Source organism: Nyctereutes procyonoides, unplaced genomic scaffold (genome assembly GCF_905146905.1).
Source record: "Nyctereutes procyonoides isolate TBG_1078 unplaced genomic scaffold, NYPRO_anot_genome, whole genome shotgun sequence".
Lineage (NCBI taxonomy): Eukaryota > Metazoa > Chordata > Mammalia > Carnivora > Canidae > Nyctereutes > Nyctereutes procyonoides.
The window spans coordinates 49,447,178-49,510,899 of NW_026575046.1; the positions used below are offsets into that span (position 1 = coordinate 49,447,178).

The 63,722-nt window shown below is 45.2% G+C and overlaps 1 long non-coding RNA gene and 1 other non-coding gene across 2 annotated transcripts; one reads left to right on the plus strand and one right to left on the minus strand.

Annotated features, from left to right (window-relative positions):
- Window positions 1-17,892: 17,892 nt before the first annotated feature.
- On the minus strand, window positions 17,893-43,982 carry LOC129509927 (uncharacterized). Its single transcript, XR_008664440.1, has 3 exons — window positions 43,789-43,982; window positions 40,417-40,524; window positions 17,893-18,593 (listed from the first exon to the last, which is right to left on the minus strand). It is a non-coding gene; the product is annotated as an uncharacterized LOC129509927 (long non-coding RNA).
- Window positions 43,983-56,487: 12,505 nt separating this feature from the next.
- Window positions 56,488-56,594, plus strand: LOC129510062 (U6 spliceosomal RNA). The gene has a single exon (XR_008664504.1). It is a non-coding gene; the product is annotated as a U6 spliceosomal RNA (small nuclear RNA).
- The last annotated feature ends 7,128 nt before the right edge of the window (window positions 56,595-63,722 follow it).

The following is a 63,722-nucleotide window of genomic DNA, read 5'->3' on the forward strand; positions in this document are numbered from 1 at the left end:
CAGCTCCCAATGTCACTTTCTCTAGGAAGCCTTCTCCCTGTCCCTGGACTAGGAAAGTTGCTCCTGGTGCTTCCACAGACTCTTGCTAGACAAATCAAGCCACAGAACTCAGCCCACTCAACTGTCTTAGCCATCTTCTTGTGAGCCTGCTTGTGAGCCTGTGAAGCCAGGACCCCTGCCTTATTGATCTCTGTATCCCCAGGGTCCATTCCAGGGCTCAGCATGCAAATTTTTATTGAGTTCAACAATTAACCTGTCCCTTCCTTGGCCTCCCTCCCTCCTTCTCCCCAGTCCTTTCTCTTGTGTTCAAGTCTCAGGTTGCCTTGGTCTCCCCATTCCATACTTAGCTCCCCAGGCCTATTGTCGTCTTGTTCTGATTTAACCCTTCCTCTCCCCAGGCAAGCTGCAGAGTGGGAAGGCACCAACTTCCTCTTGGGCTGTTTAGGCAAAGCTTAGATGAAAAGCCATTCAAATGCCAGGGATTAATTTTCTGCTTCTCTTCTCCTTTATTCCTCAGGCAAATCTCTTCTCTTCCTCCCCTTCCTTGTCTTGCGTTGTCACCAAGCTACACTCTCTTCCCAGAACAGGGCAGATTTCCCATGCCTCTGCACCTCTGCACTTGCTGTTCCGCGCACTGTTGCCCTACCATCCTTCCTGAAGAAAGCTTCCACACCCTTTGAAGCCCAGCTTGTGTTGTCTCTTCGACATGGCTTTTCCCATGCCCCCCTCCTCTATCCCCAAGCAAAGTGAACTGTTCTAATGGTCCTCCATACTTCCTTGGCTATGGCCTTATCACACAATGTTTTGTTAGTTTGTCCATGGTCCACCTGCTCTCAGACAGTGCGTTTTTCACCATCCAGATCAGTGACAAGTCTCTGCCTAATCTCTGTCCTTTCAGTGCTCAGCCTAGGGCTTGGCACACTGCAAAATCAAATAAGTAACTGTTGCTTTGGGTGGCTGAGGTCTTGGGCAGCAGGTGAGAGCAGGAGTCTACCCCTCCTTGATTTGTCTCTGGGGGATCATCTTACACATTTCTATCCATCTAGTTTGGGTGGAACTGACCAAGACCCAGACCCAAGCATAGGAAATGGTGACCCAATCAGATAACACATCTCTTGATCCCTCACTGTATAATGATGGGCATGTGAGCCACGCCCTGCCAGTGAGAGCATGGCAGCAAAATTAGACATGGGTAGGGAAGTTGAGGAAAAGGAAAATGAGTGCAGAAGAAAAATGATGGGCCAAATGTAGAGTTAGTGTCCCTAAAAAGGGTCTATGAAGTCCAAGATACTTGACAGACTCTGGCTATCCCCATGACTGTGCTTCCACACATAAAAATGTTCCCACCTAAATATCTGCTGCAGAGGAACAAGACACACCTAGAATTAAAGAAAGCAGGATGAAGCTGTGGTCAAAGAGTATGCACTTTGGAGTCAGATTCCCCTGAGTTTGAATCTTAGCTCTGCTGCCTACTAGCTCTGTACAAGTCCCTTACCTCTCTGATCCTCAGTCTCTATCAGTAAAATATGGATATGAATTTGTGGGGTCACTATAATAAATAGGAAGTGCCTGCAAATAGCAGCAGGTATCCAACTATCATTACTCTGTTGTCACCATTAGTTGATGGTCTGGTATACAACGATCCAGGGTAGGGATGTTAAGGCCAATGACAAGGCTTAGACGAGGGCATAAAGAGTGAGGACAGAGAGGAAGATAGATAGAATAAATATCATCCAGATGGCATTAGTCAGAAATCTTTTGTTTGCAAATGACAAAAACCCAACTTCAAGACATGCTTGAGCAGAGAGGAAAGTATTAGTCCATGTCGCTGGAAAATGAGAGGTACATATTGAGTTTCACAAATGGCTGGAAGGCTGGGTCCCCTCCTTGTATATTTTCTTGGCTCTGCTTTTCCCTGGGCTGACCTCACGTCTCAGACCACCACAATGCACATGGAAAGCCCTGTGTCCTCTAGGCTGAGATATTCACACAGCTGGTAATCCTATAGAAAAAGAGAGGGTCTTTTCTCCCTCAATTGTGATGAAAGTCTTGGAAGTGAGTCTCATTTGCTTTGCTTCCATCATGTTCCCATCCTGGAGCTAGTCACTGTGTGAAGGAGTGTTCTGCTTGGATGGGTAGGCTGGAGCCTTGTGACCATCCTTGGTGTTTGGAGAGGGGGAGAGTTCAACTTCACCTGGGCTGAGAGCGGGGAAGAGGATCTCTAGGGAAAGCTGGGGTGCTGTCACCAAACATAGGGAGGGAACGCTGGGGAAAGCACTAACAGCTGTGCCCTACAGAAGGGGATCAGTGGGACCCAAGGAAGGACTGGACGTGGAAAGCCAGGCAGTCAACAGGAGCAGCACTAACCAGGCAGTTTTGAGCTTGGGGCCTCTGACTTTGGTCCCCAGCAGGCCTCAGGAGCATGACTCAGCAGTGAAGCTGCCACACGCAGGGTTTTGCAACCGACCTTTCCCCTCCTCCCCAGCCCTGCGTTGGTGTGTCCCTGGGGTTGGGCCCAGCTCCTGCCTGGAAATGTCACTGCCTGGGCTCCCTCTGGTCCCTGGGAGAGGGAGGGTCTCTGGCCTCCTTGGTCCAGCTCTGCGGGGTTTGGGGTTTACTCTTGCTCCTCACCCTGGGGCAAAATCTGGAGATTGCTGAGAAAAAGGTCAAATGCCACCTTGCTCGAGGTCGGGCATCCAGCAGCCAGTGCTGCTGTGGCTGCCCTGACCCCAGCCAAGCAAGGGAAAGACCAGAACTGCTTGACACCAGCTCCAGCCCCCAGAGACAAGAATGGTCTGAGTGCTTCTCAACCACCAGGGTGATAAAATGAGGATAATAATAGCTGTCCCTGTCAGTCCTCCTCCTCGGGGAAAGGAAATGGCAAATAAGGTCGTGCTGAGGGCACACCCTTTGAGAGAGGGGGCTCCCACCCTCAGCTGACCTTTCCTGAGCACCTACTGCATTTCAGGTCCAAAGTGCGCACTGGAACAGAGAGCAGAGTACAATCCAGTCCCTAGCCCCCAGTTGCTCATGAGTTACAATGGGAACCAGACCAGTAGCAGTCAGCCCACAGGGTACAGAGTCCTTTTATGAAGGAAGCACGGGGCCTGGGGAGAACAGACGAGGCCCAGAGGATCCAGTGGAGGGGGTGGCAGCTGGGAGGGACTGGAGGACAGGGTTCTAGCTGGCTCCTAAAGAGCAAAGAGCTGGCTGGGTCAGGAAAGGAGGGAAAGGGCATCCCAGGGGAAGAAGCATGTGCAAAAGTGAAAGGTTGCCTCAGAAGCTGAAGGGGAGCTCAGGGCACATGGAGAAGTCATGGGAAGAGATGAGCCTGCAATGGCAGACAGGACCAATGTTTAGAAAGAAGTTCTTTTTTTTTTTTTTTAAAGATTTTATTTATTTATTCATGAGAGACACACAGAGAGAGGCAGAGACACAGGCAGAGGGAGAAGCAGGCTTCATGAAGGGAGCCCGATGCGGGACTCAATCCCAAGACTCCAGGATCACACCGTGAGCTGAAGGCAGACGTTCAACTACTGAGCCACCCAGGTGCCCCTACAAAGAAATCCTAATTGGAGGAGTGTCCAGGTCTGATAGAGATCTCTAGTTCAGATCATCTCATTAGAAATAATTAAACAGAAGCTTTGGCAGAGCGAAGGTCTCTCTTCATCAGGAAATCAACTTAGTGAAGATTTGGGATCCCTGGGAAAGATGCAGAGAAGCCCAACTTTCTGAGAAACCTCATCTTGGCCTCTTGTATCTGATGGTGCACCCGGATGCCATTTCCTATTTCCTGCATTGTCACCCCCACTGCCCCTGAAGCTCCTTTCTGAGAAGTCATGACACAGTAGATGTTTGGACTATAGCAGTAGCCAGGCGGAGATGAGCATGGCCCTTGCAAACCCAGCTGCCCTGGTAAATCCACCAGGCAGATGCCTAGCCAGGAACACCTGTAGGTGTGAAAGGGGGCTTCCAGGAGGGCCGGAAACTGTTCCTTTCTTTTGTCATTTTGAAGTGAACTTCCCATTCAGTCGGGAAAGGTGAGAGCCCTTTGGTCATCTCTTCCTGGCTGTGTGACCTTGGCCAAAACCTCATAAGCCTGAGTTTTCTCAGCTGAAACAATGATGTGAGAGTGGCCCTAGATCCAGGGCATGAAGCACCTGTGTGAGGAGGCGGATGCCCAGCTCATTTCCTTCTTCTAACTCCTTCTTTCTGGAAGCCTAGGCTCTTCTCACCCCCATAGTCCATGCTGGAGGCAGGACAGGGCAGCAAGGTCTGCTCTGGACAGTGGACTCACTCCAGATGGGGTGACAAACTGTAGTCTAAATATTGCAAAAGTCATAAATCAAGCTAACACACCATTAAATAAAAATGTGTTTTATTGACGGACAGAGCTTCCTAATGACCTGGAATTAGGCCCAACCTTGGAGTTTCACACCACACCTGCTAGCTGCTGCCCTCATTTTGTTTTCCTGCATTGTATGGAGCCTCTGGGCATAGAGCCCCCCACCCTCCCACCCCCACCCCCCCAAACAGCACCCACTGGCTGCATGGCCTACCCTAGCAAAAATAGGACTGGGGAGAGGCCTATAAAGGCCTGGGAAGTGGGCTCAAACAACTAACATGGAATCCCAGGATCTTGGAAACCTGGAAGCTGCATGGGCTCCAACTGGACACAGCCTTGTCCCCCGCAAATTCCTCACTTGGGCAGGGGAGAGAGCCAGAGTGGGTTCCTCTGAAGAGCAAGGCCTGGGGCTGGAGCCCCTCTTGCCCTGATCAGAGGATGCAGGACAGGGAGTCAGGAAACAAAATTAAGCTCTTGGTTCTGTTATTTTCAAATGAGATCTTAAGTCAGTCCTAAGTACCTCTCTGCACCTCAGTCTCCCTAGCTGCAAAATGACTGAGTCTATCTACTTAGTCTCTGTTTTTCCTTCTGGCTCTGACCCAGGATCTTGCAGCTGACCCTGCCCTCCCTCATGCATGGGTGCTGGTCGTCAGCTGCCCCAGGCCTTCCTGCCGGCGGGGCAGCTCCTCCTGCTCCACAGTTATCCTCGGAATTGATCTCTCAACTTCCCTAAACAGCCGGCCTGGAGCTAAGGAGCAAACCAACTAACAAAAACCTTTCATTGATTTCATATGTGACTTGGGATCATAAAAGTAATCAAATTTTGACCAGGCTTGCTAATATAGCCATCCAGGTCAACTAGGTGGGCAGGCCTTTCTTTATGCCTATTGACAGCCTGGTTGGTTCTCCCAGCCAGTCTGTAATCTGAATCTTTAAAGAAAATAAGTGAGGGATGCCTGGGTGGCTGAGTGGCTGAGCGGCTGCCCTTTGACTCAGGTCATGATCCCAGAGTCCCAGGATTGAGTCCCACCTCAGGGTCCCTGTGAGGAGCCTACTTCTCCCTCTGCCTGTGTTTCTGCCTCTCTCTGTGTATCTCATGAATAAATAAATAAAATAAATAAATAAAAATTAAGAAAATAAGTAGAATTGGGCAAATTGAGAGGACAGAAGGTTCCTTTGAGTTTCGGAGCTCTGGGGACAGCCCTGGTAAGAACAGATAAGGCCAGGGGAGGAGTGAGGGGAGGGGATGGGGGGAATGACGCAGGAGGAAGAGAGAAATCATTATTACCCTTAGTGAGTTTTACCACCAGTCTTGACCTGTGTCCAAACATTAACATACATTTTCTCAATGATTTAAGGATTTCATAGGCCAGTAAAATCCCCTCCTTTCCAATGCCCAATTTGGGGAGCTGAAAATGAGTGAGTTTCTGGCTTTTTTTTTTTTTTTTTTTTTTTACTGAGGAAAGACATTAAAAAACAAATATCCATTTAATTGTTTATTCATTTGACAAATATTTATTGAGAGCCTGCTATGTGCCAGGTATTATTTCAGGTCCTGGGATACAGCTGTGAACAAGATAGACAAAGATCCCTGCCATCTTAGGGAATGTCAGACAATGGACCAGAACAGGAAATAAATAATAGGTCTGCTGGTATAAGTGCTATGGAGGAGAAACAGGTCCAGGAAGGGCACCTCGAGTAGGATGGATTGTATTTTAAATAGGGTGCTCGGGGAAGGTGTCCTTGAGAAAGACACATCTGAATAAAGTTCTGAGACTGGTGAGGGGGTGAGTCTTAGGTAGGTAGGTGGGTTAAGGATTCTAGGCAAAGGGAACTATAAACACAAATGCCTGTCACCCTTCCACCTATAAAATGAAAATAGAGTGAGGATAAATTCTCAGAATGAAGGCCAGTCCTTCTTCAGGGAGGATAATGGGTCACCTATTATGGTGATATATATGCGTTGCACCCGCATCTACCTATCCATCTATCATTTATCTGTCGTGATAGAGGTAAAGATGCACATATACAGATATATGTGTTCTTTGTCGTTAATTTATTATGCCATAAAAGGGTAAGAACATGTCTCAAGTCAGTATCTGTCTATAGATTAAACCTGTGGCAACTGACTGTTCCTGCATTTTACGGGGGAGGAATCTGAAGCCCCAGAGAGGGAGCGGCCTTACTTAGGGTCACAACAGCTGGTACCCAGCAGGTGAGTATTTGAACCCAGATCCAGGTCCTGTGCTCTTAACCATAAACCGCCCTGGCCTGCTCTGCAGCCACGCCTCTGACCCCAGCCCCAGAGCTCTACAAAAGCTGAGTAAAAGACTAGCTTGGCCATCTGGTCAAACTTGATTTCCAGGCCCCCCTTCAATTTCTTCCCGGGAGGCCAGGGTGGTGTACAGCCCCTGAGCGGCAGAGGATGGGCGGGTGGGGCCACAGACTTTGCTCCTTTCTGGAGATCAGTGGGCAGCTCCCTGGCGCCAGGCCTGCTGGGGCCTTTGTGTTGGCATCTGCCCCATCAGGAAGCCTAGCTATGCTGGCTGGGTATGGCCTGGGAGACTGCATTGCTTCAAACAGTTCATGCCAGTGAGCACGTTCCAGGCACCTGCTCTGTGCTGGGAACTTTGTGGGTCATTATGCCGAGATGAACTCTGGCAGCAACCATGAAGGGCCGGCAAGAGGGCCACTCATTCGTTTGTTTAGTCGTTCCCACCTCCCTTCCACCAGAATCTGCTGAACACCGTATCTTTGTACCGTATCTTTGTCTCAGTCTCTCAGATGTGCCAGGCATGAGGCCAGGCTCTTGTGTTCTTATTTAAAGAGGGATTAAATTAGCATGTGATGTAGGGAGAGATTCTTTGGGGTAGACAGAGGGATTTATTTAGATTGGAAGAGAACTGGAGAAGTTTTGAAAGGAAGTGAGATCTGGGCTGGGCACTGCAAAACCAGGAGCCTTGGAAAATGTAGGGTGGGGACAGGGCATTCAGGCAGGGGGAGCGGCCTGCACAGAGGCTGGGCAGTCAGATAAAGAAGGGTGTGTTTGGGAACCCAGAGGTCTGGAACAGGGTTTCCCTGCAAGACAGTGGAAAGAGAGGTGGTTAGTCGGAGAGGAGGCCGAGAAAGAAGTTCTCCAACAGGTGTCTGAGCATCTTTGGGCCAGTCATCTACCTCTCTGACTCTCAGTTTGTCATCTATATCAGCTTTAAGGATCCTCATCCTACCTGTCTTATAGAGAAGTTTGAAGGTCAAAGGGACTAGAGATTTGGCTACGTAGAGAGGGTTCACTTGCTTCGTTATGTTTAGGGGCACTCCTTTATACTCCCATGGCCTCCTGTTAAGCCTCTGTCCTTGTGGGAGCATGAGATCCTGGGATTCACCTTTAGGACTCACCTCAGCCACAGCCCACCAAGCACCTGAGGTGCTCCTGGAAGTCAGAGGTATGATCTACTCATTTGCATCCCAGGGGCCCTGCTTGCACACAGCCTCTGCATGAGGTAGGTGGTCTGGGCACAAGCTGTGGGGTCAGCTTCATCCCAGTCTGACTCCCCAGTCAGGAAGAGATTGCCCATGTGACCTCCAGCAAATCATTTCTGTCTCAGAGCCTTAGTTTCCTTTTTGGTAAAATGGGAGTGATAATGGAGTCATTGTGAGACTTTAGAAGCACAGCGGTCAGTGGGTACCTTCCAATCTGACCTGCCCCCATGAGTCCTCCATGATAAGCTGCTGTCACTGGTGCCAAATGGAGCCCTTAGCACCTGTCCCAGGAATCTGGGGACCGGAGGCTGGTCCAACTCACACAGTCACACCCATCAGCCATTGTTTGTTCACTCACTCATGTCTTCAACAAGTGTTTACTGAGCACCATTGAAACACCCATTTGGGGGATCCCTGGGTGGCACAACGGTTTGGCGCCTGCCTTTGGCCCACGGTGCGATCCTGAAGACCCAGGATCGAATCCCACGTCGGGCTCCCGGTGCATTGAGCCTGCTTCTCCCTCTGCCTGTGTCTCTGCCTCTCTCTCTGTGTGACTATCATAAATAAATAAAAATTTATTTAAAAAAGAAAAAGAAACACCCATTTTGTTAATGCAAAATGTTTAAGACAAAGTTTCGAAATCTCAAGAGAGAATATATAAGAGAATTAGAATTAGTAGGTAGTGTGTAACTTCGTGCCCTGTGGCTGGGATAGGGGCAGTGGTCTATTGACTTCAGAAAGAGGAAGAGACACAGACATTGGGAGGTAGGGGTGTGTGATAGCAGTATGCATTAGGGAAAACTTCCCAGAGGCAGTGGCCTGCAGCAGGGTCTGTGGAATTCAGGTGGGCAGGGAGGAGGACATTCCAGACAAAGGGGGCTGCTCACTGAGCAAACGTACAGAGGAATACTTTTGGCAATCACACCTGCTTCGCTGGATGGAATGGGTGGAATCTGGTTGTATAGGTGGCTGGGCTTGGTTGGCTGAAGGCTAGGAAGCTAAGCACTTCCTGCAGCCTGGGATTCCAGGCTGTTGACAGGACAGAGCTGTGGCACCATTGAACTCACAAGTCTTTGAGGAAGAACCTGGCATGTGGTGTGGTGGGAGGGGTCAGTGATGGGCCATGCTGCCTGTCCCACTGGATAGACCCAGGGTGTGAAGAGAACTGTTTCCTGGAGTAGCCTCTGCCTCCAGTTCACTGTGTGACTTCAGGTGGGTCACTGTGTTTCTTAGAGCCTTGATTTCCAAACATGTAAAACTGGAGTGACTGGGCCACTCAATGGTCTTTTTAGCTCTGGACTCTAAATCCTCTCATTGTTGATTCCAAACACATGTGTCATTGCAAATCTACCCATCCAATCTCTTGGCAATCACCTTTCCCACCACCCAGCCACATGGTTAGCGGAGGGGGCTACATCTATTGTCATGTGACCCCTTCCCCTGGCTGAACTAATTGGACCAGATTCCAGATGATTCCTGGCCCAAAAGGGACAAACTCCATAGCAATAATCTATTAATCCTTCAGAGAATTTAGACCAAGATAGCCAGGCCTTGGATCAATTTGATAGTGTTAGCCCCTCGCTGCAGTGTTATAGGAAGAATAACTAATGTTTGTCCAATATTTATTCTCCTGTGCACTTTATTTCATTCTTACATCAACCCTACAGAGAAGACTCTATTAGTATCCTCATCTTACAGAGGGTGAAGCAGAGTTTCAGTGTCGTGCCATATTTGTCAGACTCTAGATTGCTGCTGATTGGGATACATCCCAATTTTCTAAGAAAAAAATGAGAATAAAATTTCCCATCATATGTATATTAAAAACAAGTGTAAGATATTTATAGAAGAAACCATATTATCTTGTTCATGAAAATACAATAGACTGTGTACTGGAATTCCAGTAGGAAATTCTAAATAAGTTCTACCAATTCTGAAACAGTATTTCTTAGAACTAGCACAAAAGATAAAGGATTTAAGAAAGGACTCGAAGATGAGTTCTGTATACTGGGAAGGCCCCTCCATTGAGATCATATGAGTGTACATCTGCCTCTAAGCCTATCCATTATTTTAAGTTTTCATTATGGCCTCTCATCCATGATACAGACACATTGGCTATATTTAGTGGATAGAGGGAGAAGGAGGGATGTGAATGGAGAATGTGTCTACAATGTTACTCCACTGGGAAATATAGTAACAAAGTTCCACAAATAGGATGTGACTTGGGCCTTTATCATTAATGCTCCTGCCTCCCCAGGGGATGTTTGGGGAGCTGGACTGGAGCTTGAAGTAGAAAGGAAAAACCTGCAGATGATGAGTCTGCAGAGAGAGAGCAGGGCATGGGATCAGAGAGAAGCAGGAGTCTGTAAGATGGCTCTGTATCTTGATGGCCAGTTCCTTCTTCTGTGAACTTTGCTGAGTAAAAGTCTGTTCCTAGCAACCACACAATTCCTGATGAAGACATCGGTCTTCCGATTAATAGGACCTCATGTCCTATGAGTAAATGTCACAGGGCATGAAGCCCACTCCATAAATGAGACTGTGCACTCAATAAATATTACGTTCTTTTGTTTCCTCCAATTGTAACTCATCTGACCCTCAATTCACATTTTATTCAATCTCAGGTGTTAGTGAGGTGAGAGGACCCCTCTTCTTTAGAGCAGCCCACAATCTGGGAGGTTCCCACTTGAAATGGGTCTTCAACTGAGCCTTCCAGCCATGGTTTCTGTTGTTGTCCTCCTCACCCCCCTGCTTGCTCCCCGGAAGGTAGGCATCACTGCCACTGTGATGCTGAGGTCCAGCGCCCCTAAGTTAAATGTACCACCGAGACACCTTTGCTGACACTGCCAGCCTCCTCCACCCCTGCCCCAGTGTTGAGGACTCCCCCATCTCACTGCACTCAGAGGGACCTGGCTCTTTCTTTCTTGCCTGCAGCAATAAAACCTCAAGTTCCAGCCTTGAACATAGGAAACCAGGGAGGCAGCCCATCAGCGAGTGTCATCTGTTAATAGCCAGGGCTACCCGTTTGCACTGGAGGAAGGCAGAGTGAGTCGAGGAGCACGGAACAGCAAGGGACACCCCAATCAGTAATCCTGACATTCTGCTAATGTGTATTCCTAGTGGCCATGGCACCCACTGCTTCTAGTGACCCCCCTGCTCCAGGAGGACCTGGTGGCCACCACGCTTAGACCATTGACATCTGTGTGGGTTCCTGGAATTCCTGCCGGCAGCACAAAATGCCCTGGCTGAGTGGTGAGAGATGGAGAAGCGGCCACTGGGTCCCAGCCCCCCTGCCCACATCCTAGGAGAGGAGGTGCTTTGGCAGTTGTGGTCTTCGGCGCGAGGACCCGGCCGGCTTCCTCAGACACATACTTCTCAGAGACACTTTGCCCAACCCAGGCCACTGCCATGTCTTCTGGATTCTTCCCTGGAGCAGCTCTGGGCTGATTTTTGTGGAATGTGCAAAAGCCACTCTGTTTAAGCACAGCGCTGGCCTTCTTGTTGCCTTGATTTGAAACCCCAGGCTTGAGAGAAATCCTGCCTCCTCAGTGTGGCTTTCGAGGCCTCGTGCCAGCTGGTCCAGTCTCAGCCTCGCCCTCTGCATCACATGCTCTGTGCCCCAGAACCACACACTACTTGCTCTGTCTTCCCGGACCTTTGGTGATACCGTGTCCTCTGCCTGTGACAGTGACCCCAGCAGCCTCAGGCACTGACTCTGGAGCTGCCCTTCAGTGTCAGGGAGGGCAGGGGACAATGGCCCCGAAGTGCTTAGGCCTGGGTCTGAATGCCAGCTCCTCTCCTGGTTGGAGGTATGACCTTTCATTCTCTGAGCCTCAAGTGTCTTGTCTGTAAACTGGGCATCATTAAACCAACTTCACAGGTGAAGTGATGATTCAGTGAGGACATGGAAATAAGGCACAGGAGCGCTAGGAAACGCGCTGCTCTGCTACGTGCTTGGGATGTAAGACTTTCTCTCATCCCTATGAATAATAGTCCCTCTTTGCACTCTACACCTTTCTGAATAAAAGCAGGTGTTGTTTATTGAGCTTAAGAGGTGGCTGACAATGAAATCTTGGTCAGGGAGCACCTGTGTGGCTCAAGTGGTTGAGCATCTGCCTTTGATTCAGGGTATGATCCTGGGGTCTCGGTATCGAGTCCCACATCAGGTTCCCTGCAGGGAGCCTGCTTCTCCCTCTGCCTGTGTCTCTGCCTCTCTCTGTGTGTCTCTCATGAATAAGCAAAATCTTAAAAAAACAAAATCTTGGTCAGAAGTTTGAGTAATAAAGCAAAAAGAATGAGAGCCACCATTTGTTAGTGCTTACCATGAGCTGGTACCATGTGGAGTGCTAGAAGACGTTAGGTCTTCTTATTCACAAGTCCCCCAGGAAGTGGGGGGTTCTATTTCGTTATCTGTTTTGACTGGCAACAAAATAGTGGCTCAGAGGGTTTATCCAATGATAAATGAGTTATCCCATGTCCTACAGCTTATATGTGGGACAGTCCAATTGGAATTGGATCCAGATCCGAGTGCCCATGTGTGCAGTTAAACACATGGGTACTGATGGGGTTCAGGACAGGCCTCCGCAAAATATGCTACTTTGGCATATTATTTTTACTTAAAGTTACTCAAGAAACAGCCTGTGCAAAAAGGACACAATGATTCTCCTTTGTCCCCTGGGAAGCAAGAAATAGATTTCCCATGTGAAGGGTACCCTCCCTGTGCCAGGAGAGAGGTCCTTATCACTAGAGATAGGGAATTGAGGGCAAGAAGGCTATATAAACAAACCTTGTTACTTCTTCACTCATTCACTATCCCAAACCCAAACTTACTTGTCTTGTCAGTTCTTCACAAATGTATTGTTTCTTTGTCTAAAAGCTGCCCGCTTTGGTCATGTCTTTGAGTCTCATATTTTTGTGAGCTCCTATATATATATTAAATTAAATTTGCTTTTCTCCTGTTAATTTTTCTTATGTCAATTTAATTGTTAATTATTTTACTAATTATTAGTTATTAGTTAGACCAGCCAAAGAGCCTACAAGGAAAGAAAGAAAAAACTTTCCTCCCCTGTAGTATATACATTCACACATATACACACTTCATACCCACAGTCTACGCATATGTGTATGCGTGCACACACATATTCTGTTGTGCCTTTCCTGATACCGGTAGGCAATTAACTCATGTCTCAGTGGACACTGGCTGGACATCTTACAATTTAACTCAGTTCTGGTGCTATCTACCTGGAGACGCACAGGTTCTGGCTTAGTCCCACAAGACTGTCCCCCACTTCGGAGTTCTCTGCAAGTCCAGGTTGCCACTTCGCTTCTGGTGGACAGGCTGGCATAGTATACTTGGAAATATGAACTATGGAGTTAGTCTAGGTTTTGAACTTTCTACCTAATCATTGTATGTTCTTGGGGAATTTTTAGAGACTGCTCTAGCATCAGATTATATATCAAAATGGTGATATAGTACTGATCCCCAAAAATCAGAGGTTCCCTCAACCCCCTCCTCAGGCTTAATTAATTTTCTTGAGTGGCTCACAGAACTCAGAAGAACTATTTACTTATTAGATGACTGGTTCATTATGAAAGGATATAACTCAGGAACAGCCAGCTGGAAGAGATGCCCAGGGCAAGGTACGGGGGAAGGGGTGAGCTTCCATGCTCTCTGGAGCACACCACTCTTCCCAGATCTCTGCGTGTTCACCAGCCTGGAAGCCCTCTGGTGCTCTGTCCTTTGCGGTTTTATGGAGGCTTCCTTACAGAGGCATGATTGATTCAATCATTGACCATTAATGATTGATTCAACCTCTCTCCAATCCTTCTCTCTTCCCAGGAGGTCAGAGGTTGGTACTGAAAGTTCCAACCATATAATCATGATTAGTTCCCAGGTCACCAGGCAGCCAGCTCCCATCCTTAGGAGCTTTCCAGAAGTTACCTCACTAAAAAATATAGGTGTAGTTGAAAGGGGCTTGTCATGAGTAACACAAACTTGTATCACTCCTTGCATTTAGGAAATTCCAAAAGTTTTAGGAGCTTCATAGGGATGAAGACGGGGATATATATTTGTTATTATAAATCACAATATCACGGACGTATATACTCATAAACACATATATACCCCCACGTATGTTCATGCATGCATACACATACATTCTCTCTCTCTCTCTCTCTCTCTCTCTCTCTCTCTCTCTCACACACACACACACACACACACACACACGCACACACATGGAGGGAGCCCAGGGACAGGATGTATAAGAGATTGGACCTATGGCTGTCTTGGAAAGTGGAAGAAGACATGAATAGCAAAGGGAACAGGTGACATAGTTTGACTCCCAAAAAGGGAGGGGAGCAGGGTGAATGCTGGCATCCTGACGCCTCCCCCAACCTTGCTATGCTCGTGCCGTCGTTGTTTTATTGGCACATAACGGGCTGCTCTCTCTCCTGAAATACTCCTCCTGCCCCTCACAATGGTGCCGGTGACAAGGCCTAAGAAGAGCACATACTCCAACCACAGTACTTAGGGCTCCCTGGAAGGATGGAGAGACTGGGTCCTTGTCCTGGGACACCCCAAACCTTCCCCTTATCAGACTTCGGGGGCACAGATACACTGTTAGATCAGTGGAGCACTTTCCTGATTTCTCTTTTTATTTAACCTCAGTCTCCTACTTCCTGATGCTTTGTTTATTGTGCAGATACTTTCATTTCTAAGGATGGTAGTGTATCTGTTACTCTTATAAATTTTATATTAAATTTTGATTTAAAAAAGCGAGAAATTCAAAAAAATAATGTCTGTGAATGCCTGTCAGCATTTTAGTGTTTCAAACATGTACTCATTTTAGAAGTGACTAATCTTGTGCCCAACAGGCTGGCCCATCTGCAGTGTTATTCATTCATTCATTCACTTAAAAATGCTGATGGGGCACCTGCCCTAAGCTGGACTGTTACGTCATTGTGCTAACAATCAGGACCCAACAGGCAAGATTCCTGTGTCCAAGGAGACTACTGGAGAAGGGTGGCCAACAAGTTAGCAAATAAAGGAATAAGCAACAATAAGGAATGTACTTAATGCCACTGAAGCATACACCTGCAATTTTTATGTTACCATTTTATGTTAAATTTTACCAAAGTAAAAAAATACTGATTTTTTTTTAAGGTTCTGTGGTAGGGAGTAACAGGGAAGAGATGGGCTAATTTTCCTGAGATGGTTGGGGAAGGCCTTTCTGGAGGAGGGACCTTTGAGCAAAGAGTGGACAGCAGATGAGACCCAGCTGGCTCGGCCACCCCTTGATGGCAATCTTGGGTGAGGTGGGAAAGGCAGCAGCACGTGGGACCTCAGAGGCTAAGGTAGGGAGGGCAGCTTTTATTCTGGAAGCAGAGTGAAGCTACAGGAAGATTGTAGCTGTGGGAGTGACCTAATCTGGCTTACATGTCTAGAAGATCATTCAGGCTGCCCTGTGGCACAGGGGATGTAGAGGCTGGGAGACATAGAGGCAGCAGTGTGAGGCAATGTGGCAGTTCAGGCAAGAGGTGAGGCCTCTCGGCTCCCTTACCCCCTTTCCCTGATTGTCCCCACATCACAGGGCCAGTGGGTCACACATTGGAAAGGAAAGATGAGGAAATCAGTGTTGAAATCCACTGGTGCCTGTGTCAGTGGCAAAGGCCTCACTTCTGGAAATGGGGTGTGGCCTGCACAGCCCGAAGCTTGGGAGCTTCACCTGCTCACCAGGGGAAGAGAGGGTCAGGGGCCAAGGGCAAGAAGGGAGTGGCTAACAAGAGCCTGCACCTGAGAGTTTGGCAAGTGAGCTCACCTCCCTGGGCCTGGGTTTCCTCATCTGTAAAAGCGGGATAATAACAGCACTCACAGTGCAAGCTTATTACAAAGGTTCAATAAGGTAACGTGTGTCAAGCTTGCAGCATAGTTTCTAGCACAGGGCAAGCACTCAGTAAAAGATAGCTGTCATCATCATCATTATTTTGCTTTGGAAATCTAAAATATTTATTCAGTTGACTCTGGGTACATTAAAACCATGAGACTTCACCATCTGAAGGTTATAGATTGAGTTTAAGTCCTTTTGATTAATAAAGTCAGCTACTTTTTTATACTCCATGAGGATCTCAGGGTCAGGGTCTGGAATTTCATCTTTTTTTTCCTCCAGTAGGCTCTCCCATCTATTTCTGTCCCTTAACGCCCTGGTCTTTACACACTCATAGCACCCAGAGTTAGGTGTTCAGTGTCTGTTTCCTGCTAGACATGCTCCATTAAGAAAGGACCAGCCTCTCCCAGGCATTGTGTTAATAGGGCATTGATTAATAATCTAGATTTCATGTATATATTCAAAATCATTGAAAGCAGGATCTTGAAGGGATATTTGCACATTCATCTTCATATCTACATTATTTGCAGTAGTCAAGAGGTGGAAGCGACCAAATGTCCATCAACAGATGAATGGATAAGCAAAATGTGGTGTATGCAAACAACGCAATATTATTCTGCCTAGAAGGGAAGGAAATCCTGACAGATTGCTATGACATGGATGAACCCTGAGTACATTATGCTAATAAACCAGTCACAGGACACATACTGTAGGATTCCATTTGGGATATATGAGGTATCAAAGTAGTCAAATTCACAGAAACAGAAAGTAGAATGATGGTTGCCACCAGCTTCAGGAAAAGGGGAAATGGGGAATTGTTTAATGGGTACAGAGTTTCAGTTTTGCAGTTCTGAGTATCTGTTGTACAGTGATGTGAATATACACTTAACACCACTGAACCACATACTTAAAAATGGTCACGATGGGGCAGCCAGGGTGGCTCAGTGGTTTAGCGCCTCCTTCAGCCCAGAGCGTGATCCCAGGGATCGAATCCTGCGTTTGGGCTCCCTGCACTGAGCCTGCTTCTCCCTCTCCCTCTGCCTGTGTATGTGTCTCTCATGAATAAATAAATAAAATCTGTAAAAAAATGGTCACAATGGCAAATTTTATGTTTGTGTTTTTTACCACAATTAAAAAAACTTCAGGCTTCTGAAAAGAGAGGCCTAAGTTACCACCTGGACTCCAACATAAACAGGAAAAATTGTACCAATCTCTTACTGTGGAAATGAGTATTGTATGAGATAGTCATGTAAAACTCGGTGTTTGGCACCTGGCAGGTACTTAATAAATGTTATCTTTGCTTTTATTATCATAAGTGCTTGATAAATATCTGCTGGAATGAATGAATGAAGCAAACATTTGAAGAGTAAGTAACTCTTACTCATCAAAGGGGACTTGTGTTTGGAGCTCTTGTTGGTCTTCCCCATTCCACTGAAGTCTCCTCCCTAATCCTGTAATGGCCTCCCCATTGCTAAAAAAAAAAAGGTCCTATTTTGACTATCAGTGGTGATTGTCACTGTTGTTCATTCTTTCCTTCCTGAAATTTTTTCTTTACCTGGCTTCAGGTACTTCATTTAATGTCTTAGTCTTTTCTGTTTTCCCCTCATCTCCCTGACCTCCCAGTGCTAACGTACCCAGGCCCAGTGGTGGCTTCTCTTTTCTCTTCTTTTCTCTTCTCCTCTCCTCTCCCATTCACTCCCTAAGAATGTCAGCCAAACTTGTGGCTTCATATACCATTAATACACTGATAACTCCCAAATTTATGTTTCCACCCTGGACCTCTCCTCTAAAATCAAGACTCATATATCCCCTCCCTCCTCGATGCCTCCACATAGATGTCTAACTCAGCATTTTGGTAAACAAGTAGGAGAGGTTCAATTTAATATATCTAAAATAGACTTCCCATCTTAGTAAATAGCAAGTCCACTTCCAATTCTTCAGACCTAAAACCTTGAAGTCATCCTTAACTTTTCTCTTTCTCTCATGTTCCACATCCAATCTGTCAATAAATCCCATATGTTCAGCCTTCAGAATATATCTAAAAAATTACCCACTTTCTCCCACTGCCACTATCTTGCTTCTAGCTTCAATATTCCTTGCATGGATTATTGTTATTGTCCATGAGTGGTCTCCCTGCTTCTATCTTGAGCCCCTCTCACTCAATAACTTAATTCCCCAAACAGCAACCAGAGTGATTTATTTTTATTTTATTTTATTTTATTTTGCAGATAAATATAGGTTTAATGATCCATTGTTCTTCACACAGATAACTACAGAGACTTTATAATCCCAGGATATATAACCTTGCAACACAAACCAATCAACCAATTCTAAAATAAACTTGGCTTCTTACAACTATCCTGTAAATACTGCAGCCCTTGTTCCATCCAAAATGAGCCTCTTCTCACATGAAAAGTTATCACAGAGGAATGAGAAACCTAGCTTTGTGGCAAAAAGGAAAAACCAAAGGAAAAACAGTAACTGGGTGGTGAACTGGCGAGAGCAGGATATGCAGTGCCCTTCGCTGTGCTGCTTTGCTCTTCTTACTCTTGCTCTTTTTGTCCCTCTTCTTCAGTCCATCCATGTTAGCTCTCAATAGGTTTGAGTAAGCCATCTGAAACTTGTTTACTTCTTTGGAGCTCACCACAGTGCTGATCTTTTTTCCATCAGTAGCTCTTAACAGACACTTGTTGTCTGAGGGCTCAAAGCCCTCTACAGAACCTTTCCTTGGAATGGGTTTAGTTCGACCATCATACTTCTTCAGGGTGATGAACACGCTGCCCGACAACTGGCACTTCTGGAAGAGTCTGGTCAGCTCCATCAAGAACTGCTCCCTCTCCAGCAGCAACATCCCGGTGCTGCTAGTTCCCAGGCATCAGCATAAGGCTCTAACCAGAGGGATTTAAAAATATAAGTAAGAAAATATGAAAAGCCAGAAGTGAATATTATTCTCAATGGTTCGAAGACTGAAAGCTTTTCCTCTAAGATTAAGAACAAGGCAAAGATGCCTGCTTTTGCCATTTCTATAAATAGAGTAATGGAAGCTCTGGACTGAGTAATGAAGCAAGAAAAGGAAATAAGAGGTATCCAAATTAGAAAGGAAACAGTAAAATTATCTGCTTGTAGATAATAGAGCTCACATATAGAAAATTATAAAGCTCCTCCCCCCCAAAAAAAACTGTTAAAACTAATAAATGAATTCAGCAGAGTAGCGGGGTACAAATCAACACACAAAAACCAGATGCATTTTTATATTCTAACGATGAACAATCTGAAAAGGAAATTACAAACACAACTTCGTTTACAATAGCATCAGAAAGAATAAACTACTTAAGAAAATTTAACCAAGGAGAAAAAGTCTTGTACAATGAAAACTGCAAGACATTGTTGAAAGAAATTAAGGAAGACATAAAAAATGGAAACACTTCCCATGTTCGCAGATTAGAAGGTTTAATATTGTAAAAATGTTAATATGACAAAAATGATTTACAGATTTGATGCAATCCCTATTAAAATTCCAATGAATTTTTTTTTGCAGAAATGGAAAAATCCATCCTAAAATTCATATGGAATCTCCAGGGACTTCAAATAGCACAAACAATCTTGAAATAGAGGAAAGAAGCTGAAGGACTCATACTTACTGATCTCAAAGCTTACTACAAAGCTGCGGCAATCAAAACAGTGTGGCACTGGCACAAAGACAGGTGGCTAGACCGATGGACTAGAATAGAGAGCCCAGAAATAAACCCTTACCTATACAGCCAAATGATGTTTGACAAGAGTGCCAAAATTATTCAATGGGAAAAAGATAATCTTTTCAACAAACGGTCCTAGAAAATTGGATATCCACATGCAAAAGAGTGAAGTCGGACCCTTATACACCTAACATCATACACAAAAAGTAACCCAAAATGGATCAAAGATATAAATATGAGGCTCAAAACAATAAAACTCTTAGAAGAAAATATGGGACAAAAGCTTTCCAACATTGGACTTGGCAATGATTTCTTGGCTATGACACCAAAAGCGTAGGTAACACGGAAAATGGACAAAGTAGATTTCATAAAAAATTTAAAATTCTGTGCATTACAAGACACTATTAACAGAGTAAAAAGGTAACCCACAGAATAGGAGAACATATTTGCAAGTTTGATTACCTGATAAGTGATTCATATCCAAAATATATACAGAACTCCTACACTCAGCAAAAACCAAAAACCAGCCTGTTTCAAAAATGAGCAAAGGACTCAAATAACCATTTCTCCAACCCAAAGAAAATGTAAAAATGGCCAATGGACCCATGATAAGATGCTCAACATTACTAACACCATGATGTGAATGGGAAGTCATGAGGGTGGAGCCCTGTGGATGGAATTATTGCCCTTATGAAAGAGGCTCTAGAGCGCTCCCTTACTTCTTGGGCATTGTGATGGCACAGCGAGAAGACTGTGGCCTAGAGAAGAGCCCTCACCACACTGGGCTGGCACCCTAGCATCTGACTTCCAGCCTCCAGAATGTGAGAAATAAATTCCTGTTGTTTATAAACTGCTCAGTCTGAGGTGTTTTGTTATGGCAACCTGAATGAACCAAGACACTGAACATTAGGGAAATGTAAATCAAAATTAGATACCACCTCATGCTCACTAGAATGACAACTATTTAAAAAAAAAAACAAAAACCCTCAAAACAACAACAACAAAAAAACAAAACAAAACAAAACAAAAAAAAAACAAGACCCCAGAGAACAAGTGTTGGTGAGGAAGTAGAGCTATTGGAACCTTTGTGCACTGTTGGTAGAAATGTAAAGTGGTGCAGCTGCTGTGGAAAACAGTATGGCGGTTCCTCAAAAAATTAAAAATAGAAGTACCATATGATCTGACAATTCCTCTTCTGGGTACATACCCAAAGAAATTGAAAACAGGGTCTTAAAGAGATATTTTACTACCCATGTTCACAGCAGCATTTTTCACAATAGCTAAAATGTGGAAGCACCCCGAGCGTTCATTGATAGATGATAGATAAGCAAAATGTGGTATATACATACAATGAAATATGATTCAATTCTAGAAAGGAAGGAAATTCAGTAATATGGGTGGTAACATGGGTGAAACTGGAGGGCATTATGCTAAGTGAAGTAAGCCAGCCACAGAAACACAAATACTATATGATCTCGCTTATCATGAGGTACTTAAAGTCGTCAAAATCCTAGTGACAGAAAGGAGAATGCTGGTTGCCAGAGAGTGGGACGAATAGGGAGTTGTTGGACGAGTATAGAGCTGCAGTTTTTATAAATGAAAAGAATTGTGAAGATGGAGGATAGTGATAGTTGCACAACATTAGCAATGCATTTAATACACTTAAAAATGGCTAAGGTGGTAAATTTAAATTAAATTTTATTTTTTTAAGATTTTATTTATTTATTAATGAAAGAGAGACAGAGGGAGAGACACAGGCAGAGGGAGAAGCAGGCTCCATGCCAGGAGCCCGATGTGGGACTCAATCCTGGGACTCCAGGATCACGCCCTGAGCCAAAGGCAGAGACGCTCAACTGCTGAGCCACCCAGGCGTCCCAAATTAAATTCTATTTTTAACTGAAATTTAGTGTTATGTGTATTTTTACCACAAAAAAATGTTTTCAAAAGAAAAAATACAAGACCATGTTCCTTGTGTGACCAAAACCCCCAATGACCTCTCCTTTCACTCAGTATAAAAGGGAAGTCCTTACAGAGGCCTTCAGGGCCCCCATAATGTGTCACTGCCATCTCAGTGACCTTAACTCCTATGCCCCTTCCACTGGTTCACTGTGCTTCAGCCTCTCTGGCTTTTCTGTAGTTCTTTGAACATGGTTAGCGGGCCTCTGCTCCAGGGCCTTTGAACTTGCACTCCCTGCCCAGAACCCTCTTCCTGCTGATATCTCTGAGGTGTGCTCCCTCCATTTTGTCAGCTCTCTACTCATGAGTCATCTTATCAATGAGGACTTTCTGCCTCCTTTATAAGGAGTAACACCTCTCCACCAATTGCCTACCTCCCCATACACCCTTTACCTTGCCGTTTTTTTTCTCCGTAACAACTACTACTTGACAAGCTGTATATCTCACTTATTAATCTTGTTCATTGTTAATATTTCCCCCGAACTGTCAGCTCTAGGAAGGCAGGGTTCCTGCCTGACTCTTGCACTGCTGTCTTCCCAGAGCCCATCTCAAGCAGACATAGGTCTGTAGTAAATATGTGTCCAATGAATGAATAAATGGGTTCAGTATACTCATCTGTAAAGAGGCAGGGACCTACAAGGGTTCTTGGAAACTATAAGAGTCTATGAATGGTTGAGATTCACTGCACTGTGTCTTTCCTAGAAGAAAAAGCATTGCTGTCTTAATTACCTCAAAAACAACTGCTTGGGGTGAGCTCACTGGGTAATCCCATGGCCCCAACCCAAACTGGAGAATGAGACTTCCCGGGTCTTTCCCCCACTTCTGCATTGACGGACTCAAGTCCCTGCCTCCTAGCCAGCCCCTTCAACTGGTGCCTTAAACAGGAATGCTGTTTGCCCATGGTACCAGGGTGGACTCCTGGATCCTCTGGGAAGAGGGCAGTAGGAATGCAAATGCTCATCTCCAGGAGGCTGGCTTTGCTGGTCACATGCAGCAGAATGAACGCAAATTCTTTACAAGCAGAGCACAACCCCCCCTACCCCTTCCCCACTTAGCTGGGATCCTTCCTTCCTGTGCACTGTGGCAAAGCTGCCCTAGCCATGGCATCTGGCAGCATTTCCCTGATTCCCTGGCTTTCTCTCTCCGTTGCCACAGAAATGGGCCCCTGGCACTCCAGAAAGACATATTTCAGGAGTGTTCATTCACACACCCGATTTCCCTCACAGAGGGCTGAAAATACACATGCATACACACGTATGTGCGCGCGCGCACACACACACACACACACACACATACATACATACACTGGCCTCTGTGCAGTCACAAAACTACCCCGTGACACCACAGGCATGGGGATGACTGTCACATGGCAGGTACTTAAGGCTCACGTGGACTGCTTATGTGGCTCATGTGCCAAGATGAAGGGGATAGAACCTCGATTCACAAATGTGATAATCTTTGCAAAAATCTCTCCCCCTCACCCCCTTGACTTCAGCTAAGAGGCAAAACCAGGGGAGGGGCCTTTTGCTTTAAAGCAAATCAAATCATTGTTCTCAGTCTTTTCAGTGGGAAGAAGACCAATACCTCGCTCTACTTAAGCACGGCTGTGATCACTTTTCCCTCACAGCGCCTGCACTTCATCATGCAGCTGTAAGGAGGGTATGTCATGCTTTCCAGGCTGGTGAGGGCCCGCTTTGGACTCAGGTTCTTTTTGCTTCTCTTGATGTACCAGAGGGGCCTTCAAAGTTCTGGAAGGAGTGTTGTGTACTGGAGCAAGTGGAGCCAGGGGGAAAACGGATGGTTTGGCATTTACAGATGAGATCTGTACATGTACGGACATATCCAATGTACAAGTGTCTATAGGCACATACAATGCATATATCTACAGAGATCAGCTTCACACATCACACACATATATACGTATATGTGTACCTATATGTATACATCCATATACGTATACCCCAGCCCCACATACACTCCCCAGGCACAAATGGGCCCGTTTACAAGTACCTTCTTCCATGATACGTAACAAGCACCCATCTGCATATGTAGCACATCCACCTAACAGCATAGCCAAATGAGACCCTTCCTGTGATGATTTTACAGAGATCCCAAAAAACTGAAAATAAACAATAGGTGGCACTTCCCTACCCATTGCAAAGTGAAAAGGCACTCCACCTATGCAGAACTTACTAAGGTAGCAGGGTGGAGGGAACCTAGCTTTTCAACCCTGAGCCCCAAACCATTCATGGGTGTAAAGGTATTGATGTTGAAGAGATTGAGGGGAAAGGCATTCCTAGGAAAAATTGCTGGAATGCTCTGGCATTTTCTCTTGGCCTCATGTATAGACAGGAGATGGGATTGCTTCCTTGTCATTTCAAGCCTATGGCTAGAGACCCAAGGAGAGCTTGGCCTATCTCTGGAGTTTGGGGGGAATCCACTGGGGCTGCTGTTTGCCCTTCATCTGAGTGGTCTACAGGCAAGAGGACGCTAGACTGAGAAGAAAGAGGAAAGAAAGGTTCTGAGCTGGGAATGGCCAGCACTCCAGTGTTTGCCAGGGCAGAGAATGCTTGAGTATTTTTCGTAGATATGTGGACCATGCAGGAGGGCGGCTGGAGACTTTACCTAAAAAAGCCACCTAGATGCAATGACCCCAATGATGAGTCTACAGTGGGTGAGGGAGCTGGTATTCCAGTCAACAGAAACAGTCCCTGCCTTACAGGAATTGCAGTTGGGAGACCTTCCCAATGACAAGGGTTTCTAAGAACCTACAGAGTACCCAGGAGAGAAAGAATCAGGTTTAAACCTCTGCCAAGGCCAGAGGAAACCAAAGCCAAGAACCAAGGAGATCAGCTCTCCCTTGTCTTGCCCTCTATTTCACCTGAAGGAGCAAGAGGAAGCCTAGGCAGTGGCCTCCCCATCCCTAAGGAGGCCCCGACTGGGTGGGGAGACATGCCTTTACTTTAAATAAAATTTGGAGTTTCTTCAATTACCCAGACTGGAAATTTTAATTATGGAAATGAGAGTATTCTTGGGACTATAAGTGTCTGGGGAGGATCTGTTATTATGTAAGATGAGTGACCAAAGAAATTATGGCCGAGTTTCCACCCCTCAAAGATTTCATCCAAAGTGGCAGAGAGAAAGGAGTCTAGCCAGCAGTTTATAAGGGCAATCATAAGAAAAAATGAGATTCTCTGGCTGGTGTCTGAAACCTAAGGAATTATACTTCTCTACCAAGGGCTATACTTGCTACAGAGTCAACCTGATGAGAAACTCTGGCAATGAGCCTCTGTCCCAACCCACTCTCCCATTAACATGCATACCCTGTCTCTTTGTGACTCTGGGCAATACACTAAATTAATTTCTTTACCTAAACCATACCACACACACACACACACACACACACACACACACACACAGACACAGACTCATGGGCCATTAACACCATGGATTTGCTGCAAATAAGCCATAGCCAAACTGGGAAAGAGAGCTTCAGCAACTACTACAAAAATACATATTCTTTTTCCTTTTAGACTCACAGATAACATGTGAAAAAATAGCACGTTTGAGACCCCAGATGATGATGTCTTATTTTTCAACATTTTTAATCTTTGGCTAAAAAAGTTGCAGTGTGACCTTAGACCGTATGTTGGATTGAACCAGTAGAAATTGCAATGACCTACAAAACTATTTCATAAGCTTTGACCTAATATCATATCTTGTTGAGATTCTATAAATAAAATGAGGATAATATCTCATACCCAGCAGGACTGTTGTGGAGATTAAATGAAGAACAAATACCAGGACCTAACCCCGTAGGTAAATCCACCAGTTTCCAGTTGTATCTTGGCCACAGATCAACAGGAATGAGGTACCCGGCTGCCTATAGCTTGTTGCTTGGTTTCCAGTGTGTCACCCTCCCTAGACTCTGGGGGACCAAAACCTTCTGAGCCCTTTGGTCCCATTCTCTCTTTCCACAAGGGCTCTTTCTCATTCTCTGAACTTTCATTTTTATAGCTTCAGTGTTTGAGATGTAACTCCTCTCTTTCTGATAAAATCATTACTATTGTTTTTCTTGTTGTTCCTTGGCAGTTTTCTGTGGCAGACAATGCTACCATATTGTCTCTGTTACCCTCGTCCCTCTTTTTATTTGGTTTGTCCCAGGGGCTTTGTTTGGTTGTCTAGTAGCTTTGCTAGTGTTCGTATTTAATGGCTGGAAAGCTGTTTGGAAGCTCATCAGTAGAGGTTTGTTATTTGTGGGTTTCACTATTATGTGAAGAAGTAGTTAATTGGTTTTGTTCTTAGGGTCATCATCTTCCCTAGAATGGAGTCCTTCAATCTCCTGCCTGAGGGTTATTACTCTGGCACCTAGTACAGATCTCTGTATTCAGTGTGGAGACTTTCATTTAATATCCCTCTGTAAAATGAAGTCTTTGGCCCTATTCTTAGATGTGATCATGTCTCTCCAGCTCCACTTCAAAAAGGCATCCAGGCTTTGTTGTGTTAGAGGAGAGATATTTGTCTGGATTTAGCGGTTGAGGGAGAGAGTGGTAGTAATTCTGGTGGTATTGGTGATGACGGTGATGGTGGTGGTGATGATGGGTGATAATGGTGGTGGTGATGGTGATAATGATAATGATGTTAGTGGTGGTGATGATGATGATGTTGTTGTTGGTGGTGGTGATGATGGTGATGCTGGTGGGGGTAGAAGTGATAGTGGTGATGGTGGTATTAATGGTTCTTGCTGTTTCCAGCTACTTCAATCATCACTACTATTTTCAGCTCTACTCCTCATCCAACCTCCAAGCTACCCAGTGTCTCCAATTCCTGAGATGTTCTGGAGGCCTCAGGCTTTTCTCGTGTAGGCTTAGGTTAAAGCTTTCTCTAGTTGGCAAAGCCGGTTACTATTCATCCTTCTGCTTTCATAAAATTAATTGACATATCTAAGCTTCTGTTCTTTTTGTTTTTGTAAACTTACATTTTTATATTCCTCTGTCATTTTAATGGCATTTGAGAAAGAAGCAGATATAAGTGGACAGATTTGATTTCCACTGCCCTTTTAAACACCTAAATTTTGCTTTTTTTTAATCTTATTTTCTGCTTTTTTCCCCATTTTTAAAAATTGTCAACATGAAGAATTGAAAGCACATTGAACATTCCAAAATAGCTAAGAGCTATGAGCTTATCTCTACCCCATGTAAGCTCAGACACCAGGGTCCTGGATTTCTCAGGGAATGAAAGAGACCTGAGCCACTTCAATTTTTTTTTTTTTGTATTTCTGAGTACATTTTTAAAAATGAAGACATGATGAAACAAAAGTTAGGAAAACAGATATTTTTTTAAATCATTGCATTTATCAAATATATGGTTTCAATACTGAAAAAATTATAAAGCAACATAATTATGCTATTCACAAGATAATTACAGGATTTATTAAAATATTAATTCATAACACAGAGGCAGAGTGGTACAGTAATGAGATTTGAGCTTAAAACAGTGTGATGAATGTCTTCTTTGAATTCTACCTCAACTCAGAGAGAACATTACCCAACCAAATCTTACGGCCCCCACGGATATGGTGCCATGAGTATGCTGCCACTCTCCATGTGTCCCTGCCTCCCCCCAGCACACACACACCCCTGTGATGAGATGCATCCCGGAACAGCAACTGTGCAGCCTTCCACTGGAGGCAGTGAGCAGAGTGGCAAAAGTTTTCCCTGCACAACGGGCGAGGTGGGTCAGGTGTGGGCAGCAACACATCACATTGCAGTAGCCGCTTTGCTTTGACCATTAGGCACTGGCCCAGGACTTGCACATGACTGTCTCTCTGAAACTGAATGTCTCTTGGGCCTTGGTTGGTAACCAGGAAGGAATTAAGTGACCAACATGCCTTGTCTCCCTTTAAGATATTCAGGCTACTGAAACTCAGCTCTAGAGGGACTTGGAACTTTGGTGAATTCTTCTCTTTTCATCCGACCCTAACAGTTAAAGAAATTATGTACAGAACAAGAAAAAAATTACCCGCCATCTGACTACTCACCAGCCAAGCAGATCACCCATTTTCATTTTTCCTGTTTTCTTCCTATTTATCTACCTAGTCATAGGTCGATACACATGTGCACACGCATATATCTTGAAATAAACAGACCACTGGGCTGAAAGTCAGGCAGAGCTAGGTTCAAATCCTGTCTCGCCTCCCCCTCCTTTACCAAATGCATGGCCTTGGGTATGTGACCACCTCCCTGAGCTCATCTGTCATCTGTACAAATGGAATAACAATAGTATCAACACCATAAGATTACTTAAGGATAAAATCGTGTGAAATAATACATGAGAAATGCCAGTCATGATGCCTGCTACATAGTAGGTGCTCAATAAACAGAAGCTAAAGGTATTGTCATTGATTCTTTAAGAATGTTGTTCAACAAACATTTATTAAGCATTTACTAAGTGTCAGGCAGCAGGGAGAGAGAAAACAGAGAGCCTGCCCTCCAAAACTACATCATCCAGATCTAGATACAAACATGCCGACAGATAGTGAGTGTCCTGTGCCAGCACGTGAGCTAGCGAGGAGGCCTGAATGGAGCTGGACTAGGGAGATGGGAAGGAGACACCAGGCTAGGCAGGGCTTGGTTCATGCAGACTGTGGGGCTGCAGGGAAAACCTGCAGAGAGACAGGCTGGGGTTCTGCCTTTTTATACTGAACAGCAAATCACAAGCACTTTGGATGTTGCGACGTAATCTTCCCATCATTTGTAATGACTGCATAATATTACACTGCTTTGGGGGTCCTGTACTTTCCCTTCACCTCTCCCGTCACCTGGGCTTAAGGTCACCAGTTTGGAGCTATTAGTGATATCACCACAATGAACACACACGTGACAGTTTTTCCTTTTGAGAATGACTTTCGTAGGATAAATTCTAGGTCAAAGGGTATGAACATTTTTTAATAGCTCTCAGAACTCACTGCCAAGTTCTTGTCAAAGAGTTTGCACACTGGATATTAGCATAATTTTGTGCATTTTGTCAGAACAGACAAAATTGGTATACCACTGTTGTTTCCATTTCCATTTCTTTGCTGAGTTGTTTGGTGGAGGCAATTGAATTGAATGAATACCTAGGGCAGGCATAAGGGATGAGGAGTGCAGGAAATTGTGAGTGCAGGTCGGTTTTGGGACTCAGATTTGGGGGCTGGGATTTCTGCAAAGCCCAGCCTTGGGGAGGGGCAGGAGGAAAAAGAGGCTTCCAGCTGACACAATTGCATTTCTTAATTGCATTGTTTGTATTTCCCCTCTCTTCTGTGGCTGACTAAATGAATAATTAACATCATAATAATCACCACTGAATGTATGCAACAGGGAAAAAAGTGTCATTTCTAATCCTGACTGCCTTTTCAGGAGGGTGGTAACTATTAGATAGGGACCCCTTATTCTTCTGAGCACTTCGAAAGGTTTGGAAAAACAATCAAAACTAGAATAATATTTGTGGATCTTCCATTACTGATGGGAAAGGGGTTGCTGTTGTTGTCTGCCTGTACCTGTCTACCCCAATCCCAGGGAAGGACAGGGTGAAGGCCACCTCATGGTAGAAAGGAGTAGACTTTTCTGAAGTCCTGGGCTGTAAGAGGTGAGGAAGGGGAGGCCAGTTCCTCCTGCTCTCTTGTGCATGTTCTGCCGGAAAGAGAGGTGGTAGTGGCAGCAAGAGGCCAGAAGGACTGTGTGTCTAGTTTCTCCAGATCAAGAGGGTATGGTGGACATGTCCAGGTAGGACAGAGGATCCTGAGAACATGGGATGGGCAGAGGAGAAGGTGTGCTTGTGGCATGCTTCCCTGGACATGGTGAGCGGGCTGCACAGCAGGAGGAGCACTGCACAAGGCTGCGTCCAGCTGTGCAGCGCATGCAGGAGCACATGGCTGGATAAGCGAGCCTGAGGCAGCAGGAGACGTGCCAGGCTTCTGTAAGTTCCCAGGGACCCCAGCAAGGAATGCTGACACACTGAGAAGGACTAGTGTGGGTGGACTTTGGAATCAGAGGTGAATGGCCAGGACCATTCACCCAGCAATGAGTGGGCACACAGTGCCCCAAAGGCCAGTTGAAGGCAGTCACCCACAGCAGGCAGCAGCCCAGGGACCAGACTAAACATCAGACAGCTCAGGCTGATATAAGACTACCACTGATTGGGTGGCCTAAACAGCAGACATTTGTTTCCCACAGTTCTGGAGGCTGACACATCCAAGATCAGGGTGCCATTATGGTTGTGGTCTGATACACCTTCTCCCCCTGGTTTGCTATCTCTTTACTGTGTCCTACAGTGGGGACCTGAGAGAAAGAAAGAGCAAGCTCCCTTCCTTTTCTTACAAGGACACTGACCATCGACCATGGGGCTCCATCCTCATGACCTAATCACCATCCCACTCCATCTGTTAATACCATTCCCTTCGGAATAAGGGTTTCAAGCCATGAATTTTTTTTTGGGGGGGGAGGGGATACAAACATGCAAGCCATAACAGAAGAGACAACTTGAGAGCCAGCAAGATGCCAGAGGGCTGTGTACTTTGAGGTGATCTTCCTTCCTTTGACATTCAAATGTCCTAAAATCTACTCAGCTAACTTAACAGCTTGTTGTAAGTTGAAGTTTTGTGAAAACCCATAATGAAGCTCAATTTCCAATCCAGGTGGATGTGGAATAGCATAAGGCTGGAATGCAGAAGCAGGAGACCCTAAGGGTGGTGAGGGTGGGGCCACACAGAAATCTGGAAAATGAATGGGGAGAGGCTGTGGATTTTCAAGCCTGTGACACTGGGTTGCTCCAGCGGCAACTACACAGGCTATGCACAGAACAAGGGCATCCAGCTTCGGCTTCAAGGGCAAATGGGGCTGAAATCCCAGACAAGCTGCCTTTTCCTAATAATGCTTATAGTCCGGCCCTTAGCGGGGTTGGGCTGGGTGGAGGAGACTGGAATATCTGGCCTGTTGCCTCTGGCCTCAATCAGGCTCAACCATTTATCACAGGATACCATACAAGTATGACCATTTCCTATGCACCCAATTCAGTAGAAATGTGTGTCTAGTACAAATCGAGATGTGCTATAAGTGTAAAGTGCATCCCAGATTTCAGAAACTTAAAACAAAAATAAGAAACTCCCTAATAGGTTGCTTTATATTGATTATATGCTGCAATGTTAATTTTTTGAATAGATTAAATATGCTGCCAAAATTACTTGCATTACTTTTTACTTTCTTCAAGGCCGCTACTAGAAAATTCAAAATTACATATGTGGCTCCCATTATATGTACGGACTGTGCTGCCCTAGGAAGAAAGTTAACATTTTGCAGAAAGAATAAATGGTTTTGTCTGTCTGCAAGGGTAGTATATACATGTATGTGTGTGTCTGTGTTTAAGAGTGCAAGTATGTGTGTGCATGTGTGTTTGTGTACATGTGCATGTGTGTGAGCATATCCATGTGTGTGTGAGTGTGAGTGTGTGTGTGGCAGAGCCATTGAAGGGAGGCAGAGCAGGCCCAGTGGTAGGCCAGGATTCAGCAATCCAGCAGCTGTTGGAGGCCTACTGATGAGGAGACTGAAATAGCAACTAGAAGCAGAGTGAGGGAGACACTGGGACTCTCAAGATTCCCCGAAGGCCCGAGAAGCAGCACAGTGGCATATGAAAGAGGAGCCTGCCAGCTGTTGAATGGCCCTTGCTCACACCCCGTGTTTCCAGGCACAGACTAGCCTAAAGGTGAGGAGGACAGGCTTTGAAGCCAGATTGCTCAGTTCAATTCCTGGCTTCTCTGCTAACTACCCGTGTGACCTTGAGGAAGTCATTTAACTTTGCTGGGTCTCGGTTTATTCAGCTGTAAAGAGGGCATCTATTTATCATTTGGAACTTACCATCGGGTCATTATGATGCATTAATGTGTTCGTGGGTGTAAAGTGCTTCAAACAGGTCAGCTGGGTCCAGCTTAGCCACAGCCTCCTCTCTCATTTTGCCAGGAGAGTGTGGTCTTATGATTAGATGAGCCTGGATCTTGTGCCCAGCTCAGGTGGACAGGCAGTTGGGTCCATCACCCCAAGACAGGAGAGAGGCAGGGAAGTGGGCCAGCAGATACACATGGCAGCTGTCTGGTCTCCTTCATCGTCTGGGCTCTGTGACCTTGGGCAAGTGGCTCAATGAATCAGAAGCCCAACTTCCACATTTGTAAAAACTTCCTAGGGAAGTTAGAAGGATTACAGAGTCTCTGCCCCACCAAAGGTGGCCAGCAAATACTTTAAGGCAATATTGCTGTCATTGGCAACAAGGAGCTGACTTTTGGTCTGGGCTAGACAATGACCCAAATTGGGGAGCCGTCCCTTCTGACGATCAGATCACACACACCTCAAACTCTCAACTCAGTGCCAACTGGAAGGTCAGCTGGGACTTTTGGGCTGAGACCTGCTGGGTGGGCCCTGGCCTGTGTCTGTTTAATAAACATCCCCTAGCCTCCTGGAAGGTTCCCTTCACTTGCTACACAGTTTTGGTCCAACCTGTTCTCCTTTTGTAGCTGGGATTTTGTAAGAGGCCAAATTCCAGGCTGGGGCAGGATAAACAAGATTGCATGGCTAATGATTGGTGAGTTGGTCTGGAATGCAATTTACCGCAGGTTGCAGTGGAGGGCAGTTGGTCACCCCCTGGACAGTGTACAGGGAGGTTGTTAAAACAGGAAGGAGAGTCCACGCTCTGTAGGATGGCTGCTTGGCATTTTTCTCTACCCCTTTTTTAAGAAATGGAGACACCTGCTACCAACTGGCAATTCCCTGCCTCAACCTGATTTACAAAGCAATAAAAGCCTTACATTTGTCTAACATTTTGTATCTTACTCAATTCTGCTACTACTCCAGTTTTACAGGTGGTGAAACGAGCTCAGAGAGGAGAAGTAACTCGCACAAGGACACACAGCCAGCAAAAGGCACGGCCAAGACTCGAAAATTTTCCACAAACCAAATGAGGCAAAAATAGTATTTGTGCTTGGTCTTCTGGAGCCAAGGCTAACCCTTCCCTCCCTCTGGGTAGGGACACTTGAATTGAATGAAATCTGAGTGAGGGGAATGGGATGGTCTCCTGTTCTAATGTAGCTATCATGATGGGGAAAGATTTTTCTTTTTTCCTAGCTCAGAATTTTAGAGACCTGCTTTCTTGACCTCACACTGTTCCTCTCTGCTCAAATGGAACTCCAGTCTCTCCAACACCACTCTGATGCGCACCCCACTTCTACAGGGATTGCATGGTTGCACAGCCGAAGGAAGAGATCCGAGTTCAGTTCCTGCTGTCTGACCTCAAGCAAGTCACTCGGTCTCTCTGGACCTCAGTTTTCTTCTCTGAGAAAGGGGCATGTAAAGTTGAGATGAGCTCTGGAAGCCCACCCATGCTTCTAAAGCTTCGTGGTTCTCTGCCTGCAGCTCTGGCACAGAAGAGCCAGGGCCAGGGCAATTTCTGACCCTTCTCTGCACCTTGGTGCCCTGTCCTGCTGGGGACATGTGCAAGTCTCCCCAGGCCTCCGTGGATGGCCCCAGCTGCCCTCTCCAGTTAGCTCAGCACAGCATTCATGAGAACTGATGGTGGAGATAAAGATAGACATGCTGAAATGAGGCATGCGCTCTCTCTCTCTCTCTCTCTCTCTCTCTCATTCTCTCTCCTTTTCTCTCTCTCTGCCCCACGCAGCCTTCCTCCCTCAAGGCAGCTGTGGACTGGCCTGGGGGAGGACTGGTTACCATTCCAGAAGGAGCAACATTCGGGGCGGGCAGGTTCCATGAGCTCATTCTTCTAATTGTTCTGGCTGGCTATTGTTTCTTCTGATTTATTTCCAATTAGCACCAGGGAGCCCAGCTTGGGTTTGACTCTGCCAGTTTCCCAGAGCCAGTTCTCAGCTATTTCTGGCTTGGACAGGCCCAAAGCCTTCCTGCTTCCATGCTAGCTGCCACTCGGGGAGGGCCTCCTGGGCACTTACGCCACATTGCCACCCTGGCAACAGCACTTGTGAAACTGGTCTCATTGTCACCATTTTACAGAAGTGGAAACTGAGGCTCAGTGAAGCAAAGGTACTTGCCCAGGTTTCCACTGGCAGGAAGTGCTGAAGGTGAATGCTGTCTTAGAGACTGCCAAATGCACGTGTATTTCAGTACCACCATGCTCGCCACACTCTTCTATTGTGCCTAACGCGCTGCCCTGCCATTGCATTGCTTGAACTGCTTAGAAACAATTAATCCACAAATAAACCCTAGGCCTTGTCTTCCAATCAGAAACCCAGATTCTGTGACATTCCGGCTGTTTCTGAGCTAGCCGGGAGATCTCCTGGTCATATTAGGAATAAGCAAAGCCATTTGGGTTTTAATAACATGGTGAGAAAATGGTGTGACTTTAAAGTCTTTATTAGCCCTGGAATGCATTTTCCAAAGCAGGAATTAGCTGACACAGGCAGAGTGTCAGCTGGAAAAACAAGGTCTGGGTTAGGTGGCCCAGAAAAAAAACCTGCTTTGGTGCCCAGAGCCTCCCATTGATTTCAATTGCTGGTTAGCACAGGCCAGCAGAATAATTGTCCCATCGGTGAATGTGCCATTAGAAATGACCCCACACAGCTAATGGGGGTTTAATACTGGCTTGCTTGGTCCTTGGTATGGTTCCTGCTCTCATTTTTAGTAAGAAAATTACCTGTCTGTCATTCCCTTTAAACTTGCACAGTAATAATTAGCCAGGCCCCAAAGAGAAGCTGGTTACCCTTAACCTTGGCTGGATGAAGGCTCAGTGACCCATTAAAGTCTGTGAAGTCATTTGACTCTGGCTGGCTAGGGAGGTAATGTAGCAGATATTTGATAGAAAATGGTTATAATAACAACTCACATTTGTTCATCATTTCACAATCTTCAGAGCTCAGGGCCACTTTGGGGTCATGAGCAAGGATTCTCACCAAGGGGTCAGCAAACCATGGCCTACTGGCCAATTCGGCCCACCTCAGATTTTTGCAAATAAAGTGTTATTGGCATACTCTGTGCCCATTGATTTACACTGTACATGGCTGCTTTTGCATCAGAGACTGTATGGTCTGCGAAGCCTAAAATATTTACTATCTGACCCTTGACAGAAAGAATTTGTTGACCTCTGCTCTAATTCACAAAAGCCAAGTTTGAATCCCGGATCAAACACTCACCAGCTGTGTGATCTTGGGCATATTGCTTTATCTCCATCCTCTGCTTCAGTTTCTTTGTTAATTAAAGGTAATAATAGTATTTGTGTGGTAGATGCTACAGCCCTCACTGACTCCTTCAGTAACACCCACTCCCTTAAGCTTGGGCATGATCAGGGCACTTGCCTTGAGCGATGAAATGTAAGTGGAAGTGGGTGTGCATCACTTCTAGACAGAAGCATTTAGAGCTGGTATGGGCTTTCTTTTTTTTATATATATATTTTTTATTTATGATAGTCACAGAGAGAGAGAGAGAGGCAGAGACACAGGCAGAGGGAGAAGCAGGCTCCATGCACCGGGAGCCCGACGTGGGATTCGATCCCGGGTCTCCAGGATCGCACCCTGGGCCAAAGGCAGGCGCCAAACCGCTGCACCACCCAGGGATCCCTGGTATGGGCTTTCTATGCTCTTTCTCAGCCACATTGACTGAAGCGACCATGTGGCCTGGGTTTGCAACTATAAGATGGTCAGCTGGTTTCTTAAATGATTAAAATGGTTAGAGATCCCCTCCACTCGCAAAGGATGTTTGAGTGAAAAACACATTTTTGATGTTTAAACCAAGATCTTTGCATCACTTGTCACTTCAACAAATTCTAGCTTATGATAACTGACCCACTTTACAGTGTTTCTGTTAAAATTAGATGAACTAGGTGTGTAAGATCTTTAGAATAGTGGTTGACATATAGTAAGTACTCAGTGGATGTTAGCCAAAATTACTAATATCATGGTGTCAATTGTTATTAATAAAAATGTATACTGTTTTCATAAATTATCTCATTTTCAAGCTCACAATAACTATGAGGCAGTGACTATTATCTTCACTTATCTCTAGTAAGCATCTAATGGATACTTGTTTTATGGTAAGTAATATGCTAGACTCTAGGGTAGAGAAATAAATCAGAGAAGCTTTTGGCTCATAGAGGGAAGATCTGTCTAACTCAGACTTTGGAGTGGAAGTGGTATTACAGGAAGGCGTCACAGAGCTGAATCTTGGAAGGTAAGTGGAGGTTTACCAGATGGAGAAGGGAAGGAAAGGCATTCCAGACAGAGGGAACCAGCATATGCAATGACACAGAAGCTGAAATTATATGCTCTTTTGGGGGAAACATTGAGTGGATTGGTGTGTTAGACAGACAAAACTTTGATTAGGAATATAGCAGACAATGTAGCTTGGCCATGCAATAGACATTTGCAATCCATTTCTTCCTTACCAACTATACCACATGGAGAGAAGCAAGATAGAGGCTTTATCAGAAATCACCTTGCTAGAGATTACTGTGTGACACTGTGTCAACCAAAAAGATGTCAAGAGAAGGACTCCAGGGCAGGGGTAGGGGGACTGCAGATTAAAGCAAAGAAACCAACGAAGAGATCTCACTGTTATGTGTGAGTGTAATGTTCTGGAGTTATGGCAGCCATCTTGTGACAATAAGAAGAAGGACAGGAGAACTGGAGAGATGGAACCAATATCTGGACCTTGAAGTACTGCTAAAGCAATCCTGGAAGGCATGTACTCCCAGATTTCTTGATAAGTAAACAATACGTCTTTGTCATTTAGGTGACTACTCATCTGTTAAAGTCCAAGGGGAATTTTGAGAAATGAGGCTGGAGAGGTTAGCAGGGCCTAGATTAGGCAAGATTCCTAAAAGCAAAAGGGGCACATGAAGAATTCTGCGTAGGGAAGGGAAATTCAGGCTTATAGAGGGAGGGAAGTCACTTCTCAGGATCCCACTGCTGATAGGTGTCAGAGCTAGAATTTGCACAAAGATCTTCCAAGTCATAGACCAAGCCTCTTCCTGCGGCTGTGTAGGGCATTTTCCTTTTCAACTTGCTTGTGACTTGTTTTGGCTCATGGGTTATTTCTAACTGCACACTGGATGAATTGAGATTTTTCCAAAGCTTATTCCTAATTTGAGACTAGATCTGTGAATTTCATAAATAAGGAGACTTGAGAAGGTAAGAGAATAAATCGCAGAAGGTGAGAAGTTAAAATAACTTAGGGCCCAATTGGCTTGGAAAAGGACTTACAAAGACCAGGACATGGGGGAAACTAGAAACAGGAAGGATGGCAGCAATCCTTCCACCATCTTGGTTTCATTGACCGAGAAGTAAGTTACAGCTACAGCATGCTCTCTCGACTCTCCTTGGTTTACATCTCTCTGGCACATGTTGTTCTGACAGGCACCTATGAGACCCTGAGCTACTCAGAGCCAGCACAGTGCCTGAATCATCTGTGTCTCTCAGAGCCTGGCTTCATGTATGTCCCAGAGTGGGCACTTACCAGTACCTGCCTCATGTAAACTGAAACTTAAGACAAAAATTAGGGGTGTCTTCATCTCTAAGGTGGCAGCGTCAAAAGACAGTGTCACAGGTCATCCCCATTTTTTTCTCCCTCAGCCTCCTTGAGCCAGATGGGCTCAACTCACACATCAGATCCCTCTCCCTGCACCCCCAAAATCCAGCACCAAAGACCAGCTGAAATTCAATCTAGTTTAAGGTGTAAGAAGGCCAGTTCTGAGACCCAAATGACCTGGCACTGCCACTTATTAGCATGACTTTGGGAGAATAATCTACCTTCTCTTTGTCTCAGTTCTCTCATCTGTATTAAGAAACGACTGATTTTATATACTTGTGAGGATGGAGTGAATTAATACCAGGAAATGCTGACAATAAGCACCTGATACATGTTCTTATTGTTATATTATGATTTTAGTAGTTGTCACTGGTATTATCATGCTTTGAGGCAGCCCTCAGACCCTGACCCTACTTAGACTCCACTCCAGCTTATGGTACACAAATCAAATCTTGGCCAGGGTATTTCTAGCTGCTGGCATCCATCCTGCCATTACCCACTCTGGATTTGGAATTAATCAGAACTAAGAGACCAGCGTTCCTCTCTGGATCCTGGCTTAGGCAGGCCCTCAGGCCCAGTGTCCCCTGTTGCCCCAGGTAGGATCAGCCCTGACCCCAGTCCCTGTCCCCTCCATCCCCGCCTCAGCCCTGCCCCAGTCTTGCCCCCTCCCACCAGCTCTGCACTCTCTAGGGTGGGGGGGGGGAAATGTGCCCTGGCGGGCCCCATCGCCCTAAGCCTTGTCTGTGTTTTCCCACCTTCACGCTTCAGTCACTGTCGTCCCTGACTCATCAGTTAGTTAACAAGCTCCAGAACGATTCCTCTTCCCTGTGGCACCTCATCAAATAGCCCATCTTGCCTGTGAGAGTGCAGGCTCCGTGGGGATAGTTCTGTGGGATAACTTTGCTTGTCTGTTTTTCTATGTGCCTGTCCTCCCTTTCTCATTGCTCCCAGAGCATCTCAAGGGCAAAGGCTCTGTCTCTTCCTTCTTTTGCAGTTGGTACAATATGGAGAGTTTTTCTTTTCACAGTGGGGAATCATGGGCCATCTGGCTGGCTGATCAGAAAGCTTATTAGTTTTAACAGTAATAATAGTGTCTCACATTTACTGAGCACTTACTATAGGCCAGGCAGTCTAAAAAGCACTTTATGCGAATTAACTTGTAGAATGTTTGCAATAACCTTGGGAGGACAGTTGGGTTTTTGTTTTGTTTTGTTTTAATCACTGTTTTACAGATAAGCACATTGCAGCTCAGAGAATGACTTGCCCACATCAGGCAGCTAGTAAGTGCAAGGTAAGATCTGATACCAGCCTGTCTGACTCCAAGACTGTGTCCTCAATCTGCGCTTCTCAAACTTTTTGGGACATGCAAATCACTTGGAGACCTTTTTAAAATGCAGGTCCGGGTTAGGACCTATAAGGTTCAGCATTTCTAAGAAGTTCTCACATGACGATATGACTGATTGGAGCACACATTTTAAGTAAGGGAGATCTAGATTTAATTATATTTCTTCCTACTTTGCTCAGTTGACTATAGGATGCTCACTTGAGTTTTTTCCTGGAAAGAATTTCCTAAAATAAGTCTTGGGAAAAGTTCACAGTAGGAGTCCTGGGTGTGAATTCTAGCAGTTACTTTTTACCATGACCTTGGGCAACATCTACTCTTAGAAACTCCAGTTTCCTCATCTGCAGAATGAGGCTAAGTACCACTTGATGGATGATTATGAAGGCTCAGATGTGATAATACTCCTGAAAAAAGGGCTCTGTGGATGCTGTAGAAAGTATGGGTGTTAAAGTAATTTGCTATTAAAGTACTAGGAACCAAAATAATACTATTACTGTTAACAACTCCCAACTGAATGGGCCATGGGTAGAGTCCTTATGTCACTGTCATTCAAGTTATCACTCATTCCCCAAAATCTAATTTTTTTTTTTTTTGCCGTCTGACAATCAAGAGTGAAGGGATTCATCAGTGTTTTATTGCAGTAACTCACTGCTTCAGCATATGAGTTTTATAGAACTTTCTGTGAAGGGTTTTATACCCATAAATCAATTCTTGCAAGCCCCTTCCATCTTTGGAATCATGGGTGAAAGAGGAAGAAAGCTTTGATCCAAAAAAAAATGAGATCACAAGGAGGGCTTGACTAAGCAGGAAAGCAGAGCAAAGCTGATGCCCAACACTGAATTTCCAGCCATGAGGTCCAGTGTGGAGAGCAATAGATGGGTGCCACAGGCGTCGCTAATGTGACCAACTGACAGATGAGCAGAATTTTGGATGTTTTTCATTAGGTCCCTTAATTTATCCACTATAATAAACTAGAGATGGTGGGTTAATGATGGCTACAAATTCTCTGCTGCTCCTTCTATTAAGAGTTGAAATCTAGCTCCTGTCCCCTTGAGTCTGAGCTGGGTTAGAGACTTGGTTTATATCAATAGAATACAGTAAAATGGTATTCTGAGGCTTCCAAGACCAGACCTTAAAAGGAAAAATGGCAGCTTCTGTGTTCTCTTTTTTGGAAGCCAGCTGCTTTCAAGAAGCTTAGGCCAGACTACTGAGAGGTGAGAAGCCATGGTATGGGAAGAAGCCTTAAGGGTGAAAGGCTGTCTCGGGTGTAGTAGCACCAGCCTTCTGGAGCAAAAGAACCATCCAGCTGAGCCCAGTTAACATCCCGAATTGTGAGAAATAATACATTATTGTTGTTTTAAGATTGATTGATTGATTGATTGATTGATAGTAGAGAGAGAGACAGAAAGAAGGAGAGTGTGTGTGCCTGCATGAGCAGGGGGAGAGGCAGCAGGAGAGGGATAAGGAGAGAAGCTGACTCTCTGCTAAGCCTGGAGCCCTACCTGGGGCTCTCATGACCCTGAAGTTATAACCTGAGCCAAAATCAAGAGTTGGCCACAGCTGCCTGAGCAACACAAGCACCCCACATTATTGTTGTTTTAAATCCCCACATTTGGGGATGGCAAGTTACACAATTGATAACTAAAACACCAGACATTTCTTGAATCTCTTTTCTCCTAATTTTCCTTCAATTTATTCTTCAAGTATTTCCCATATGTGAAGCCAGTAGCCCTTAGTGTAGTCCTGACATGAGCAGTGTTGCCATGGCCCAGAAACTTGTTAGAAATGCAGATTCCCAGCCCCACCTCAGATCTACTGCCTCAGGAATTCTGAGGTGGGACCCAGCCACCTGGATTAATAAACCTGTGAGTATTCTGACACAACACTCAAGTTACAGAACCGCTGGGCTAAGGCCAATGGTTCTCTACCCTAACTGTGCATCTTAATCACCTGGGGACTGAATATACACTGGCTTCAGAGAGTGCCCTGGACCTCTTGAATGAGGTAAGGCTCAGAGGTGTGTGACATGTAAAGAGTTTCATGCTGACTCTGCCGCACAGCCATGTACCACAGAGGAATTAAAAATGTCTCTCATGAAGTTGGCTCCCCCTAGACCAGGGCCTAATGCATAAATGCACAAATGACTTACCTGAAGCTTCGATAAGAGGCATATTCTGATTCAGTAGATCTGGGGTTGGGTCTGAGATATGCTTTTTCCTCATAAATTCCCAGCTGACATTGATGCTGCAAACCTCACCTAGAGTAACAAAGCTCAGGGGAGTCACCATCACTCTTTCCCTCAAAGGGTAAATGGCTTAAAAAGCAGTTTTATATTACACAGCCACACGCAGAAACCCACTCACAGCCTTCTATAAAAGCTTCAATCTGAGGTAGCTATCCCCACCACTGTGGGGGCAGTCTACTGCACAGACTATGAGCCCCTACAGAAGATGCTGTTTGAGCTTCACACCAAAAGATGACAGATGACATTCTTCTTTTTTTTCCCCAATTCTTTTTTATTGTGATAAATATATATAAGAAAAAATTGCCCATCTGAACCATTTTTAAATATACAGCTCACTGGTATTAGCTACATTCATAGTGTTGTACGGTCATCACCACCATCCATCTCCGTAATTCTTTCATTTTTTAAAGCTGAAACTCTATACCCATTAAATAATAATTCTCCATTCCTCTCCTCCCTGCCTCCTCACCAACCCGGGTCCTGGCAGCTACTATTTTACTTTCTGTCTCTGATTATGACTACTCAAAGTACCTCCTAGAAGTACAGTATATGTTCTTTGGTGACAGGCTGATCTCACCATCATATCCTCAAGTTTCATCCCCATTGTAGCATATGCCAGAATGTCCTCCTGGTTGAATAATAGTCCATTGTATGTATATACCACATTCTGTCTATCCATTCATCCACTGACTGGACACTTGGGGTACTTCCATGTTTTTGCTATCATAAATAATGCTGCTGTGAACACGGTGAACAAATATCGCCTTGATACCCTGCTTTGAATTCTTTTGGGTATGTACCCAGAAGTGGAATTGCTAGATCATACGGTAATTCTATTTTTAGTTTTTGGAGGAACTGCCATACCATGTTCCACAGCAGCTGTCCCATTTTACATTCCCACCAACAGCACACAAGGATTCCAATTTCTTCACAACCTCACCAACACTTGTTATTTTTCTGTTTTTTTGATAGTAGCCATCCTACTGGGTGTGAGGCTGGAGAAGAGCATTCTAAGGCCATGGGAAGAGCCTTGTTAAGGAAGCTCAGAAGAGCCACTCAGTATAGCCAGGCAGCACAAGGAAAGGGAAATAAAGCCAGAAGTGGTTTGTGGCTGGATTATGAATGACCTTGAAAATTAGGCTGAAAAATCTGAATCTTATCTCATGGGCCATGGGGAGACATGGAAGTTTCTTTAGCGGGCAGGTGACATCTCTGCAATCACAACCAGGTTCCCACAGAAGGTGGAAGGGCTGCCCTGATTGCCACCACACCCACAAGACTCATATGATGAGACAGAGCAACACCAGAAAGACTTGAGGGCTTGGTGTCAAATGCAACAGACCAATATTTTGAAACTGTGGTGGCTTGCCTCTCTTCAAAGAGAACGCTTCTCCCATCAATTTGAGGACGTGTCTTAAGGGCGAGAAACAGCAAGGTTTCCACTCCCAGAGAGCATAGCTCTGCTCACATGTTCCAGTAAGTAATGTTCTCCTTGCCACGATGAACAGAAAAATGTGCCTGAAGGAATGAAAATCCCCACTGCCCTGCTACCCGTGGGCAGCCTCGGTTACTATGGAAAATCCCTGATTAAAGTCAGCAGACAAGTTTCCTAGCGAGCAACTATTATTAATAGGAGCTTCAGCCTTGTGCTGACATTCCAGATTGGGTTCTTTAATATGCCATTCCACAAGTCAGGTGATTAAACCCCTATGTTTTTTAAAAGCGAAGAGAATGCACCCACCTTCGCCAGACTGACTACCCTCTTTAATAACCCACGCGCTCCTGCTCAGTTAGCATGAGAACAAAACTGCGACCATGAAATTATTTTAACAAGACCATAAAAAAAACAATTTGCTTGAGTGATGTTTGGGGAGCGGGGAGGGGGGGGGCAGATCCCACCCTCTCTCTAAACTAATTAAACTGTACTATATGTCCTTGTGTAGTTCCTGACATTTTTCTGGTTCACTCAGTTTGAATGGTTGCACAAGGATCGGCGCCAAGCTCCCAAATGGCTAACTCAAAACAAAAGCAGGGTCTCCAGAGTATTCTTGAGCATCCAGCAAATTGAGGGAAAGTTATTTTGGGTTAATCAATGTACTTCAGTTGCAATCACATCTTGCCTCATAGAAAAGACCGGAACAAAGAATCACTGTTTGAAATCCAATTCAAGATGAACTGGAAAGTGACATTGACCTTACTGCATTCATTTTATTTTTTATATTTTATGTTATATTTGATTTTCTATTCTGTTCTATTCTTAAAATTATACCCTGCTCTGGATGAAACTATTGACAATGGTCCCTCATTTCCTGTTCACTCAACACCACCCCCTGATAATTTATGTCTTTTCTACTCACACCAGCTATTACCGGAAGCTACTGGCAGTTTCCTTGAACATCTTTACAGGCAAGTGGTCTATTCTCAGCTTGTCTTAGGGACTAGACATTGATTAATGGCTGGGAACTTTGGTTTCTGGCAAGACAAGTCTTAGTTTAAGCTAGAGAGGCCTTTGGGTATTGGTCAGGCTCTCATCAAAGTTAAATTGAAAAACATAATAAGTGTCTTAGATGCAACACAACTGGGGATGTGTTAGATATGAAACCCCCTTCTGAGGAATGAGCCTGAATATCATGCCCTTATACTCTTTCAAACGAATGTTTATCAACTCCTTTGCAGTTTAAAGAAAATATTCCCCTTTGAATAGCTCTTTAACACTGACAAGGCAATAAAATTTGTGGAGTATCATCTCCCTTTAAATTCCAAAGAACTGTGAAGCACAGATAAAACATAATTTAATTCATTTCCGGTTAAGCAACATACAGCGAACACCTGCCATGTGTGAGATACTGATGGGGACTATCCTTTGGGTGAACAGGATGAAACTGATAGAGATGTTTCCTCATTTCAAGGAAACTAGACTGTCTGAATTTAAGAGGAGAACTGGTATGGTAAATGGTAGAGCTGCTCATGATAAGCTGTAACATTTTCATAAACCTCTACAATATGCAAAATACATGCACATATGTGTATGTGTACACACAGCTACAAGACTGTTTATCTCCTGGCAATAGATGTTGATGGTCTTTAACTGCTCTCCTACTGGTTCATCCAAACCAGTGGGGGGAAAAATCAGCTGGAGTCACGGAGTTGCTCTAGAGGTGAAAACAACCAGGTAATCGGTAAGAAACTAAGGGCCTTTGGAGTCCAACAGAGATGTGAGTCCTGGCTGTGCCACTTATAACTCTAAGCTTGTCAAATGAGAGACACAATGCTTACCTCTCAGGGTTGTTGAGAGCATCTCCAAGATAAAATATCTTAAGCCAATGCATGGTACATAGCTGGCTCTCAATGGCTGTCATGTCCCTTCTCCTCTTGTGCAAGACTTGCTTTATCTGTCCCAAGTGTGCCTTCCTTGTGCGAGGTGATGGGCCATCCAAAGCTCTGCCATGCTGACCTTCCCAGGGTCCTCTAATCAGTGCTCTGTCTCCTGCACCAGAGCTCCAGAAAGGGTGTTGTCTCACTCAGTGGAATAGCTGCCTGGCCTGTTTTTCTGAAGGAGGGGCTGCCAGGAAGGGAAACTGCCAGGGAGAACAGCAACCCACATCAGGCTACTTCCTGTTTTGAAACCTAAGGACCTGCCTGTAATCAAGGATGAGGAGTAGAGGCTGGGGGCAGACGGTACCAGTACCCCAGGCATGAAGGGCTGTCTGTCACCTGGGGCTGGCATGACTGGTGGTGTGCTCTTGAGCCTGGTTCTGGCTTCCCCATACACCCTTCCTCTGTGGCATGCATTTCTTAGAAATCCAAGACCCAAGAAGGGCATTATTTGGTGGCCTGACCTGGTGTGGGAAAGATAGCCCATTATTTGGTTTCTTTCTTTTTTTAAAAAAAAGATTTTATTTATTTATTCATGAAAGACACAGAGAGAGGGGCAGAGGCATATATACAGAGAGAAGCAAACTCCGTGTTGAGAGCCCGATGTGGGACTCGATCCCAGGATGCCGGGATCACGACCTGAGCCAAAGGCTGATGCTCAACCACTGAGCCACCCAGGTGCCCCCATTATTTGGTTTCTACATGAATCCATGGCATATGTTACTCATCTTTGCTTGTCTGGTGTTCTCCTTCCCTATCCACAGGGACAAGAAGCAGAAGAGCTATTAGTACAGTTGAGCGCCCTCAGTTCTCATGGCCCACAGCTTGTCAGAAGCACAATGCCTAAACTTTAGCTCTCCTACTGCAGTCACCACCGTCTGGTCAACCGCCATTATCTCTTGCTCAGATACCTGCAGTGGTCTCCTAATCACTACTTCCCATGCCTTCACCTCGCCTTCCCACAAGCTCCAGTCCTTGCAGTGGTATCAACCCTCAGAACAGAACTCTGACCCAAATCCCACCAAATGGAGTATGACATCCCCCTGGCCAGTGTGACTTGTTCAGGGATGGGCTGTGATCCAAGCCAGTGAGTAATTAAAACTCTCATCTATTGAGCACTTGCTGTGTGCCAGACATGGGACAAAACCCCTAACCAGCAACATCTCCCTTCTTGACCCTCAAAATAATCTTGTGGGATCAGAGCTATTATTATCAGAGTGGGTGAGAAGCTTGCTAAAGGAACACAATGAGGACACATCCAAAGAATTGAACTCAATTCTTCCAGACTCCAGAACCCACCCTTGTGCTTGAGTGTAGGCATGGACACAGAACACTCTGTGGATGTTTTCTCCAAACAATAGAATTTGTCTTTTTAAGACTTTGTCTTCTAGTAAGGCCAGCATTATGGTGCAACGCAATCAAAATGAAGAATAGGGTCCTGCAGCTCAGCCTGCCTGCCCAGGGTATGCCCCCCTCTCCTAGGCTCCTACCAGCAATATGAGGACAACATATTTTCTGCCTTGATGATATGGGCATTTTATTTTTTTCTGAATAAAATGCCACCATGTTATAGCAATCTGGTGGATCTTGGTACATTTTGGTGGATTGATCAGTTACTCTCTCTGAGACTGATGTGGATATTTTAGTGCATTCATCCTGGGATGAAGCAAGATTCTTCCTTTTTGGTTTAATGTGAAACAACATTGGCTTTGTGACCATTACTCACCCTCAGTGCAGACTCTCCCGAGAGAAGAGTCTCGTGCTTCAGAGCAGGAATCTGAGGTCAGAAGGACCAGGGTTTAAGAGTTCTCTGATCTCCAGCAAGGTACAGGAACTAGCTAAACCCATCAGCCCATGGAATGATAATCCTACCACTCAGGTCTGTTGGGGAACTGAGCCCATTTAGGTCACCTGCTTAGCATAGTGTGCAGGCATATAATAAAGACTCAGTTGACTGTAGCTGTTTTTATTCATTTCTCTACTGAGAAGAAGAGTGGATTTTTTAAACTTATGATTATTTGATCAATTTATAACCCCAAGTCCAAACACATGTTGCTGATGCATTAGCAGCCCCATCCTTCTTCCTTCTTATGTCTCCCTTGCTTAATCAAAAACCATTTCTCAGGCGCCTAGGTAGCTCAGTCAGTTAACCATCCGACTCTTGATTTCGACTCTTTTTTTTTTTTAATTTTTTAATTTATTTATGATAGTCACACACACACAGAGAGAGAGAGAGGCAGAGGGAGAAGCAGGCTCCATGCACCGGGAGCCTGACGTGGGATTCGATCCCGGGTCTCCAGGATCGCGCCCTGGGCCAAAGGCAGGCGCCAAACCGCTGCGCCACCCAGGGATCCCTTGATTTCGACTCTTGATCTCAGGGTCGTGAGACTGAGCCCCAAGTAGGCTCTGTGCTGGGTGTGAAGCCTGCTTAAGATTCTCTCTCTCTCTTTCTCCCTCTACCCCTCCCCCTCCTCTCTAAATTTTAAAAAAAAAATATTTCATAAAATGATTGCTGAAACAACTGATTCCTATATTTTTCAATGGAAACATGCCCACGACATCCCTTAGTTGCTCTCTCTAAAAAACCTACATGAGGTTCTTCTCTTCCAGTTAGATGCCAGGGAAAATGTTTCTCCTGACATATTAGTATGCTTATTCCTTATATAATGTAAATAATGTAGCTGGTCATGTTTCCTTTTTGTTCTGGCCACTAGGAAGCTCAAAGGCAAATTTGTGACTCAACTTTGATAAAATCCCAGAATCCTCTGTTTGCTCGTTTATGTTATAACTGCCTTCCTGGTCTTGATCTATTAAATCTACTTTTCCCTAATCTTTATTTGATCTCTATTTATAGTTTTCTACTGTTTACTCTTATATTATATTATTATACATACATAATATTTAGAAAGGAGTCAATTATATATAGTCATTAGGATGATGATTTTTCAAAATATTAAACATTTTTAATCTGCCATAATCATAATCTGGCAAACCTAGATGGTAATGAAGCAGATTTTGGGGGGAGGAGAAGGCGTGTGTGTGTGTGTGTGTGTGTGTGTGTGTGTGTGTCTAAGAAACAGAGAGGGAGAGACAGAAGCTTCTACCACAGCATATAAAACTCTAGAGTGGGCTTGAGTCCCTGATGAGTTTGTCACCTAAGATAGTTGGTGAGCTTTATCTGCTATCTTCTGAGAAACCTGGGTGAATCATTTCTTTCTGGTCAGTACATTTGTCCCAGCCCTCTGGCCACTCTCTGGACTCCAGAATGGGCACCTTTAATCTACTTTCTACTGGATTCCTGAGAGTTTTCTTTTTGTTTTAATTTAATATGAGCATGTGACTCACCTACTTACGCCTCTCATTGTTACCCACAAAGTAAACCTTAAAACTTCTTCATCTCCTGCAATCCCCTCATTTTCTAATTGAGAAGAATAAAAGCCAGAGAAGCAAAGGGATTTTCCTGAGGTCACACAGCCAATGAGTAGCAGAGTGGGAACAAGAACTGAGGTTTCATTCCCCTGTCCATTCATTGCTACATGCATACATCTATTTATTCAAAAAATATTTCTGAAGACGAAGAGGCATCAGACATATTGCAGGCTCCAGAGACACAGCAGTGGGTGAGATCGACACAGTGCCTGATGTCTCTGGGCTCACGCTCTAGAGGGGTAGATTTACACAGAAATGGAAAGGTTGGGATGCCTGGGTGGCTCAGTGGTTGAGCATCTGCCTTCGGCTCAGGTTGTGATCCTGGAATCCTGGGATCGAGTCCCACATCGGGCTCCCTGCATGGAGCCTGCTTCTCCCTCTGTCCATGTCTCTGCATCTCTCCTTGTGTGTCTCTCATGAATAAATAAGTAAAATCTTAAAAAAACAAAAAAAACAAAACAAATGGAGAGGTTGTGCTAAGTGCTGTACAGGCCACAGAGGGGCACCGTGCTAGATAGCCAGTGGGCCGCTGAGGGGAGGTGGTAGAGGCCACGTCAGGTAAGGTGGTCAGTGAGGGCTGCTCCAACAGGGACATTTGAACCAGCAGCCGGCCCAGGGAAACTCTGGCTCTGGGCATGTACATGAGTTCTTGAAGAGGACACTGAGAGAGGGCCCGAAGAAGGCAGCTGGAGAAGAGGTTGAAGAGGATGCAGGGCCATGGCAAGGCCTCCTGCTCAGCCATCACGGTGCTGGTCACAGAAGCTCATCACAGGCTCAGGTGCATGTTCCACCCAGAGGCCTTTGAAAAATCATGGAGGAGCAGCAGCAGGCCTTTCCTTCTATACCAACCCAACCACAGCTCACTCCTTCTCACTGGATCAGATTTACACTCAGCGGTATTTTTAGCCTTCTCTCTCGAGCTCAGTGAATGCACCCCACATGAAAGAGGAGACAAATTTATCTCTGTGGTTGAGAAATACTCACATGTGAGAGGCACGTGATAGCAGGAAAGAGCACAGGCTTTGGAATGAAGGGAAGTTAGGTTTGAACCTTAGCTCGGTTAGTGACCTGTCCTTCAGCAAAAGGACCTCACTTCTCTGCACACTTCTCAACCACTTCTCTTGGTTTCCCACCTGTAAACAGCATTAATAGGAACTAGTGTTTGTAGGACACTGAGGCTGAGCCAGGCATTGTTTTGAGTCCTTTATAAACAGTAACTTGCTTCATCTTCTTATGAACCCTCTTCTTGCGCTATTATCATCAAGCCCATTATAGTGATGGGGAAACTGAGACCCAGAAAGGATGACCTAGTATTCAAATCCAAGCATTCCTGTGTCTCACGTGTGATGCTGTTGCTGGATAGCCAGTGCACAAAAACCAGAGCACAGCCTGGGCCCTCACCGTATTTAATCAGTCTTCTGTTTACTCTGAGGAAGCAGATGGATAGTGTCACAACCAGATGCTCAATGGTTGCAAATGGGAGGCAAACCTCGTTGGCCGTGTTGCTCACCAGCATGCCTGACCCAACAGCTAGATTCCCAGGATATTCCTCCTGCCTTTCTGCCATGGAAAAATAAATGGGTTTAACTTCTTCCCACTCAACTACTGTCCCTCAGCAATAACACTCTCCTCTGGATTGGAATATTGTTCAAAGAGCACTGTGTCCCAGGCTGGACGTGCCCCTCCTCTAGGCTCCCATGGCACCACGTGCATCCCATATTTCAGCCCTTATAAAACCATCCAGTAAAAAAAAAAAAAAAAAAAAAATCCGGTAATTACCTTACTTGCCCAGGGCAAGAGCACAAATAGAGGCCCACATATCATATGTCTAAATATTAGAAGTTATAAATCAACCTAACAAACTGCTAAATAAAATATGTTCTATCCACATACCTTGACAAATATATATGCCTAGCAATCTGGAAGGCCAAGATAGAATTAGGACTCTCAGATGCCTCAGGATTTTGTGACTAAATCTGGTGACATAGAAAGGCTGGTTCCAGCCTTGGTCTCTGTCCTATACTAAGATGGGCCTCGGGCAGGGTGTTCCAGCCTCACATTTATATCGCATCATCCAATCCCTCTCCCCACTGACAGCTGCCCTTTGGCCTCCACTGGGCTTTGGGGTTTGCATAAGGGAGGCTAGTGCTCAGGTTTTAGGAGGACAAACCTGGGAAAGAAGTCTATGCAGATTCCAGAAATGGGCTTTTAGCCATCTGAGTACAATATCCGCGGACCCCAGTATGTATGCATGGAGCATGATCCAGAACAGTGTTATGTAATAGCAATACAGTCTGAGCTACAAATGCTAGTAGCCACATGTGGAATTTAAATTTTACTCATATTAGAATAATAGTGAAAGGGAATAAAAGGGAATATAAGGGAAGGGAGAAGAAATGTGTGGGAAATATCAGAAAGGGAGACAGAACATAAAGACTTCTAACTCGGGATCCCTGGGTGGCGCAGCGGTTTGGCGCCTGCCTTTGGCCCAGGGCACGATCCTGGAGACCCGGGATCGAATCCCACGTCGGGCTCCCAGTGCATGGAGCCTGCTTCTCCTTCTGCCTATGTCTCTGCCTCTCTCTCTTTCTCTCTCTGTGACTATCATAAATAAATAAAAAATTAAAAAAAGAAGCATTTAAAAAAAAAAAAAAGAAAAAAAGACTTCTAACTCTGGGAAATGAACTAGGGGTGGTGGAGGGGGAGGAGGGCAGGGGGTGGGGGTGAATGGGTGACAGGCACTGAGGGGGACACTTGACGGGATGAGCACTGGGTGTTATTCTGTATGTTGGTAAATCGAACACCAATAAAAATTAATTTATTTTTAAAAAAATTTTACTCATATTACAGAACAAAAAAGTAAAAAGAGGTAATATTACTTTTAGCAATGTATTCACCTAATATTTTCAAAATACCATCATTTTAACATGTAATCAATTACAAACAATTATTATATGAGAAATCTGACATCGTAGTACTATTCTGCTTTGACAGCACATCTCCATTGGGTCTAGCCGGCATCTATCCCACCTGCAGCACGGTAAGCACTCCCTCCTGACAGAGAGAACCAGCATTTAGCAAGATCCCCAAGTGGTGGAAATGGACATGAAAGTTAACAGGCTGGCTTCTATAGAAGGCTCCCTGGCCTGCTGACTCTAACCAGAGAGGGCCAGAGCTGGACTGGGAGCAGGGCAGGGGTGCTTCCTAAGGGCGGTTTTGCCATTCAATAGGAACACTCTTCCTATTGAGCCACGCTGCCTTCCCTGAGGCCCTCTCAATTGAGCAGAAAGGCAGAATAGTGTGAAAAAGGAAAAATAGTGTGAAAAAGGAAAAAGGCTTGGAGAATAAGAAATGGACAAATAGGAAGTCGGAGTGGAGACGACATCTGTGTAAAGGGAAAAAGATGAGAAAGAGCATTTTCACGGGGGGACAGTAGGCAGGTCTGGGGAAGGATGCTCTGAGGAGATTGTCTCTGCTGGGAGATAGTGGTAAATGAATAGTTTGTACTGGTTTCAAAGCATGACTACACGGGTGTTTAGGAAATGAGAGAGGTCCAAGGTCACCACATGGGAGGCTTCTGGAAAGATTTGTACAGGGAAATTCTTCTTCTTTCTTCTTCTTCTTCTTCTTCTTCTTCTTCTTCTTCTTCTTCTTCTTCTTCTTCTTTTCTTCTTCTTTTTCTTCTTTTTTGAAAGAGAGAGCAAGCAAGGAGAAGAGAGAGGTGGGGAGAGAGAGAATCTCAAGCAGACTCCACACTGAGCACAGAACCTGACATGGGGCTAGATCTCATGACCCCAAGAGCATGACCTGAGCTGAAATCAAGAGTCAGACGCTTAATCATCTGAGCCACCCAAGTGCCGTTGTGCAGGGAAATATTTGATCCCAAACCCTTATACTGCAAAATCAGAGCTATGTCTCAACAGCTTAAATTTGCCAATGGTTTGAATTGACATTTTGTTCCCAAAGGTAGAAACCAGTCCCATCATGCACTTTTCGTGAAGGTTTCTGAAACATGCTGGAGGTGAGCAGTTCCATTAGAAGTTACATAGTGGAAATGTCATTCATTGTCTTTGCTCTTAGTATAATGGATATTTCTTGGAGAAATGCCTCCTGGGTGCATTTCAGACTTAGTTCAAGCTGGGCTTGTATCAGGTTGGAGTGGGAGGATAATACCTGGAGATGAAAATGAAAGACAATGAAAGAAACAAAGGTCTACCAAGCACTATGGTTTTCCTGGATATATAGAGTATCTCCATGAATGGCCAATTGCTTCTCTCGAGTAAGTGTCATTATATCTGTTGAGGGTTTTCATCAACAAGTAATAGGATGTGGCACTAACAGTGGCTTAAAGAGTAATTCTCAAGATGTAGTTCACCAGCATCATCAGCATCATGGGTACTTGTCAGAAATACACATTCTTGGGCCTACTCCAAACCTACTGAATCAGAAACACGGGTAGAGGGCCAGCAATTTGTGTTTTAACATGCCCTCCAGGTGATTCCGATGCATGTTCACATTTGGGAAAGAATGGCTTACACCATAAGGACATTTACTATTTCTTAACGAAATGTCTGGGAGCAGACTCCACACTGCTAGGACTGTGGAGCAACATTTCTAGGATTCTCTTTACCTTTCTCCCATGGTCATAAAAAGGCTGCCATAGCTTTGAGCATCATGTACTGTACTTACCTTGTAGTGTCCCAAACAGGAAGGACTAGGTGATGGCAGAAAGCGGGCTCCTCTTCCTCAATACCTTCTCTTTTATCGGGGAAGAAAACACATCTCAGGAACCTCCTCAGCAGACTTCCCTTCTCAATCCACTGCCCAAACCTGGGTCTCATGCCTGACCCTAGGCAAATTATTGGCCAAGTGGGATAGTCCGACAAAGACTTAAACTAGCACAGCTCATCCCCTTGAGCTTGCTACTGCTCCTTCAGTGCCTGAACCAAATCATTCTCTATTAGCCAGAACAAATCAGGGGTAGGGGTAGGGGATGCCTGCTTTCGAGTAACCACCAGTATCTGTTACAATTCTTGTTCCCATTTCACAGACATGGAAAGTAAAATCTCAGGGAGCCACATACCTAGGAAATAGCGGAGCTGAGATTCAAACTCACTTTTTTCCTGACTCCCCCAAATTTCCGGAGCCTAATTCCACATAGGCCTTTTTTTTTTTTAAGATTTATTTATTTATTTATTCATGATAGACACACAGAGAGAGGCAGAGACACAGGCAGAGGGAGAAGCAGCCTCCATGCCGGGAGCCGAATGCGGGACTCGATCCTGGGACTCCAGGATCGCGCCCCGGGCCAAAGGCAGACGCCAAACCGCTGAGCAACCCAGGGATCCCCTACCTAGGGCTTTATAATAACCCAGAGCCGGTAAGGCAAAAAAGATAGATTCTGGGACTTTCTGCAATGACAACATTGAGATATGGATTATAATTTGGAACATATGATAACAGTAGAAGAGAGGTCACCAGCTGGATATCTGTGGGCCTGTGCTTTATTTGGCAAGCTATTTTTTAAAATTTTATATTCATGTTCAGTATTTAATACTGGGGCACTTCACATTAAAATTCCAACTTCTAAAAAAAAAATTCCAACTTCTAGGTGCATCTGAAGAAACGTGAAAAGCTCTTGCTACAGACCCAACATCTCCTCATGGCAAGAATCAGTAGGAGCTGTGTGGTCTAATTTTTCTCATCTCCCACCACTCTCTGCCATCTTGCCACTGACCCAGTTCACCTATTTGTATCACTTAACTTGCCCCACTTAGAATTTGGCACACTCCCCCACCCAGACCTGCCTCCATGGGGCCAATGTCTGCAATGCTGATGGTGGGTCCAGCAGCATCTCTTCTTCACCCCAACCCCCCAATCTGCAGCCAAGAGTCCTTGGGGAAGGGCAGAAATGGGGCAGTGGGAGCTTTTGGAGGGAAATCTGAGTTTTCCCATGGAACCACCAGCGCTGGAATACCATAAGACTATTCTGTGGGCTCTTTGGGCTGATACATGGCTCTTTGGGCTGAGACATGGTCCCAAGAGGGAGGCATGGAGGACTCCCTGTCCCCAAGTGTATAGTATGGGAGTGAACCCCAAGATAGCAAGCAGTTGGGACAAGGGGTCTGAAATCAGGGTGGTAGGGACTAGCAGGGCTGCTTTACCTCCCAGAAGCTGGTTCCTGTTGAAACTCCCCAGTGTTCCTATGCAATGTCCTACTCCTTAGGGTCACCGTATGTCCTCTAGGATTTGTTTTAGTTGTAAACATTATCTGGGGACTAATTGTCCTCTCACTTAAACCACTACCAGAGGAAATCATATATAAAACTTGGGGTCTATTTCTTTATTTTGGTTTTCAACTCTGAAATACAGTTAGTTCGCTTTTCCTTCAGTACACTTAGGAATATTTTTGGATAGTGTTGACCCAGGAGCACTCTGTTACAGAAGGAGAAGCCACAGCAATAATAAAAATGTTGATGATAATAGTGTAGCTAAGAAATGAGGTAATGCATGGGAAAAGCCCTAGCTCAGCTCTGTGTCAGCTCCGAGGACACAAATACTCAGGGAATTCTCCGTCTGTCCAGTGGGACAGACAGATGCATAAACAGGCCATTACAATGGAATCTGATCAGGGTGGCTTCAGAAGTACACAGAGAGTATTCTCAGATCTGGGACGATCAGCACCTACCCTGAGATGGGAAAGCTTCTGGAGGAGGTGACAATTGAATCTTAGCATAAGAATCAGCCAAGCAAAGAAGAGGAGAAGGATGATTAGGCAAAAGGAGGTGTGGGAGTGAAGGTCTAGAAATAGGTAAGAACACGGTGCTTGGTGGCACCTGCCTGTTCCTGGAACTCACAGGGAAGGGAGACGGGGGAGGAGCCTGGAGGAGTAAGGAGCAAGTCATGAGGTCTGTGGATTTCTCCTGGAAGAATGGAGATGCATTAAGGGTCTTAAGTATAAATGAGACCAATCATGCTTGTTGGAACAGTCACCCAGGCTTCAGATGTCCTGAGAGTAGAAAACAGAGGGCAGCAGACTTGAATCCAGCAACTGCTCAGTACTATTTTCCACGAAGGAAAGAGAGTGTTGATATTTGCTGTCTCCAAGGTTCTCCATCTCTGTATTCCAAAGGCATGAAAGTGGAAGTTGCAGATGTAACTTGGGACAAGGGATCTGAAATCAGGGTGGTAGGGACTTGGGGGTGGTCCAGCCTTGGGGGTTACACAGCTCACTTCTACGAATTCTATTCATCAAAGCAAACCACAGGCCAATCCAGGTTCTAAATAGATTCCACCTCTTCATGAGAGGAGCAGCAAAAATTAGGAGCCGAGCCTCTTTGTATGCACCATCCCTTGCTTATATATCCTCTTAAATCATCTATTATAGAATAGGATACATGATAGGCACTTAATAAATATTTTTTAAGAATTGACTGATTGGGCAGCCTGGGTGGCTCAGCGGTTTAGCTCTGCCTTCAGCCCAGGATGTGATCCTGGAGTCCCGGGATCGAGTCCCATGTCGGGCTTCCTGCATGGAGCCTGCTTCTCCCTCTGCCTGTCTCTCTCTCTCTCTCTCTATCTCTTTCTCATGAATAAATAAATAAAAAAATTGATTGATCAATTGGCTAAATCATTTACTTTTATGTGGGAATCACTGACCATAAAATAGATCAGTGGTCTTCTTGGAATAAGGGAGAAGGCAGCTCCATGGATTGAAGAGAGCCAGCCAAACTGCAGTCAGTCCTCTTGTCTGTCCTATGACCTTCGGAAAAGTTACTCAGTCTTTCTGGAACTCAGTATGCTCATCAGTAAAATGAGGATAATTATACCTACATATGACAGTCCCAATACCCACCTTACAAGATATGTCCAGGTCTCACTGGTCATGGGTCCTAGCCTCCAGAATAGCCTTGAGGTGATAGGACCCAGTGAAAGAAAAGATGGGTTTATCCCAGAGAAACAGGCTTTATTTTGAGGAGGAAGAAAATTCTTGAGTTAATTTTAGAGCACTTTCATTTGGAATAAATAGAACACCACCAGCAAAGAAGACATTGACCTTTTGATTTACAAAGATAGTTAACTGAAGAAAACCCATAACAAAAGGTTGCCTCTGGGGACCAGGAATTAGAAATGGAAGGGAAAGAAATGTTTTGCTGTTTACTTTTTTGGCATCATCTGAATATTTTTCTCCCATGCATATATTCTTTATCTAGTAAAATAATTCAAATATGAGAAATTAAAACATTGTTGAAACAATGTCTTCCCTGTCACTATTACTTTGAGCACATAGTTGGTCATTAATATAATTCACAGCTTTAGAAAGTGCTAATTCCATTTTTCCTATATTGGGAAGTCTTAAAAAGAACAGAGTAGAACTCCCAGGGTCTTTCTTCTCTCTCTACCCTGACTCAGTTTCTCCCTAGACCCTTTACTCTTGGAATATTTTTGCATTTGTTCATTAAATGCCTGCTCAGCCTGGAGACAGTTCAGGTGACGTCCCATCTTTGCCGCCCATGATGCACACTACACTCTCACGGCCTCCTCCTCTCCACACAACCTCATCAGCTGCTCTTGCTGCTGCTTGGTTGGCTTAATCGTTTGATTTGTGATATCCAGGCAGCCTAATGTCTGTGCTTCTTTTTTAAGCAAGATCATGATATGGAGCCAGTCAAGGAGGAAGAAGAAGCCTGAAAGAGGATGAGACAGAAGAAAGGGAGGAAGGAAGGAAGGAAGGAAGGAAGGAAGGAAGGAAGGAAGGAAGGAAGGGAAGGAGAAGTGCTGATTCTTGCAGTTGTGTAGAATGCCTCTCCACAGCCTCTCTTCCTCCAGACCTTTCCCCACTTGCCCCAAGCTTCTCTTGTCCCTCCACCCTGGCAATCTTGTGCTCTTGCATAGTGCACAGACTGGCACAGATCAATAAATATCGCTCTGAAAGACAAAAAGAAGGGTTTGTTTTTTAAGTCTACCACATCTCCCAGTCACTGCACATATATGTACACATCGAAGGCACCTGCAGGTGCTGTTAGGTCTATGAGATTGGCGATTAGTCCCACCATCCACTTCTCAGAGTTTCCACCACTGCCATGCCTGTCAGTCTAAATGTGACCATGAACTGATGTGAGCTGATGTGTGAAAATATCACCTACGGTCATATAAATAAATAAAGAAAGTGTGGTCGCTTCAGCAGCACACATATCAAAATTGGAACAATAAAGAGAAGATTAGCATGGACCTTGCACAAGGATGACATGCAAATTCATGAGGCATTCCATTTTTTGAAATAGGGCAGAGGATCATAGGGTAAAGGAGGGAAAACTGAATGGGAAGTAATCAGAAAGGGAGAAAAACCACGAGAGACTCTTAACTATAGGAAACAAACTAAGGGTTGAAGGAGGGGAGGTGGGTGGGGGGGATAGGGTAACTGGGTGACAGGCATTAAGGAGGGCGCATGATGTGATGAATGTTGGGCATTATACGCAACTGATAAACCACTAAGCACTACATCTGAAACTAAGTATATATTTTATGTTGGCTAATTGAATTTAAATTAAAAAAATAAAAAAGAAAGAGGGAAAGGAAGAACAGAAAGAAGGAAGAAGGGAGGGATAGAGGAAGGAAGGGCTGTCCTTCAATGTTTACTGTAACTCTTGATCTTTTTCTTTCCTTAAATCATTTTTGCCAGTCTCCAAGTGTGATTCCCAGCAAGTCATCCCCAGACTTAAGTGATAGCTCTTGCTGTTGGTTAAATTGTGTCTCTCAAAAAGATATGTTGAAGTCTTGACCCTCAGTACCTTGGAAAGTGACCCTATTTGGAAATAGGACTGTTGACAGTGCAAATAGTTGAGGTCAAGCTCGAGTGGGCTGGCCCTTAATCTAATAAGACTTGGTGCCTTACAAGAAGAGGAGACACACAGACACACAGGGTAAATGCCCGGTGAGTAGAGGCAGAGGCTGGAGAGATGTGGCAACAAGCCAAGGAAGGTCAGAGATTACTGCCAGCACCTGAATCTGGGAAGAGGCAAGGAAGGATCCTACCCAGAGTCTCAGAAGGAACACAGCCCTGCTGACACTGTAACTTCAGACATCTGACCTCCAGAACTGGGGGAGAACACCTATCTGTTGTTTTAAGCACCCAGGGTACATATTATGTTATGGCAGTCCTAAGGAACTTAATCAACAGGGCTCCCCACAGCTGTCTTTGGATCCTCAGTAGGATAGGAGTCTCAAAAGGAACCCCATGATCGATTTCAATTGGGTCAACTAGAATAGAATTTTCGAAGTGAAACACACACACTCTCACTGGATTCTAAAAGAGGCCCACTCCCTTTTATCAAAAATGCAGAGACATTTGAAGATACAATGTGGCTTTCTTTTTCTTGTCCTCAACAAACAAACAAACAAATGAAGGAACAAGTTCTCAGGATAACAGGGCCAGGAGGGTGGATGAGAGTGGACAGGGGAATGTGGAATCTCAGAACTGCTTCTTTGTTGTCAGCTGCATGCTCCTGACAGGCGGATCAGTTAGGGCCCTGGAAGGATGGCCGTGCCCTGAATGTGGTTCTGATGGAGATCCATGGGAAAGGGCCATGTTGGAGAGGTAAGGGACAAACCAGGGATGGTAAGACAACAAAGTGAAGCTGGAACCAGCCATCAGGCCCCAGAGGAAACGTGTTATTGGGAATGAAAGTCATGGAGACCTATAGCTCCTGGTAGACACACATCTAAGTGGGTAGGGATGAGGACGAAAGACATCAACCTTCTCTTCATTCTTTTTTTTCCTGACCCCCTCTTCATTCTGAACTTAGTTTTTTTTTTTGTTTCTCTGCTAAATGACAATAAGACTACTGACCTGATAGGCCTATGAGAAGTTAACCTGAATTATAAGAGACCCAGTGTAATACTGGGCACAGAAGTGTGTCCTCAATAAACATCCTGTGAATAAACAATGAGGGATGGAATGAATGCTTTTATAAAGCACACACAATAATTTTCTTTTAGCAAAAAAAAAAAAAAAGCCTCAAATGATAGACTTGGATAAATTATGCCTCCGCTCCATGTCATAAAAGTTACAGAGGGAATTGTATAGCATATCAGAGATAATTAACTCCAAGTTGAAACAGGGCTGCCAGAATTCAGGAAGGATTCCTCTCGTCAATCTTGCCCTAAAAAGGCACCGAGGCACATGCACAGGAAGGAAAATAGAAGCCAATTAATTCAAAACATTTGGTACCTTGTAGCCTCAAGAGATTTAGACGGGAGCACTTAGTGACCGTGACTGAAATAGCAAGTGCTCAGGCCACACGGCAGGTAGGACGGAGCTGACTTGGCCACCATCCGGAACAGTCCATTTCTAGGGACTGTTGAATCAAAGGCAAAACGCAAGGTGGGGTTTCCTTAGGGCCAGTGGGTTTGGAAGGGGATTTGAAACCAAAGGCTCTTTCTCTGGGGAACGAGATTGGAGTCTTTTTCCGGTTGCAAGGGAGAAAGAAGGGCACTGTTGGGCCTCTCCTGACGTGCTGAGTGGTGGGCTAGAGGCTCCTGCACGTGGCCTCTGTGGGTCCTCACAGCACCCAGGGGAGGCAGAAGAGGAGGCAGGCACAGGGAGGGCAGGGGTCTTGGCCCAGGCCCCGTCACCGCTGAGTGGCCCTGTGTGAACCTAGGTGGTTTTCATTCTACGTAGTGTAAGTCAAATGTGTCGGCTCTGCTTTTAAGGACCGGCAGAGCAGTGACTTACGAAAGGACCCTGGGCCCTAATGACATGGTTGAGCACTGCTGTATTCTCCGTGACTTGAGAGTCCCTTCTCAAGGGAAGTCGGAAGTGTTCTTATCACATTAGCCACCTTGCATTTGGTTTTTCTGAGAGTCATGTTGGTAATAACATCACATAAATCCCAAGAATTCCTTGGAAGGTAGAAGTTGCAGCTCCCATGGCAAAAATGATCTGGTCATAGGCAGTGGGTGGAAGACATGGCAAGAGAACTGACATTTCCTTTCTTTCTCCATGTCCCAAGACCTTTTCAATAAGTGGTCACTTCTCTTAGATGGAGACAGAGAGAACCAGGATCAGATCCCAGAGTTGCCATTACCTCCAGGGTGACTTAGAGCATGTCATTTAAATTCTGTGAGCTGCAGTTTACCCATCTGCAGATTGGGGTGCTCAACTAGCCTTCTCTGGGATGTGTGTGTGTGTGTGTGTGTGTGTGTGTGTGTGTGTGTCTAAGGTCATTCAAGGCCTGATATAAGGGTTATAAAAATGTTAAAGCAGCTTGTCCTCCAAGTCCAAATTTGAGGGACTACCTAAATTGGGAATTTAAAAATTTGACTACTTGGGACCCCTGGGTGGCTCAGCAGTTGAGCATCTGGGGTCCTGGGACTGAATTCGACATCGGGTTCCCCACAGGGAGCCTGTTTCTCCCTCTGCCTGTGTCTCTGGCTCTCTCTGTGTGTCTCTCATGAATAAATAAATAAAATCTTAAAAAAAAATTTTTGACCTCTTACAAGCATGCAGCCCTGTCCTTAGCAAGATGCTTAACCTGAAGCACCGTTGTCTGCTTGCCTTGTTTGATGGGCCATCTATCCCAGCCCCTGGACATCTGCTGCCTGTGGCTGATCTATTAGCTGCCTCACCTGCCCCCAGAGCAGAGTGATCTGTCCTCCGCCTCCATCCAGGCCACCATAAAATATTCAAGCAGCCTGACAGCAGATAACTTATTTTGACTAGATTCTCATAAGGTCCTGGGTTGGGTTACAGATGAGAAGTCTGACCAAGTAAGAGAAGTCAGAGGTCTAGAGGTGGGCTGCTTTCAAAATGAGGAATGATCACAAAGAAAGTAAATCACAACTCAGGATGCTGCTTTTTAAACAAATGCAAACTTAGAGAGCTAAAACTCACTACAGGCTCCCTAAAGAAGTAGTGAAGCCTGAGAACCGATTCCAGACAGTGGAGGATTACAGTTTTCAAAGTCATAAAGATCTAGGTTCAACTCCAGTGTGGCCACTTTCTAGCTATATTCCATTGGTAAATTACTGAATTTCACTTCGACTCAACTTTTTTATACATAAGTGGGGGAAAATAAGTCCTACCTTCCTTGAATATGATCAAGTATTTGGAGGGACCTGGTACATGCTTACATTATGCAAATTCCCTCCTCTTTTCCAATCAGGAGTTTCTTTTTATCTAGGTCGGCTTTAGGAAGGAGTGACAGCCAGGCATCATCTGATGGATAGAGGGTGACCCCATGAAGGGTCATCTGACACTGGAACAAAATTCACTCTATCCAGGCATTTAGAATATACCCCGATTCCTAGGATTTCTTTGCCATTCACCTCATTCTCCCCAGAAAGGATCTGAGGTTGTTTACTATAAAGTGCATTTATATATACTACCATTAATAAAACAAGAGTAGGAATGATAACAGCTAATGTTTACAGAGTGTGTGCTATATACCAGGTGCTGAGTTAAGTGACTTGCCCACATTAATATTTTTTCAAAGATAAGAAAAAAAAAAGCAACATCCTGACAAAAAGGTGGAGGCATATGTACTAAGCCTTGATGGGCCTTTCTGGCTTTAACATCAGCCCAACCACGCATTCTGGGTCACAGTTATAAAAGAAATGGTTTCAGTGGGAGCAAAACAAAAAAGGGGCTTTGGACTAGAGATCTTTAGAGTCACAATAATAAAAATAATTTTTCCTACAAGAGTCCCAACAGTAAAGTTGTTTCTGTAGCTGAGAGTTCATAGCTGTAAGATCTAAATATCAGTAGCTTCAGAACTGTCAGATTAAGTGCCACCCCCCCCCTTATGGCCACCAGCTCTGACTTCAGTGCAAAGCATCTTACATATTTTTTTAAATCTCGTTTATCCTCTTTTCCAGCCAATGTTATGATAAAGTCTCAAAGCTAATGTTAAGACTTCAAAGCCTTTTACCTATGGCTCCTTTGGTGCCCCAGGGGACCCTGTGAAGCCAGGTGCATACTATAAATAATCCACTGGGTTATATCCAGTTTGCCTAATGGACACTCACACTGCAGGAGCAAAGTCAGCGGTTGAGGGTCTGAGGTGTCTCTGAGCTCCCTAGCAGCCCCTTCCAAAAGGGAAACTCAGTGAAGTCCAGAGGGAGTGCTCTCTCCCTAAAGGGAGAAAGCACACATTTGGGAGGATTGTTGCTTTGGCTTGGTTCCTTAGAAGTAGAATATCACTTAATAGGCTTTGGGCTATAAGGCTGCTTCTTGCTTCTCTGGCTGTAGCTTCTGTAGGATAAATAAATGCAGGATCTGTCTTTCCTGGTCAGTGCAAAATGCTCTTAGGATCTGGCAGGCCCTAGGTCGCCCCTTGTCTCTGCTGGACTCCCAGAACATGCCAGACTCTGTCTACATGGAGTGTGTACACTCCATCTCCACACTCTCCATTCACACATTCCACTGACAACTCTCCTGTGAGGTAGACACAGTACAATCTCCATTGGACCGCAGAGGAAAAGGAGGCTCAGAGAGATAAGGTAAGCTGCCTGAGCTCACAGTCCATAAGCAGCAGAGCTCCGGCCAGACCCCAGGTCTCCTGACTCCAGCTGCAGCTTCAGAGGTATGATGATGTGCTTAATCACACATGGTGAGCAGGTCACAGAGCGGGACTCAAACTCAGGACTCCAGACTCCACGTCTAGTGCTCACTCCACAACACTGCACAACTTCTCAGCTTCCAGTCATCCTTTTAAGAAATATTTACTGCCCACTTCCCAGGCATCAGGAGCTATTGGAAGGCCTAAGGATACAGCTGTAAGACAGAGAAGATCTGTGTCCATGTGGGCTCACCATCTAGTGGAGGATACAGACTATAAATAAGGAAACCAATAGGTTGACAACATCATTCTGGTTGATATGAGCTTCAAGGTAGAAATATTCAGGGGCTGAAGAGGGAAGAAGGGTTGGGGGTGTGGGGTCATTGATTTAAACAATGAGGGTCAGGAGAGGCTTCTCAGAGGAGGTGATGTTATCTGAGAGCTGCATGATAAGTAGGAGGCAGACACGGAAGACAGAACAAGATGAGTGAAAGCCTGGAGCTGTGAAGTTTCAGTGACAGGGACTGATACAAGGGTGGCGTGGCAGAGAAGGTCATGGATGAAGACACGAAGAGCATCGGGTGACGTGGAACAGAGGCTTGCCACAAGCCTTAAGGACATATGGAGGGTTGATATTTTCCTAAGAGCATTACAGAAGCACTGAAGGGTTTAGGCACAGGGGTGACAGGACCTGAATTTGCGTTTAGAAATCCAAGAAAGATTACTCTTAGCTGCTGTGTGTGTGTGTGCACATGTACGCCTGCACATGTGCACATGCACACATGCCCTGGGGATGATGGTGGGGTTGCAACTGGGGGTCAGGGAAGTCAGCAAGATGCTGCTGTGGGGGACCCAGCAGGCCTGAACTAGGGTAGTGGTGATGAGTAGAAGAAGAGATGAGAGTAGAAGAAAGCAGTCATGTTTAAAAACAAAGGCGTCAAGTCCTGTGAATGGCTTGAAAGTGAGCAGTGGTGGGGGTCGGTGTTCAGAATGACTTTCAGGATCCAGGCTCCCTCGAGCATACCAGGTGAAGAATATGGCTATCTCTCCTTGGAGCTGCTGGCATAGGACTGTGAGGGCAAGACTTGAGGGGCAGATGGAGGGCCCTGCAACTGAGGCCTAAGTGTCAAGTCCCACCCTGTGGCAGCAGGAGGCTTTCCAGCAGCAAGCAGATCCCTCTGCCCACAAAACAGGCAGATAACAAACCCCACTGTGCCTGGAGCCTTCCCCGGGGTGGGGGGGGGGGGGGCGGGGTAGTGGTGGTGGTGTAGCAGACAGCCAGGCCCTGCTGCAGCAAGGGCACTGCACTCTCTAGATTGGGTTCCTGGAAAAACTGCTCAATTATTGATAAGGAGCCCTCCTGACATCACTGAAAGACGACAAGGCTCTCTCCTTGCTTAAGTAATGCCTCTCTGCCCAGATCTGAGTCCTCCAGCTCAGCAATGGGGAGACGGGGGAGGTGAAGAAGAGGATGCAACAGTTGAAACACAGCCGTGAGGAAAATACTCAGCATGTGATAATGAAGATGCTAATACTGTAATAATGAACATTTTCTGAACACTTGCTATGTGCTAGGCAGAGTTCCCAGAGACCAGACTCTTCTTGAGAACTCTAAGAGGGAAGTCCTATAATTATGCCCCTTTTACAGGTGAGAACACGGAGGCAAAAGGAGGTTAATCCAACTCATCCAGGTCATCCAGCTTAGCAATGGCAAAGCCAGGTTTAAATGCCAACAGCCTGGCTCCAGACTCCATGGAAACTCCTACTACCCTGAAATGTCTCCATGTGCTCTCCCAGGTAGGATGTTGGAGTTGGTAGCAGAGAAGGCTACTTTCCTTTCTTCATTTA